The following is a 72089-nucleotide window of genomic DNA, read 5'->3' on the forward strand; positions in this document are numbered from 1 at the left end:
CATTAATTCATTCATTCACTCAACAAAAATTTAAGGGGCATCCTCTATGTGCTGGCCCCTGCAGGAATGCAGGACATACAGAGATGAATAAGAAGTGTTGGGAAGCGAATAGACTGCCAGGTTGGAGAAGGACAAGTGGCACATAGTGGGCGCAGAAATAAATGACAGCTTACTGAGCACACAGATTCATGGCCATTTTCCTGTGTCCTTTGGGCACTGACATAACTCAAACACAAGTTGAGGGCTCCTTCCTGCTCGTAGGAAAACATCTCAATCAAAAGCAGGACACGTCGACAACTCAGGTTTTACACTCCAGACAGTTCTGGATTCAAATCCCAGCTCTTCCAGTATCCAACTCTGTGACCTGGACAAGCCATTCACTTCTCGGTCTCCAGTTCCTTAAAACTAAATTGGAGATGATACCCGCCCTTCTGGCCCAGAGGTTGGGAAAGATAGAACAGAGGAAAAGAACGCTCACATTCATGGCACTGACTCTATTACCCTCCAATATCAGCTCTCCCCTTCTCTCCCAGTAACAGATCCCTTGATATTAGCTGAGTATGCGGCCACCCAGAATAAATTACAGCCTCTCTTGCTGCTATATTCAGCCAAGTGACTAAGTTCTGATCAATGGGATATAACTGGGAAAGGTTTCTGCAGCTTCCAGGAAGTGTGCCTGTCCTTATCTCTGCCTTTCTTCTTTGCTGCTTTCTGGAATGCAGATATAATGGCTGGAGCTCCAGCTGGCATCTTGGACCCAGGAGGTAATTTTGAGCACAGCAACAAGACAGGAGCCTGAGGCCCTGACATTATGTCACATGCCAACCCTGGACTGGACTGACTAACTCTGACTTCTTACGTGGAAAGAACACAAACAGAAACCTCTCTCTTGCTAATGTTACACTGCTAAGGATTCGGAGGAAAGGCAATGTTTCAAATCCCTTCAACTGAATCCAATTCTTAACTGACCAATTTTCATTAATTTCAGCAAAACACGTTCAGAGGGTCAAGCACCCTGTGTTCTGAGGGCTAGTGAGCTCTTATGTGGTGAGAACCACTCTGCAGGTCATGGTCGCCATTTCCTCCTGACTGAGGACCCATCTTCCCTGGCACTGAAGCGCCTCCCACACCCCCGGACCCTCCCTTGCCCCCATTTCTCTTCAGCGAGGTCATAAGCCTTGTAGGAGACCCTCGGTGCGCAGAGTTCATTCACAGATACCGATGGCTCTGCTGCAGGGGTCAGGCAGCTGCAAGATCAAAAATATGGGGACATGTTTATAAATGCACAAAGATGAGAACACTTCCAAAAGCAGGGCCCAAAGCTGTATACAGATCAAGTCCAGCTGCGTGATTCAGCACCAGCCTCCTAAAAAGAAATCCGTGTGCGCACTTGTTCAGTTGTACCCATGGAATGCCTTCTCCAGCCAGGGCACCATGCCAAGCCACGCAGGGCAGAGGAAGGGAGAAGGCCCCATCCCTGAGAACCAGGAGCCATCGTCCACATGAGGAACCGAAAAACACACAATGCAGTTCATTCCTTCATTCAGCAGCTATTTCCTGAGTACCAACTACGTGCCAGGAAAAGGGCCAAGGAGCAAATAGGTAAGGAGGGGAATCAGGAATTCAGCCTGGAGCTGCCCACGGAATGTGAAAACATCCATCCTCATCCTCTCAGTCCCAAAGAAGCCACACGTGTCCCAAACCCCTTCATTTTGAAGTCCAAATATTCCTAACAATGAAAAGGGACACAGAACTTAACAAATGGACTTGATTATTTTGGGAGCCAGCCACAGGTAAGCAGCCATCAGTAGCACTTAGAAAAGACCAGTTGTTTCCTTTGTAGCAGTCGTGGATCTGAGTCCTGGACCAGCTTCTTCCCTCAGTGAGCTCATCTTTAAAATGGTATCACGATTAGGAGAAAGCTGTCATCAGGCACCCCTGCAATGGAATCCTGGCTTGGCCACCACACTGCCAGCTAACCTGTGTGGCCTTGGGGAATTCGTTTAGTGTTTCCATAAAACGGGAACAATATGCTACCAACCTCATTTGGGACTAGGAGGATAAACTGCTCCTTATCTATGGGAAAAATGAAAGGGTAGGAAGGAGACAGGGAGCAGGAAAAGAGTCTAAAAGTTGGGAAAAGAGTCTAAAAGTTCCCGCACAGCGTAAAGCCCTACCCTCGACTTTATCTATTCGTTTTTTAAATATTTTTATTGTTGTGACATGTGCACAACATACAAGCACCTTCCCCTCCCTGGGCCTCAGTTGCCCCATTTAAAAAGTGAAGGAATTGGACTAGAAGGATTCTGCTGATTGGCCTCTATTCAGAAGAAGCCCAGTGTAACGTTAAACGAAAGAATTTTCTGGACGTCTCTTGAGCATGACTCCCCAGCATAGCTGTATATTTGCAGGGCATTTAACAGTCAATCATCTTGGAGCAATATCCAGGTAAGCGTTTTATCAGGGAAGTTAAGGGAGGGGTGGGCAGGGCACACGTGACTGGCCAGGATGGGACAGACCAGGCGTGGAGAGCCCACGGCCTCGCTCGGCAGACCAGCCAATCCCGTGCCTCCTGCTGTATCCAGAAGTCTCGTTAAGTGCATTTTACAAGTCTTTTTTGACAAGTGAGGCCTTTAAAACATGTTTCCTCATTGCGCAGAGGGCAAAGTTCAGTCCAAACATTTGTCTGCAGAAGAAACTGGGCGGCCCCAACTGCCAGGGGACCATCATAAAATCTGCTCACACTCCGGGGCCCCAGGAAGGGTGCTTCTTCAAGACACCCCATCAGTGGCTCTGCTGAGAATAACAATGCACAATGAAGAATAAAAACCCAGGGTCTAAACACCTCCTGGCTGTCTCTACTTTCTATGATCTTTAACCTTGCAAAACCTGTGTTTTAATCTTAGTTTCTCAACCAAAGCCACACAGCTAGACAGGGCTAAGCCAGCATCGATATTTTGGTCCCTCTGGTGCCACGCCTGAACTCCTTCTGTTCCACCAGCTGCCTGTCAATGCAAAAGGAAGGAGAGTGAGGGTCGAGAGTGGAGTAATAGCCCAGCGTTTTATGGAGCATCTTCGGGAGCCTAAATCCCCATGCTTTTTCTCGGGCCCCAAAGGAAGACCAGTGACCTACATAGCCTCATCTTGGCATTGTGTGTGGTTAGGACAACTGAGTCAGACTTGAGTTCTCCATCCGTGGAGATGGGGCAGCTGGAAGGAGACACACCCCGCAGGAATTGGGCGCCAGGTTGTAAAGGCCTTGCCTACAAAATTTCCTAGGGACAGATGAGGCAAGACGCCCTCCCCAGTGCCTCCTGAGCCCTACTAGAGTCACAACCACCCCCTTGTTAAGAGAAGGTCAACGGAGTGGAGGCAGACCTTGGGGGGACAGTGGGACAGGACAGGTCACGGGAAAGTCCACTTCCCAACAGCCTCCTGGAGCAATTTCTCAAACTCACCTGAGTGAGTCCTCACCGCCTGTCTTAGAGGACAAAGTCAGGCTGCTTAGGCAGGACACACAAGCCCTTCATGGACTGGCCTGTCCTCCTGGGTGGCCGTCTCCCACCCACTCCTCACCACCTGCACAGGGCCAGTGCTTGGCCATATGGAAAGGCCGGGCACCACCTACTCCTCAGGCTCCCCTCATTGCCACATGGCACATGCTCCTTCCTCCATTTGCAATGTCTACTTCACCCCTGACCAACATCTACTCGTCCCTCCAGGCCAGTCCAACTGTCACCTCTTGGTGAGGCCATTCTAAGTCCCCTGATCTTCCTTCTGCCCAGCAGCATCTGCCCCTCCGTAAGTTATTTAGCCAGTTGGTGGCTCAGTTCCCACCTGTGTAAATTAGAGATAATAATAATAATACCTTTCCCATTGGGTCCATGTGAAGATTCTGTGAGACGAAGCACATCGGTGCTTAAACAGGGCCTCACCAGACTTAGTGCTTGATGCATTCAGCCCTTGTCAGCCTTCTTATCAGGCCTGGATTCTGAGGGAACCGGCAGGGAATTTGCTAGCAGGAGCTCCAGCCGCAAGGCTCAGCCTTTGCCTTCAAGGGGGACTCCATGCTGCTTTCAGGGCTCAGCTCAAGCTTCTGTGCTGCAAAGACCTCCTTGGCTACCCCAGCAGACCAGCCCCACCCTCCTGAGGCTTCTATTCAGCTGTACATGTGCCATCATGGTCACGTGTATAGCAATGGTCTACTTACACACCTCTCTCCTATCACGCTGAGATAGGGACCGTTTCTAAATCCGAATGCTGGCTGCCTCAGTGATGAAAGAATGCCAACAGGAAAATTGTTTTCTTCACACATCCCTGGAGAAATCCCCTATGTGCAAAGCGAAACTTCAATTAGAAAGGAAATAGATAATAGTCACAAATAAAACCTGCATTATTTGCCACAGACTGTTGCTCACGGAAGCAGGAAGGAGGTAAGGATTTTTTATGCACATTTACTTTACTCTCATCTCAGACTTTCACAGAATTGCAACATCACATTTTTAGCAAAAATCTGAAAGATCCTCTAGTCCAACCACCACTGGATGCTTGAATCACCATTCCAAGAGCATACCTCCAGTGACAAGGCACTCACTATCTGCCCATATAGCCTATTTCATAGTCTATATCTCTGGTTATTGTAGGGTTGCCCTCGTGTTGATCTGCAGCTTCCTCCATTAGTCATGCTTCTGCCCCTTGAGCCCCACAGACTCCATCTGCCTCCTCTTCCCAGGATAGAAATTTCAGGGCAGGGCTATCAAACCCCGAGCCCCTTCCTTCCTCCAAAGTAATACCTCAGTTTTCTCTGGCAAGGTTTCAGGGCCCTCCCCAGCCTGGTCATCTCCCTCCATTTCAATGGCCTTCCGCCACTTGGTGCCGTTCACAGTGTAGGACCCAGAGCTGTGGGCAGAACTTCCGGTTGGCTCCAACCAGCACAAAACAGCAATTTAGACTCTCAGAGCCACAGGGCCTTAGAGACCATCCTGGGAGGTTCAGCTCCGCCACCTGACATATGAGACTAAAGGCCATAGAGGTGCAGTAACTCACCCAAGTGTTCTGATTCCCAGTAGAAGAACGGAATCACATTTGTCGACAACAATAAACAATATCATCATTGTTGTTATCATTTACATTGGCAGCCATAGCACAGGATGAACTCATGTTGGACTTTGGTCTTAGCATTTTGATATTTTCTTCAGTGATGTCAACATTAATCTTGGAATTCCTCCTGGTAATTAAGTCATTAAAAATTAAGTAGGTAGATACATAGACAGATGGATAGATAGATAGATAAAGGAAATCCTTAGAAACAGAAAGTAGATTAGCGGTTGCGAGAAAGGCTGTGGGGAGGACAGAGCAGGGAGGGCCTGCTAATGGGCATGAGGTTTCTTCAGGGGCTGATAAAAATGTTCTGCAATTTGCTAGTGGTGATGGTTGCATAATCAGTGCACACACTAAAGATCACTGAATTGTGTGCTTATGCGAGGCGAACCCTGTGTATGTGAATCATATCTCAATGAAGCTGTAATTTTTGAAATATAAAGGAACAGCAGACACTCTCCAACTTTCTTCAGCTCGGTAGACATTCCTTAGTGCCCCTAGTCAACAGGTTTCTCAAAAGAATCCTAAGGACTTAGAGGATTGATGACATTAGTCAGACAAACCTTGGAAATTCTTTATTGGGTGTTTTCTAAACTTCTTATTCCAAATCAGCATTGCAAGAGATGGACTCCATCACAGTGTGTGTCAGTCTAAGATGTGAATTCCCGAACTACAAGTTATGAACACTCTCTGTATATCAAATACCTTAAATAATAACCTTGCTTAGTCTTCACAGAAATCTTTAAGACAATGGTTCTCAAACTTGAGTATGCATCAGAAACACCTGGAGGGCTTGTTAAAACACAGATTCCTGGACCCCACCCTCAGAGTTTCTGATTCAATGAGTCTAGGTTAGGCTTCAAGTTGCCAGGTGATGTTTTTGTTGCTGGTGTGGGAACCACGCACCACATGTATTCTCCTGTTTTACAAATGAGGAAACTGAAGCTCAGAAAGATTCCTGTAAATTGCCCAGAATCACATGATGTGGTAGATACTATTGTGAGCTGACCTAACAGCATTTCTCAAATCTCTTCTCTCTTGCTGTTTGCAAGAAGAGAGGCTGGAAATGTTCATCATCCTTGTCCGATGTTCCTTGCAGCTAGGAATGGCTAGGCAACACGATTCCAACCAGTCCCCTTCTTCCTGCTTCAAATGCTGACAAGATGCTGGCAAATGTCTTCCCTCACCCCACGAGAGCTACGTGGTAGAGAAGTTGAGCAGAAGGACAACATGTCCCTGGGTCCTTGATGACTGGCAGCTTACTCAATGATTCCAACACTGTCGCAGGACTTCTTGTTATGTCTCAAAAATAAACCCGTCTTGATTTAAGCCACTGTTAGTCAATCATTTCATTACTTATAGCTGATATTGTCCCTAATGATACACAGGAATGATCAATATGGGGGCCAGGATTTGTACCTAAGTCTATCTAACCCCTGACTTATTCTTTCCCCTCTTCATACTGCCACTGGAAATGGAATTTTTGCCTGTGAAGTACTCAACACCCCCTAAGAAATCTCTTAACTTCCCTCTAATAATCTTCGTCAAAGGGAAGTGGCTTGAGAAATTCACCTCAATCCCAAGCAGAGGAATTGGATGTGGTTTGATTCTAACCAATGTCCCAGGACTGACCCAAGCGAAAATGCGCCTTTAGACCCTTACTGCTCCAAGTGTGGTCCACCCACCAGTTACAGCAGCATCACTTTGGAGCTGGTTAGAAGCAGAGTCTCTATCCCCATCCCAGTCCTACTGAATCAGAATCTGCACGGTATCAAGCTCCCCAGGAGATCTATATGCTTACTGAAGGTTGAGAAGTAGAGTTCTAGTTCAGTGGTTCCCAAGGCTGAGCATTAGAATCACCCGGAAGTCTAAAACCAAATAAACAAACCAAAAAAGCAGAGTCCTGGGCCTCACCCGAGACCAACTGAATTAAACTCTGCTTGAGTAGGAACCAGAAACCATATTACATTCTTTACACTATTTTGCTCAGGGACCATTTTGAGAAACTGATTAAAGCTATGGCCCTTCTCCCAGAGAACTGCCTGTATACATTTACACACATTTTACTTCCAATTTCAGGGGTTCGGGGAAGTCCGTCCAGAGTCCCTCTAGTATGTGTGAACTCCAGAAAAGGAGCCCTCTCTACATGTCTGGGCAGTTACAGAAATGCATTCAGGATCCTAATGAGAAGAGGCAGCCTAGCTCCTGTCAGCTGGGCCAGCCCCGGTTCATCCCCACCCAAAGGTGGTTTATGTAACCAGCTAGAGCCCTAGATCACAATTCAATTAGCAACCTCTGCAGCCAGTACAGCTTTGTGCTCCCCAAGCTTTCCCATCACCCCAGATGACAGAGCTTTTCATTTCATTTTCACCAAATTAACCTAATTCACATGGAGGATGACTTCCTGCTCAACCAGTGCCCGCGAGGATGCCACAGAGGCAGGTGCCTCATTCAATTAGGAGGAAATTTTGAAAAATACATGCAGAACACACTCTTCAAAACAAAATATTCAACACGTAGGGGCAGAGTATCACTGCCTCCCCCAACCAACTGGGCAGATTAATCTCCCTCCTCCACCTACAGGTTTCTGCTGACACTTATTCCAGCATTTTATCATGTAATTGATTATTGGTCTTTTCAGACCCATGAGCTCCTGGAGGTTTTCATCACAATAGCACTAGACCTAGACCTAGCACAGGACCTGGTAAGAGTAGGCAGTGAAAGGATGATGATTGGATGGAAAGATGGATGGATGGATGTGTGGCTGGATGGAAAGATGGATGGATGGATGGGTGGATGGATGGGTGGATGGACGGATGGATGGATGTGTGGCTGGCTGGCTGGATGGATGGATGGGTGGATGGATGGGTGGATGGACGGATGGATGGGTGGGTGGGTGAATGGAAGGACAGATGGATGGATGGATGGGTGGATGGGTGGATGGGTGGATGGATGGGTGGATGGACGGATGGATGGGTGGGTGGATGGGTGGATGGATGGATGGATGGACGGATGGATGGGTGGGTGGGTGAATGGAAGGACAGATGGATGGATGGATGGGTGGATGGGTGGATGGGTGGATGGATGGATGGATGGATGGACGGATGGATGGGTGGGTGGGTGAATGGAAGGACAGATGGATGGATGGATGGGTGGATGGGTGGATGGGTGGAAAGATGGAGGATCTGTTCTTTAAACATAGTAAAATAAAAAGAACAGGAAGTTAGAGTCTAGAAAATTCAAGTGCAAGTTCTACCACGCACTAGACAGCTATAAGGTCTCAGTAAAGGCATTTAACTTTGAGTCTTGGTTTCCTCTCTACAAGATGGGGGTCATTAAGAACATACATCTGAATTCTTGCTTATTGTGACAATTAAAGTGGAGAATACATGTGAACACATTTCCACAGAAAGTACCTCTCAGACAAAGACTGTGGAAAGGGATGACTCCTAAAATCTGGTAGAGCTGGGCTCCAAGTATGGCTTCACCATTGTCAGCCATCTGACCTTGGGCAAGTGTCATAAACTCTCTGCACTTGCTTCCTCATTTGAGTCATGAGACAGCACTAAGTCCCATCCCAGGGGCCCTGAAGGAGGCACTGAGACAATGGGCAGTGTGTGGGTAGTGGTCAAACACACACTCCTCCCCCATTCACTTAAGCCCCCTGACCCCTGATGCTGGATGGCATTTATAAGTTTGTGGAACTGCCAACAAGAGGTAGTTGGAAAAGAAAAATTGACGTTTCAATAAATCTCATCAAATCGCGTGGGAAAGCATGATCCAGCAACCGGATGTCTAACTAGAGGCTCGGGGTGAGTGAGGTATGCTGGGAGAATTCTCATCATTCGGGCCTCATGGCTCAGAGCTCTGTAGAACATAAAGCTTTCAAAGCTAAGTTTCACAATTTTCTGCCACATGAGCAAACTTCATTTGCCTCGATGAGGCAATAACTGTGGGCATTTCTTTATATATTTCCCTTTTCTTCCCCTCCCCCACCCTCCTCACTAATCCACTTTGCGTACCTCACAGCCTCCTGCTTTGGCCTTTTTACTTCCTCGTCTCCAAGGTGGCAAAGCTGTTCAAGAATTTGGCGTCAGAGTCCCCGGTTCAAAGCCTGGCTGCCACTTTCTGGCTGCCAGATCTCACACAGGTTGGTTCACCTCCATGGGCCTCAGCCCCCTTTGTATCTGGGCTCACCCACTCCAGTCTGGGGGTGGGGGCTGCTGTCAGGAGTCAGTGAGATATCATAGGTGAAATGGAGGGGGCTGGCGGGTCCTAGCTTCTCTCCTCTTCTGTGTGTGTTGGGGGATCAGCCAGAAGCAGCTCAAATGGATCTGATTCATTTGTTCAGGAAGAAGGGGAAGTGAGAAATCCCCAGACCCAAACCGGTCTTGGATGGAAGTCAGGCAGTGGGGAACGTGCTTTACTGCAAACGCCTATAGAAACATCCTGGTATTTTACAAGCCTCTGGCGCCTTCCACCAGCGCTATGAGACTGATTCAGCCGGAAGGGCCGTCAGCTGGCCTCCCAGCAGCCTGGTGGTTCTCCGTCCCTCTCTGCCTGCCTGTCTGTCCACAGGTGGTGAGAAGCCAGCTGCGAGGAAAGTGACATCCTTCACCTGGAAACATTATTCCCAAACCTCAACTCAGTTCAGCCCAGTCTGTGGGCAAGCCCCTGAGGAGGGCTCTAAGAGCAGAAGCACAGCGACAGGCTCTTGAGAAGCCACTGAAGCAGCTCCATGGGGCAGCGACCAGCTGCCCAGTCCCTTGATGTGAGTCCCTCTCCCACATCCCAGGGCAGCTCACACCGTGCCCAGGCTCACACACGCTGGGCTCTGAGGCAGTGTCTGCAATCTTCTCCAGCCCCTTCATTTCTTCTCAGGATGGGGAGAGGAGAGGGAGTGGCCCTGAACAGCTTGCTGAGAGCCTGAGCGTGGCCTGTGCAACTTGGTTCTCTGTATACGACATGCTGGGCTCTTTCACAGGCATTCTCACGTCATGTGAGGTGGACCCTGTTGGGCCCATTTTACAGATGAAGAAACTGAGGCCCAGAGAGATGTGACATGCCCAAGTGGACTCAGCTGGATCATAGCACCCCCAGGTTTCAAATGCATGTCTGACCGACTTCCTATCCAGTGGCCTTTCTGCTGCCCAGGAGCTGTCGGACACCCACCTCCCTGGCCTGTAATTCTTCAGGCCCTCTCCACTCAAGTTTCCAGTGTCGAACACCCAACCTGAAGGGCAATCAGAAAAAAGCACAAGGTACCAGGCAGCAGAATATGCTTGCTGGCGGGGGAATCAGGGTTTTCCTTTTGCACAGTCACAAGGCAGGAACACCCAGCCTTCAAGAATGGCAGATGGGACCGGCCCGGTGGCGCAGCAGTTAACTTCACACGTTCTGCTTCTCAGTGGCCCAGGATACGCCGGTTTGGATCCCGGGTACAGACATGGCACCACTTGGCAAAAGCCATGCTGCGGTAGGCATCCTGCATATAAAGTAGAGGAAGATGGGCATGGATGTTAGCTCAGGGCCAGTCTTCCTCAGCAAAAAGAGGAGGATTGGCAGTAGTTAGCTCAGGGCTAATCTTCCTAAAAATAAAAGAATGCCAGAAGTGACCAGAATCTCCCAGAAGTCACCATGTAGCAGAACAGGGCACATAAGCCACCCCCATCAATGCCTGAAATACCCATAAGTTCTGTAGTTCACAAGCGTCATTGATGCAGCCTTAGGTCTAGGAACTACCCTCGACATAGCTAACTTGTGCCCCCAAAATTGCCTCTCCATACCTGCACTTCGGCAGAGAAAAAAGACTGATTGGGCATATGTGGCTTAGGCCTGTGGGCCAAAATGCCAACGTTAAATAATAAGCTAGGGAGAAAAAAGAAATAATTTATCAGTAGAACGATAGGCAGTCCATGGGTAAAACCAGAGCTGCATTTTCTCACCACGCAGAGTGGATGTGTAATTTCCCCCCATTTCTCTATAAATAAGGGGGGTGAGTGCTATCGGTGAAATAATTTACGACCCAGTGTGCTCCGTTGTAAATGGCTGCTCTGTTTATTGGCTGTAAAAACATCTCTGAGCACACTGACCTTCAGTAGGTGAGCCCTGGAGTTTATAGCACTGAAGAATTGTTTTACTGCTCCAGCACAGGCGACAGTTATGCTGGACACCTGTGGGGGTAAGAGGTGGGAGATCGGGCCCTTTGGAATTTCAGGAAAATGAAACCCTCGGAAGAGCAAGGTGCCCCCGATGTGAGCCAGGCAGATAAAGCAAACCACTGAGTGCCTAGCCAGAGCTTGGTCCATGGTAGGCACTCGAGCCCAGGATGAGACAGCGAAACTGGCCTAGGCTAAGGATTGAGACCTGGGGGGCACTACTGGAGTTGGAGAATCCTATCAGAGGTCAAGAACGTGGAGTCCAAGACAAGCCCTGAGGGAATGCCAAGGACCAAGGTGGGATAGCCTAAATACAGACAGAGCCAGAGCAAGATCCAAGATGGTGTATTAGTCAGGGTCTCCAGAGAGACAGAATCAATAGGATATACACAGATAAATATATAAGAGGAGATTTATTATAGGAATTGGCTCACACGGTTCTGGAGGCAGAGAAATCCCACAACCTGCCATTTGCAAGCTGGAGAACCAGGAACGCTGGTGGTGTAATTCAGTCCGAGTCCAAAGGTCTGAGAATTAGAGGCTGCTGGCGTGAATCCCTGTCTGAGTCTGAAGGCCTGAGAGCCAGGAGCACTGATGTCCGAGGGCAGTGGAAGATGGATGTCTTAGCTCAGAGAGAGAGAGAATGTGGCCTTCCTCCACCTTTTTGTTCTATTCAGACCCCCAGAGGATTGCATGCTGCCCACGAGCGTTGATGAGAGCCATCAACTTTACTCAGCCTACCCATTCAAATGTTCATCTCTTCTGGAGGCACCCTCACAGACACACCCAGAAATAATGCTTTACCAGCTATTCGAGCATCCCTTGGCCCAGTCAAGTCGACGCATAAAATTAACCATCACAGACAGAACTGCAGCCAAAAGCACAAAAGTGAACAAATCTAGAAAGAGGCAAAGTGAGAAATGTTCTGGAAAGTGTTCATGAACCAAAGAAACAGAGCATGGCAGCCACCAAATGAGGCATGGGTGAATTGAGCTGACTGGAAAGAATGGATTTAGTAAATAAAAATACTCTTTCTTCTTCACCTCTCAACTTACTCTGAGAAAGTATTACTTTTCCCATCAACGCCTTAGTATGGAGATTTCAGAGAGGCCCCAACGTGGAGCTCACTTCCCCAAAACCAATTACCAAACGATCCATGAGGATGACTGGGCCAGCCTCAGCTAGGAATACATTCTTTGAGTCTTCACTGGAAAGCTAAGGTGACATTTGACCAAACCTCTAGAGTTTTGAACGACCTTATCAGGCCCAGACCCTTTGAGAACAGAGAGAAGTACACAAAAGAATAAAGACTCCCCAGCTAAAAAGCATGCTTGGAGGGTTCTGAGCTCTTACAGGCAGTGATGAAATCGAGATCTGTGTACCGTCTGTTCAGAAGAGTCCTGGAAGAGGCCTTCATGCTCAGTGAGCGTCCTGGCCGAATGAGGAAGAGTCAAGGGGGCTGGCTTGCAGTTGCCCAATAGCCTGGGCCTCTGGGGAGAAAGAAGGAGGAAGCAAGCCATTGTGTCCAGACCAAGTTAGAAACCTAGTGATTTCCATTCCTGGTGTTTTTAATTCTGTGCCTTTGAAGGTTATTTTCATTTTCTAATGGAAAAAAATATTACGGTTGATGACCTGCCAGTTCTTCACACATACAATTATCGGTGAAAGCCAGAGGGCCCACCTTTTTGTAAATAAACAGGTAGAACAATGTCTGAGATGACCTGAAGCTTGGGGGGTGTCAGGGGCATCCTTCATTCCTGTCCCTGCTCTCCCAGTACACACACCGCGTGCACACACGTAGACATGCCTACACGTGCGCACACACACACACCTGTGATTCCTCAAGCAACGCTTTTCCACCACCATTACCCAGCGCCTAGCACTGGGGCTCAGACAGTACAGCTACTCAGTGACTACTTGGCAAATAAATTGACAAACAAATGAGGATATAAACAAGAGTTAGAAACAAGACTCACAAGGAAGAGAGAGAGGAAAGGGCATAAAGCAGATGTGGCTTGGAATCCTGCACCCGGAGATCTCAGAGATCTGTTGGCAATAACAAGCCATGACTTTTGCATAACACTTTGCAGATTACAAAGCCCCTCCACATCCCTCATCACTTTTGATTCTCAGCGCCCCCCCCCCCCCACCACCACCTCCCGCAAAGAGGTAAGGGTCTTTGTGCTGACGTTGTGGAAGAGGAAACTAAAGCCCAGAAAGTTCTGCTGGCTAGTCCCAGGGCAAATGAAGCAGAGCTAGGAACTGCAACTTCCAAAGTCAAAGCTTGAGCTCTGGTGGCTCCTGCTCTGTGGGTTTGGAACCCCTGGTCTAAATCTACACCTTTTAAGACACTGGCTCCATCACCGTCCAACAAGGCTGGAGAAACGGACAGCATCCATCCATCATTCCTTTACTCAGCACCTAGGTAATGGGCATGGGTTGTGTCCCAACCTGTGTTTGAGGAGCTAGAGACACAGCAGCAAACAGGACAGACACAGTCCCTGTCCTCCCCAACCTTACACACTCATGAGAGAAATACAGACCAAGTGGATAATCTAAGAGATAAACCAGATAGTTATAGATTGAGAGGAGTGCTATGAAAGAGAGCAGCAAGGTGATGGAATAGAAAATAATTGAGGGAGTCCACCTAGATGGGCAGCCAGGGAAGCTTCTGAGAAAGGGCCATTTGAGCTCTGAGCTGAAGGATGAGAATGAGCCAGTCATTCTGGGAGCAGGAGGAGGGAGCACATGCCAAGTGCTGGAGATGAAGAAGAGTTCAGGGGTCCCCGGATGAGGAAAGAGGACCACATGACTAGAGTATAATGAATGAGAGAGGAATCTTTTTGTGAATCCAGAGGTCAATGTAGATGATGTAGATATAAATCATTCCGGTTTTGCCTGCCCAGCCTCCCACCTCCTTCTTCTGAAAGGAGAATTTCATTTTCCTTGAATAATTATCCTTCCGCTATTCTTATCCCATGAGGTTTGGGTGGGTTGACCCCACTCCTCAGCCCCAGAAATGGGCACAAAAACCATGCTTGGAAAATCATTCCTTGCCTCAATCTACCTCCCATCCTCCCAGCCAACTCACCCACCCACCTCCACCACCCCTCTGACCACCATGTGACTCAAACAGGCCAATAAAAAAGACTTCAGCCAGAACTGTTGGCAAAGACGTCAGTGTGAGCTGCTGCTGGGGACCATCGTTCCACGACTAGAGGAGAACATGCCTAAGAATAAAGCCAGCCCAGAGTAAAGCAGAGCTGAGAACGAGTCCCGCAGCAATTGTTTGAGCCCCAGGATCCAGCGGTACCTGGACTTTTCATCCTTGCCGGCCACTAAATGTCTTTTTTTTTTTTTTTTGCTCATCCACGTTTGAGATGGAGTTTCTATAACCTTTGACTCATGCATAATCCACACTTACACAGTTATGGTGGCAGCTGAGTGGCCAATGGATTGAAGAGGAACAAAAGGAGAAGCAGAGAAACCCATTGGAAGGCTACCGTAGGAGTCAGGAGAGCAGGATTGAAGAGTCCCACGAATCAGGGTCCAGATTTTTGGAGCAAGTGATGGCCCCTGAAATGTGGGGCCATCTGTGTACTGTAGACACTTCCATCTCAAGCTCACTTGCTGTGTGGAGGCCCCCACACTTTGCACGTGCTCCCTCCCTCTGCCTGGACCACTCACATTCTCCAGGTCTCAAATGACCCTTTCTCAGAGTGGCTTCCAGGAAATCTATCCAAGTGGACACCACCAATTATCTCCTGTCCCATCACTTTGCTTATCCTGCCATTGCATTGTCACAATCCATGCTCATCTTCTCTATTCATTTGTCTATCCCTTTGGTCTGTCTCCCCCATGGGAATGAATGTAAGCTTGAGGACAGGGGCTGTGTCTGTCCTATGCACAGTGTATCTCTAGCTCCTAAACACAGCCTGGATCCCAAGTGCTCAATAAATGCATGCTGACCACCCTTTCATCCAATAACCCCTCTCCTGACAATTTATTCCAAAAGGCAACTAAAAGAAATCTTTTAAGCAATATAGACACAGATAGTCAGTGCAAACTCAACTGTCAAAAAATAAAGGATCTTTAAGTGAACAACATGTTCACAGGTGTTTACTGCAGTCTGAGAAAATTATAATTATGAACATTTAGAAAAATGTCCCCAAATAATGTCAAGTGGTAAAAGAAGGAGAAAATATTGTATAGATTGCACCCATATTTAAAAATGAATATATACCCGTAATCAGAATCTAAACACACATGGAAGTACAGGAAGGGAGTGTGCAAAAATAAACAGATGATGTGGAAGGTGTGTGGATCCAGGTGGTTTTTTTTAACAGTGACTTTTATTTCTTTACAAGTGGATTTAACAACAAATAGGCAATGTGGAGTTGTGCAAAACAACCAGATTCTGAAAAAAATGCTCTAGAACGTCGGGCTGTAGGCGTCCTGCCAACCTCATAGAGCTGTTGTGAAGATTAAATGGGATCCTGGATTTGGAAGCACCCAGCCCAGGTCTGGTATAAATATTCATTTATTTATAAATCCATAAAATTCAATAATAATCATTACAACTACAATAAAAGCATAATGGCAAACGCTGTATTCTGAGGATCAGAGAATGGGCTCCACCACCACCTGTGTGACCGAGGGGGAAATATTTAATATCTCTAAGCCTCAGTTTCCCCATGTGTAAAGGGAGATGATGCCTTCTATAGCTCTCATGAAGCTTCCTTGAATACAGCAAGCCCTCAGAAGACATCACCATCCTCACCTTCATCATGAAACAGTAAGTTATGTAAGCAATATCGCTTCAATCAGGCTTCATATTATTCTGTTCCTTGATCAAGATGATGCTGACTGTCCCTTTATTGTTAACTGAGTGCAAGGAAGAGAGCTTCAGTGGGCAAAGAAGTACAGAAAGAAATGAATCACTGGTCCTTCAAGAGACGGGAATAGTTTTTATTATTCCTATGTCACATCAAAAGGGCACTTAATAGTTGCAAAATGGTTTGCAATCACATACTGGCTCCTTGCTGGGTGCTGTGTGGGGAAGTCTAAGGCATCATCATTCTCTTCTGAAGGCCCGCTGTGCTCCTGAGCTCCGGGGGAAAGTGAAATCGCGCACACAGTCTGTGCCCATGAGGAGCGGTCTCTCAAGTTACAGAGAAGAGTCGGGAACAATTGAAGGAGCAGGAGGACTCTACCCGCTACGTCATTGTGACGCAGGAAGCAGAGAACTGGACGGCTGTCTAAACTGTCCTGTGTCCCCAAGACTCATGCCTCTCAGTATGGGTTACGTCTGTCCACTGTGTTGCATCCCCTCACCCCAAGCATCTTAGAGCAGGCCCTGGACATCCCCCGCCGGGTTAGGGGCACAGGTTTACAACCAAACTGTGTCTCTATTTAAATTTTCGCTCTGCCTCTTCCAGGCTGGGCGACTTCGGGCAAGTTATTTAAACTCTCTGAGGCTGTTTCCTGGCGAGGCTATTATGAGGAGTAGATGAGATTTGGGGATATAGCACAAGGCCTGGAATATAGTATGTGTTCAAAAAGTGGTGGCAATTATTATTATTATCACTATCATTATTACCAAGACTAGAGAGGGGATATCAGATCCTAGTTAGGAAGTTATAAAAAATGAGAGAACAAAAGAAACGAACGGAGGGAAGAAAGAAGAAAAGGAGGGGGGAATTTGATCATGCACATCACCACCATAAAGCCCTCCAATTGATTCTTTCCAATGACAGGATGAAGTCTGGCCTCTAGACACTCCATGCAAGGCTCTCCGTGGTCCAGCCTGAGCCTCTTTCCCAGCCTCCCTTGCTGCTACTCTTGGCACTTAGACACTGTGCGCCAGTCACACGGAACTCCTAGCTGCTCCCCCAAATCGTCATGACCTCTCATGGCTGAGCGAGGAGCCCCATCTCTGTGCTCCCTCAGGGCCTGTGTATCCCACTAGGGAGACACTTAGGTACTGAGCTCTCGGGGTACGTCTGTTTGCTGTCTCCCTCACTAGCTCCTAAGGCCTGTGCAGACTAGAATCTGATTCATTTCAGTGACCCTTGGACCTCTCACTGAGCCCAGCTCAATAAACATGTGTTGTATTGAACAGAAATATAATAAACTGTTTATTATGGTAGGAATTTGGAATCTGTCCTTAGTGCCGTAGAGTCGAATCTGACTCCTAGCGACCCTGTGGACAGCAGAGCGGAACCCCGCCTGGTCTTGTGCCCTCCTCTCACCTTCTGGCACTGTCTCAGACAATGCTTTGCTGCTATTCATAGGGTTTTCATGGCCAGTTTTTTCAGAAATGAGTGGTCAGGTCCTTCCTAGTCTGTCTTAGTCTGGAAGCTCCACTGAAACCTGTCCACCATGGGTGACCCTGCTGGTATTTGAAATCCCAGTGGCATAGCTTTCAGCATCACAGCAACACACAGCCGATGCAGTGTGACAACTGACAGATGGGTGGCGTGGTTCCCTGACTGAGAAACAAACCCCAGGCTGAGGCTGTGAGAGCGTGGAATCTTCACCGCTAGACCACCAGGGCTGAAGACATGTGGTAGAAATAAGGCTGGTAAAAGGTACAAAGACAGGAGTGAGCAATTGTCAAGGGCCTAGAGCATGGGCTTGGCGTTTCCCAAGAAGCCCTGCTCCTTGCAACCAACCCCAGCTCTCCCCTGCAGGGTGGAGTCAAGTCTCCCGCCTTCCATCCCTGTGGGTGGCCCTGCATGGGAGGCCACCTCATGCCATCTCTCTACCTTGCTGGTTTTCCTCACCTGAGCTTGAAGAAAAGCAGAATGAGCAGCATGCCTACACATGGCCAAAATTACCATCCCCACGCCCCCAAAGCCCTTCTCTCTCCTTCCTGGCTCAACCACTCTTTCGGGGTCTCAACATGTGAGGATGGAGGTAGGGAATGAGAAAGAAGGACCAGATCCTAATTGAGACTTTCCTCTGAGGAGTAAAAACACAAGTTCCAGAGAGATGGGAATTATTATCCCTGTTGTCACAGGGATTCTAGTTACTGGTTCGTTATATAAAAAACAGATTTATTCCCCCCAACACATCTTCATTTCTCCCCAGAGATCACAAGCTCAAAGCCTTAGGGCTTCATATGATGTCCCTGACCTCCTGTAAGACATTGTCCTGAAGATTAGATTTATTTGTTCTCTGCTACAATGCTTTGCAGATAAGGACACAAGAGCCTGTGAAAGTGCACTGGGACATCTACAGAAGCACTGAGGATTATCACCACTGTCACTAAGGAGGATCGTAAAGCTGAACAGGTGCCCGATTGAGTATCAATAACCACTCTCCATTGATGATCTGAGACCCAGATATATCACATATGACTAACTAGTTCATACCTCAATGTGAATATTTATAATTTTTTAACTATGTAAAGAAAAGAAAAGATGTAGCGACCACATTTCCCACCGCTGGCCAACTCAGTGGACACATTTATTGACACCAGTGCCACACTAACTTAGATTTTCTCGCGACAGCTGAAACAAATCCCTCCTTCTCTGACACATTTCAGATGAAATAAAAATATTGAAGGGGCACATACATGGTCTCTGAGATAATTGAGACTCCTATAAGGGAGTTTGGCAAGTAGAGCAATCAAAGTGTTTGTCAATTAGAACACGACCCCCCAAAGGCAGGCCCCTTTCTCCATCATATTCCCAGTGGCTGGCGCGTGAGAGCATGCAACAGGTTCAAATGCATGAATGAATGAGTGAGTAAGTGGACTAGATCTTTTTCAAGCATGAGCCTGGTTATCTCTTGGATTCACTGTGAAAACTTAAAGCCAAATTGAAAAAGCACATACTTTCCTATGTCCCTGATTCTAGGGTTACTCCTACAGCCACTGGCTAAGCATCCACAGTTTAAAGAAGACATATTTTTCAGAGATTTCAACAGCAAAGAATGAGCCACCCAATTAAAAGTGGCTTAAAGAATTAGGAGATGTATTATCTCATATACAGCCACTCTAGGGGCATCAGGTGAGTTACGGGAGAAGCCCCTCCCACCCACACACATACTCCTACACATGCGCACCCATTGTAGTAAGTCCCCAGTTTAAATAGCGAAGGGTAGAGAATCTTACTGAACTCAGAATGAGCACACTAGGTGGGCACAGATCAGAGTACGTCTTAGTAAGGCTTCTCCTGAACTTCTGATGACTCTCAAAGGGCTGTGTCACTGCTCTTTCTTACTCATGGCTTACGTCACCAGGCTAGAGTTTATGCTAACATCTATGGCTTCTGTGTAGGGCAGTATTCAGATACAGCATGAATGAGCCCACTTCCTCACCTGCAGGAAGAAGGCAGCATCTGTGCCCAGGAGTCCTCAAACGTCACTCTGCCTTCAGCACTGCAGGATACCAGAAAACCCATTTCCTCACATTTTACTTGAGAATTTTGATATAGAATGCTAGCACAATGGTTATAGATCCATTTTCTCCAATTCAGGCAACACGAAGTTTGGAGATGGGGTGAGCTCACGGTTGATTTGACAACTTCATCAGGGACCCAGAATTTTTCCATGTCTCAACACATCAACTTTGTTTCCAGAGTGGCTCCCTTCATGGTCACAAGAGGGCTGCCACAGTTCCAGGCATCACATCTGGGCAGTAAAACATCCAGAGGCAGAAAAGAGACTGAATCTTCTCATTTACCTTTTTGAAGAGTTGAAGAAACCTTTTCCAGATGCCTCCCATCAGCTCCCCCATTACATCTCTTACAGTTACCCTAAAATCCACTGCTGACCAGGGAAAATGAGATTACTGCAACTGCTTAAACTAATGATAATCCCCCCCGACCTGGAGACAGAGACACCTTCCATGACAAGACTGGGATTTTGTCAGCAGAGACAAGAGGAGGAGTAGGCAAAGGACAGGCAACTGACAGCACCTGTACAAAATGGTCTCCCAACAACAGAGACCTCCTGGGGTGCTATGCCATCTGGGTTCCAGAGGTCCCTTCAGGCAGAGGCTAAGGAAGGCCTCAAGCCCTTGGATCACCCAGGGTGTTTGCTTCTGGTTCTTCCGGGCGCCTCAGCAAAGGGTGTGGAGGATGTGCTGACATGATGATTTATGGCATTCCTGCCACCATTGGTTATTGACCTGCCTATGCCACTTCCTGAGGCTTCCAAATCTCAGAGGACGCAATAGTTTAAAAAAAAAAAAATGGGGTACAAGAATAAACGGAGCCACTTTATTGGGTACCTATCAGACACAAGGCACCTTTTACACGTTCGATCATTTAATTTTCACAATAACTGCCAGCTAAGTATCACTGGCCCTCAGTTATAAATGAGGAAGCTGAGGCGGGATTGAACAACTCGTCCAACATCCCACAGCTAGAGAGTGGCAGAGCCAGACTCGAGCTCAAAGCTGCCTGATGCTAAAACTGCAGCCTCTGACTGCAGACATATTACCCTCCAGCTCGGAACGGAGCACCAAGCCACGAGTAATGAGAAAGGACACTCCAAAAACATTAAGTCAGGGTAGGAATCTAAACAGAAAAGCTGAAGATTGAGTTCCTAATCATAATCTCAGGAAACCAGAGATGAGCATCACATTAAGACCCCATAAACACAGATCACACGCACAAGTTACATTCAAGGCTTCCTCAGCTCCCAGAACTTTATCCATGGGTTGTCACGATTTGATTCCATAAGGCCCTAAACCGGGGTTACTCAAAGTGTCGTCCATGGACCAATGCTCATCCACAAACTATTGGTTTCCAGTTCACAAAAATAGAAATGAAAGTGAGTGGTTAGAAACCTTTACAACTTTTTGACACCGCTGTGACATTCAAGCACATAATGAGCAGACTTGTCTCATGGAACAGAAATGAGACCAGTTGGGTGTTCTGAATTCAGGTTGCATATGGCACAAGCTGAATTCTGATACTGGTCTATGATGGATTGGAAAATTAAAAATTAAGGCAAATTAATAAATGTCTTTTAAACCTTGGTTCTCCACCACAGAAAGTTCGGCTGGGTAGATGTAATTACTCCCATTTTATAGGTGATGAGAATGAGACTCAAAGACACTGAGTCACTTGCCCAAGGCCAACACAATGGGCATGAGGCAGGAAAGGAAAACACTGTAGTTCAATGACAAATGAGGAGAACTATGAAATCTCTCAGCTCCTGATAACAGAAAGAGTGTTGGCAAGAGGGGGCTGTAAAAAGGTGGAGGCTTGTAAAGAAAGGAGCATTTCCTCTGGCTCTGCGGTTGCCAAAAGTTCAGCTGAGATAAGATGCCTAAGGTGAGAACTATCTGTAAAGAGAGGCCAGAAACAAAAGGGAAATGGATAGCTTGATTCCTGACAAAGGCAAGTCTTTTGCTCTGATTCACAGATGAGCTTACTAATTGTGACCACAATTTCACTTCCACAAATTACCGAGGACTCTTTTTAAAATCCTCCCAGTCTGCCTCTAGAACTCACCAGCCCCGTCACTGACTCTAGGCCCAACCAGACTGAATATCCCACCTCCTCTGAGCTTGGCCCTTTCTAGAATGTTCTACCATGACTCTTCCCCAACTGGAAAAGCTCTGCTGTGCCCCAAAACACTTTAGGAATAGAGTCTTGTTATACAAATACTCTGGGTTTCAAGAATGAAGAGTCACCCAGGCTCATTTTAAAAGGAGGAATGGATAGTGGACTGTTCAGCGGTCTCCCACACACATCCCAGGACAAGAGCATAAGTAGAGGATCCGCTGGAGACTGGAAAACTCTTGGCACCCCAGGCACTTCTTGCTCACTGTCTCTCAGAAGCTACTGGACACTCTCGTACGTGTGATATCTTAGCTTCTCTGCCTGTCTGCCCCAATCTCCGTTTTCTCCCAAGCGTCCTCTGCTGATTTGTGGCTTTCCTGCCCCTACACCTTTACAATCATCGTGGTCTCCCAACCTCAACTCCACTTGCAACTCTGCAAATGCAGCACCAGCAACAACCAGATCCATCTCTCTGTCCCCAAGTCTAACTTCCTGAAAAAAGGAATCTGATTGCCTAAGCTCACCTTTGCAAGCCAGGCCACTAGTCAGTGGTCATCCGCCCACTTAAGAATCAGCTTTCCTGGGATCTGAGGTCAATCTCTGGTCTCAACAGCTGTTGCCAGGGAGGGCCAGGTATGCGACCTGGAGAATGTCTACTTAAATGAAGGAGACAGTAAGCAGGCAGACCAACACTACTAACGGGTCTGTCTGGCAATAAATGAGAAATAAACTCCTATTTATCCTTCAGTTCCCAACTCTGGTGACACCTTCTCAGGGAGATCTCCCACGATTTCTCCAGGTTGATTTTTATTCCTCGTGTTCTTGCAGAGCGGTGCAAATCCCTCTACGGGAATGCTCTCCATGTTTACGGGAAACTGCTTGCTTGCATCTCCACCTTCTCTGCTAGACAATAAGGACTCTGGAGACACGGACCACACGCCATCACCTGTGTACGCACAGTGTGTGGCAGAGAGCCTAATGCTGGCCATAGAAAGAGCCCAGTAAAGGAGCGTGGAATGAATGACCAAATGAACAACTGAGTCAGCCCTGAATGAAAGGCTGAATCGCAAAATATGCCATACAATTTGACAAATTTAAGTCCCTTGGCGCCCACTCTAGATAAACTAGGGAGCATGTTGGGCAGGGGAAGGGAGGAATTAAGAGGTAAGAGGATTCCACAAAGAAAAGGAAAAAGAAAGACAATTAATCCCAAAAAGAAGAGACAAAAAGTAGCTGAATACTGCTTCTGTTGTAGCATCTTTTATTTCCAGGTGTTTCTTTCAGTATTTTTAGATTCCTTGATACAGCAGGTAGAGATAAGAGATTGAAGCTTAGACCCAGTTTTCCCATCTGTAAATGGACATAGCTGCTTTGCCGGATGGCTGCTTTGCCGGATGGCTGAGAGGAAGAAACGAGATAAGAGATGAAAAGTGCCCAGCAGGGCACCTGGGGACAGCAGAAGAGGTTCACGGGTTATGGGGAAGAGGCTGAGAACTGCCCAGAAGGTGCCAGGCAGGCTCTCAATGGCAGAGGGTTGTATGTACAGGACTTTCACACGGAAGCCCTGAGTCCATAAGAAATTATTCTTCCCCCTGGAGCTTAGAGCATGAGGGAGCTGGCGGCAGGGGTGTCGCTGCCCAGTGACAGCAGGACAATAACAACGTTACAATGTTAATCATTAAAATGCTCTGTCTGTTTTTGTCTGGGGACAAGGCATTTTGATCTTTGTTCTCCCTCTATAAAGATGAAAGGTAAGCTACTACCACAGGCGGAGACTCCAAGCCAGAGAGCAGCATGCCCGCCGGCCACCTCTCCCAGCCCCCAGCATTCCTGGAGGCCTCGGAGGGTACACCCTGAGGAGCCGCGGGTGGAAAGGGAGGGAGGGTGATTAGCTCCTCCCAGGAGGCCAGGCCCCGCCCGCTCTGCTGGCTGGCAGAGAGAGTTAAAAAGGAAGGCAAAGGTCTATACTGGAGAGAAATGAAAACATACGTCAACACAGAAACTCATACGGGAGCTTTCACAGCAGCATCATTCATAAAAGCCAAAAGGTGGAAGCAAACCAAAAGCCCATCAACTGGTGAATGACAAGCGAAATGCGGCATATCCCCACACTGGAAGATATTTGGCAATAAAAAGGAATGAAGTGCCAATGCAACCGGCAGGAAGCTTGAAGACATTATGCTGAGTGTAAAATGCCGATCCCAAAAGCCCGCATCCAATCTGATCCCATTTATAGGAAATGTGCTGGATAAGCAAATCCGTGGAGACAGAACGTAGCCCCGGGGTTACCAGGGGCTGGGAGAGGAGAATGGGGAGGCCCTGCTAATGGGTACAGTGTTTCCTTGGGAGGTGATGAACATGTGCAACTCTGGGAATATACTAAAAACCGTTGAATTGTACATTGCCAATGGGTAAATTGTACAGTATGTGAATTACAGCTTAATAAAGTTGTTCCTTTAAAAAAAAAAATAGCAGTGTGGACTGGCAGTTCACGCCTAGACTCTGGGTCAGATTCTTAGCCCTCTTACATATTTTCATGGAGAAAATGTTGGTACCTACTAAGTGCCCAAAGCGGCCCTAAGGTACTGGGTCCACAACAACAAATAAGACAGACAACGCCCCGCTCTCTTGGCACTTAGGTTTTACTGGAGAAATCTGCCAAAAAATAAAGAAGGCAAATAAATAAATAACTGCGAGTGTGCTGAGACCATGAAGCATACAGGGAACTTACAGACAGAATCCCTTAGGACGTAGAGGCATGCCTGGAAGGGGAGAAATTCCGGGCAGAGGGGCCAGCATGTGCAAAGGGCTTGAGGTCGACAAGGAGTAGGTGTTAAAGGCACTGAAATAAGACCAGGAGGGCTGGAACAGTCCCTCTGCCACTTCTTCGTGTGGACCTTAGACAAGTCCCTTCTGCTCTCTGAGCTCTTGTACAGTATGAGGGGAGAGTAACAGTGCTGGCTCGCTCCTGGGCATGCCCAGCTCCATGCTGGGCCGAGAGTAGGACCCAAATATTATTTCCCTTCCTCTCTATCCCCAACTCATGTGCTGGCCATGGTCTGGCCCTCCAGCCTGGATTGTATATTCATCCTCTCTCTCCCCCTAGAAGGACAGACATTCCCTGAAAGAGTCTACAGAAGTAGCAGCTGTGCCACACAGTTCTCTTGGTCGTGGTGCGATGCAGACACATTTTCCTTGAATGCCTGCACTATGCGGGACACAAGAATTGGCCTAGGACGGCTTGTGAACTGCTTTTCTTTGAACAAGCATGAGCCATGAGGTCCTTGGTAGGCCCTTGTTCACCGGTACCCTCAGAGGGGCTGCTCCTGTTGCCTTCTCACGGCCCTCTGCTGGCTCTGGACCTGGTCTGGGCCGGGAAGCTTCAAGAAAGGAGAGAGGGCGATGCTGTTGACAAGAGCAGAGGCTTCAGACACCAGCATATCTGGGATTCCAGACAGACTTACCTCCACCTCTTCCTGGCTAAGTGCCCTGGAGGGTGGGAATTCCCCTCTCTGGTCATTTTTCTCCAGCGGCATCAGCCATCTGTTCCATTTATGGTGCATCACTCAATTTCTAATGGAATCCTCACCATCACCCATGAAGTATGATGCTACAGTTATTCTCATTTTACAGAAGAATAAACTGAGGCTCAGGCAGTTGAAGTCAGGTGCCCATACAGCTAGTCAATGAAAGAGTCTGGATTTAAACCCGAGAAGGAAGTCGGGCTCCAGAGCTTATGGTCTTTACTACCACACACCATGACACCCCTCAGCTATAAAATGGGACAATGACACCTGCATGTGTGGTTTTCATGAAGATTGACCGAGCTAATTACACAAAGCATCTCAGTACTTGGAACAGAGAGTGTCCGAAGAGCGGTACCCCGCCCGCCACCCCTACGCTCCTGGAGTTTAACAAGGTTCTGCTGTTGGAAGGGACTTTTTTCAGACTTCCAGGTGAGGTGTGCCCAGGGAGAGACTGACAATGCGAGTAACTCCCTGGTGGAGCTCTGCAGTGGTCACTGAAGCTTCCATCTTGTCCCAGGACGCCCCCACAGAACAGACCCAGGAGAGATGACGTGAGCTTTCAAGGGAACCAGTGTCAGCTGCGGGGGAGCTGAAGCCTAACACAGCTCTGAGCTGGAGGCATCAGTGGCTAACAGGAGGAATCAGTGGGGCCACCAGGAGATGGGCTGGGGAGGGGGGCGTCCAGTCTGCTTGGCCCTGTCAACGTCAACAGCTGTCGAAGTTAACCCTGAGACTCTCCACAGTGTCTGCGGCAGAAGGAAACTTTCATCTAGAAAGTGTCGAAGGAGCTTTGACCCCAGCTTGGCGATGAATGAGCAGGCACCATTCTCAATCCCAGGAGAGCTGCGTTTCCCCTGTTGAGTCAGAAAAGCAGCCGAGGGAGGGGAAGGGAGCATCATCCCACTGTAGCACCCACCTTGCCAAGGCTGGTTCTCCATCTACAACATGAAGCAAATAACCCCAGCCTTGCAGAGGGTCATCAGAGCTCATACAGGGCAAGTATCTAGTGCAGGGGCTGGCATATATTTTTATTTAAAAATAATAATCAGGGCTCTGATTTACTATGCTAAACTTTATACATACACTTGATATTCTCACTGAATCCTGATATCATTATTAGCCCCATTTCACAGATGAGGAAACTGAGGCTTAAAGAGTTACAAGATCGCGTGTTCGAAGTTATACACCTTGTGAGTTGTCAAGCCGGGATCTGAATCTGGACCACGAGGTCTCAGAGCCTCCATCTGACTTGGTTCCCTTCTTCGGAGACCTTCCCTGTGCCTCCTCAGATCACACAAGCCAACACCAGTTCATGTTTACTTGGCCAATCACGGTAACTGGGACAGTAGGGAGGAATGGCTAAGGCCACATGTGGGCTTTAGACAATACCAGCTCCCCCTTCACAGAGGAACTGTAGCAGCCTCCCCCTGAATCCTCGGAACAGCTCCGTGAGAGATGCAGTGTATTAACCCCATTGTGCCGACGAGAAAACAGAGGCAGAGAGATGAGGTGAATCACCCACGGTTGCCGTCAGGCAGTAACACGAGAAACGAGAGGCCACTTCAGCCCTAGGCTGGGTTCCAGGGAAATCGTTGCAGGATAATAAGTTATCTCACCTCTCCGAGGCCAGGCAGCCTTGTGTCTACACAGGAAAACAAAGGTAGATAAATGCAAGAATTCACAGCCCTATAAAAAACGAATTAAGATAAAATACGTACCCTTACTACTTAATGGGGGAGGTTTATGAACACGAACGCATGACAATGACTCAGAGGAGCATAATTATCTTATCATAAGTTAAAGGCAATCGATTTTCATTTCTAAGTAAATATCATATTTCCTCCATCCTAAAACACACCTCTTTTTTTTCACATGTGGTCATTTCTGAGTCCAGGTACAACTTACCATGAATCTGCATGTTGAATATGTGTCTTCCGTTCCCCCGGTTAAGGCTGGCGTTGAGTTGAGAGTATGTCAGGCTACTGATTCCACCTTAGAGCTGAGGTTCCTGCTTCTTCCTATCTCCCCTCCATCCTAGGGAAAGACTCCCCGACTCCTATCTCTGCCTTCGTTCCCTTTTTCAAGTCAGAAGAGGAAAACTGTGTGTCCCTTGTCAGGAGATAAGAGGTAGCCAGCCTCTGTTACAGGACTCACGGAAGAATTAAGTCATTGGGGAAAGAGAAGATAGATGTCTTCTCTCCCCCAGCCCAAGACTACCCTCATACTCTGATCCCTGATGCAAGGACACGGGAATGGTTGACTGAGCCTGGATCCCCTGTCCTAACAGGATGGGTGTGGTCAGGGGAGTCCAGATGGGAGAGCCCCACTGCAGACCACTCAGCAGCTCCGTGGTGGAGCCCAGTGGCAAACGCAAGGCTCTGGGTTTCCGAAAGCTTCTTGCTCTGCGGCCTCCAGTTTGTTCTCTCACAATCCCTGACTGGAAGGACCCCTTGGATGGCCAGGGAGCCATGAGGCTGCCTTCCTGGAGGCGGAATGGGCCGTGTGCCCTTGGGCAAATCGCTTTCTCAGCTGTGGGATTTACAGCCCTCATGGATCATCGAAATCCTCCTTCTGTCTCCTGAAGACAGAATAGAGATAAAATGTAAAACAGAGATATTTTACATGACCCTCACCCTTCCTGCCTGTGAAATGGGCACAGCCCTTTCCTACCCCTGAACCTGGTTTCTACTTCCCTTCTAGCCTAGCCTCTGAGGCCTATAGGTGCTGAGGCTGAGACCCCATTGCTCCCAGCAGGCTCAGCTTTGGTGGGGTGGGTGTCCTGCTGGCAAAGCCTGGGGGCTATAAGCTCTGGGGGTGTGGGGAAGCCTTGTCCTGCCTCGTTAACATCCATTGAATTGAATCACCACTCAGAAGCCGTGCTCTGGCCTCCTTTAAATGACAGACCCCAAAGACAGATACAACTTCAGTTTATGCCTCTTAACAAAACTTCAGCCTAAGGTGCTCTGCCTCCACCCCTGGATGCAGAATGAGAAAACAGAGCCAAGTGTCAGCCCAACATGTGTGGGAGGGTGTGTGCGAGGAAACGGAACTGAGAGCAAGGGGATGGGTGAAGGCCCCAAGATGGCCCAAGGAGGCCTCAACAAGGCAAATGGCCAGCAGCTCCCAAATTAGCTGGGAGTCCCTGAACCCAACCCGAGCTCAGCAAACTCATGTCTCCCCAAAGCAGTGGGGTACTGGGGATACCGGGCTGCTGGATTCATAACCCAGCTCTGCCGCCTACATCTGTCTGACTGTGGACCACCACTTAACCTAGCTGTAAAATAGGAGTAAAGAGCATCCACCTCCTAGGGTTGAGGGGGGCTCAGAAGAGGGCCTAGCCCAGAGCTAACTCTCCAGGATGGTTCACTGCTCCTCTGGCCAGAGGTTCACAGACATTATCTCCTAGAATCTTCATCACAAGCCTGGGAAGAAATAATCATTTTCTAGATGAGAAACCTGAGACTCGGTCTCACTGCTGGTCTGTAGCAGGGCTGGGGTTTACAGGCGTTCTATCCTTTCTAACTTCAAGTTCCACTGGCCCAGCTTCCCTCCTGGCGGGCAGGGATGAGGAAGGGGAAGTTGAGTGACAGAGAAGGGAAATCCACATCACTGGAAAGGGCTCCAGTTGGGAGAGGCTGGGCGGCTAGGGCAGACAGATGGAGCATCCTTCCTGCCCATGAAGTCTCTAAGCACTGCCTCCCAGGAACGATGCTGGCTGCAGGCTGAGGGCCCTTTGGGCATCACAGGTCTTTCCCAGCAATGCTGCAGTCTCTGAGCCTCAAGAGAAATCCTACTGCAGTCCACACCACAGGTCAGTGGCCATGAGGGAGGAAGGAGAAAGGGCAGGCCAGCTTGGGCAGCTCTGGGTCAGGACCCTGCACAGGCCTTGGGGCTCTAGGATGACCACAGGCTAGGACAGCCAGTGACACCCCATCATCCCCAGGCTCCTTGGGTCCCAGACATCTCATTCTGGAGAAGGGAATGGGGAGGCTGGGCTCAGAGTGGGCAGAGCCCCATGAGCAGGTAAGCAGCCCACATCCGCATCCATCCCAGCACGCAGCAGGGCAGGCCGGCGGGGAGATGAGCAGGAGCCCAGAGGGCCAGAAGCAGTGACCACAGGCCAGCCATCCTTCTGGCCACAAGGGTTGGCAGAGGGAGACCCAACTGCCATCTCAGACTAGAAAGAGAAGGAGTTTCTTCAGCTCGGGGAAATTCCTGCCTAGTGCCACTTACCCATTCCCAGACTTGCCTCATGTTTGAGCAGGAAGGGGCCTTCCCAAGGTCAGCCAACAGGACTTTCTTATTCTGTAGTGAAGGAAAATAAGGTCACCCAAAGTTAGAAGATGTAAATGGGACCAGACTTGAGTGCCCTAACACCTCTACCGAGTCCCATGCTCTTTGGGGGAAGCACAGGAGACTCAGAGTCAGGTCTCCAAGGTTCTGGCTCTGGATCTGCTGCCAGCTAGCAACCTGGACTATTCTAGAAGCTTCCTTCAGCTTGTGGATTCTATAGTTCTGAGATATAGAGTGGCGTGAATGCATCGTGTGTGCGTGTGTATCTATTCATTCAACGGCAAATATTTATCGAGGGCCTTGGGCCAGGCTCTGTTTTAGGCCCTGGAGATAAAGCAGTTCACAAAGCAGATGAAGCCCCTCCTCTGGCGGGGCTGACGATCCGGTGGAGAGACCTATAGTCTTATGGTCAGCGTAGAAGGACCCTGGGCATCCTTTGCGTGCAGACTCTGCTAGGTGGGGAATGTCCTAACGAGACCGTTGAGAGCCACAACCCTTCTCCAGGTCTCCTTGTGCTGCACAGATGTCGTGGACAAATCTTGTGGAAGCATTTCCTGGGTCCCCACCCCATACCCCGACTCCTTGCTCCCACAACACCCCAGGGGGCTTCTTCTGGCATTCTGCGCCCTGCCTTGCAATCACCGATTTTGTTCTCTGACTTTCTGAGCAACCCGAAGAAGGCCTGCGTCCACATCTCCTCTAACCCCCAGCACCGGGGAGATGGGCTCCCTATAAACTCGTGTTGAATAAAGGGCTGATTAAATGAAGCTATTGATTCTGAGTTGCGTTTGCTCATCTGTAAAACGGGGACGATCGCTACCTGATGAGTCCTGTTTGTCCCGCGGATCAGAGGAGACTCGCAGATGAAAGGACCTTGGCACCAGCAGGCTGCTCTTCCAGCCATCCTTCTTATCATCCTCCATAAAAATAGCACCAGTGAAGTGCCTCTCTCTGGGAAAGGACTCAGCCGTGGAGATCCCCGGTCTTAGCTGGGAGTGTGTGCTTATGCAGGAATACGTGTGTGAGCGTGAGTGCGTGTGCCAGCCTGGAGAGCCAGCATGACCCCAAAAGAAGACCTGTAGTTTCCAGGAGGCTGCAGGGAGCATGGACCTGGCCAGCCCTACATGGCTGCCCAGGCCAGCAAGGCACCAGAAGAGGCAGCCCACGGCAGAGGGCGAAGGAGGGGAAGGGAAAGAAGGAAGGCCCTCCTGAGTCCCCGTGTCCATCCATCCATCCATCTGTCTCTCTGCTGCAGCCAGCGGCTCGCCAGGCAGGACGGAAGCACTGCCCGGCCGTAAATGACTGCTGGCTCCAGGCTGGCCACCCGCCCTGGCCACCCGCACGGAAGGGCCGGACTTTACCCAGCAAATCGGGAAGGAACTGGAACCCCTGAACTTGGGACTTGGGCTCCCTCGATAAGGCCAGTGGACAAACAGGAGGCAGGAGCCGAGGCTCCCCTTTATACACACAGAAGCCCGGCTCCAGGCTGATACTGCAGAGATCTTTGCCCTTTAGTTCAAACAGGAAATCTTAAAATGGAAAATGAGCAGCGTAAGGAAGGGGTGCGGCCACCAGCCTATGGGGAAGACAGAGCAGGTTGTTGGCAACGGAGCTTTTGGGCTCCGTGAGGAACCCAGCCAGGCCGGGGGTTTGGGAGGGGGCAAGAACCACCAGGGAAAGGTCAAGGGCTGCTGGAAGCTGGGAGAATCAGAGCCTGGGGCTGACCCACAAAACACCATTTATTCGTCGTTTGGCTTCACCCCTAGGAACCTCAGTTTCTCCATCCATAAATGGGGCCAGCAATACCGCCCACCTCTGAGAGCACACGAGAGGATCAGAATGAAGTCATGAGCATAAAAGTGTCCTGCAAATTGCCGAGGGCTTGACTGGCCAGCCCTGCATGCTGGCCGAGGTCCCCCCCCAAAAAAGGCATTTCACAATCGAGAGGGGAAATCCAAAATAGCATCTCCCGCTCGGCACACCACCCCCGTACACCCCCACGCTGGTAGTTCAAAGAAGAGAAAATTGGGAGAAGATAAATAATTAGAGAAACCCAGCAGTCTCCCCACTGAGGTTTCCAAGTAATTATTTACCTGTAAATTACTCCTCTCGCCTTAATTCTATCTCCAGATCCTTTTGACAAGGTAAATTCATTTATTTACATCTCTAACTATCCTGCTTTGGTAAACATTCCAACAAGCTTGGATGGCCCATTAAAGAAAAAAAAATTGAAGAAGTGAGGCGGGCAGGGGAGAGAGAGAAATTAACTCGTGGTCATTACTGGCGTTTACAGAATTAACCTTGGAGGGTAATTAACCAGGAATCAAAGCCAAGGCAAACCTCCTCTCGAGCCAAAAGGCAGCCAGTCACAGCAGGGTGGGAACCACAGGAGGCCTTCTCTGTGTGGCTCACACCTCCCACCGGCAGTAGGATTTGAGGGGAGATTCTGGCACCTTCCAGTAATCTTCCCTCCACTCCTTCTGCCCTGGGCAGTGCTGTGGGCTGCAATTTCACTTTCAGGAAGGACCTTCTTTATCCAATGAAATCACCGCCCTCTCACTCACAGACCCCCAGCACTTCCAGACCACTCTCCAACCAAGGCCTGGCCATTTCTGGGCCTGACACATCTTGGGGGCTCAGGTAACAGCCACTGAATGAATGAATGCATGTACTCTTCCTTCCAGTGTCTTAAAGCCTCTCAAATTTGTCAAACTCCACAGTCACCCCCTCAGATTAAGGCCACCACTGTCTTCTGCTTAGATGAGGGCTTCCGGTTGTTCTCTTTGCTTCCAGTCTCTCCTCCTCTCATCCTCCACACAGAATTATCTTCTTAAAAGGCAAACTGAAAAAGCAAGCAAGGTAACACTTCAGCTCTGGCCACGGAGGAGAAAGTCAAGGTTAAGACAGAGGACTCTGGAGTCAGACAACCTGGGTTTGAAGTCTGTATCAGCCATAGATCACCTGTGTGGCCTTGGGTAAGTTACTTAACATCTCTGAACCTTAGCTTCCTCATCTATAACACAAGAATAATAGAATCTACCCCCTTACAGTGGTTGTTGCGTGGATTATGAGTTAATGAAGAAATGCCTAGCACTTAATAAACATTAGCTATTAGCAGCAGCGTGATTATTATTGTCATCATCATCATCATTGCTTAAAATGCCTTCACTGCTTTCCCATTGTCCTGGAATTAAAAGGCAAGCTTTTTAGCATCCCCGGATCCAGACAGGCATAGACAACAACCCCAGAGAGGCCCCCACAAAGGGACTCGGCTCTCTGAGGTTTATCCCTGTTTGGGAAGAAAGAATGTGTGAGGCTCAGAGTTGGACCTTGCAGCCAGCCTTTCTAAGGTCAGGCGTCTTCTAAAAAGAGCTTTCAGTTGCTTTGAAACATCCACCCATCCTATAAAAAGGGAAGGTAGGTATAAGTTTCCCCAGTTTTAAGAGGAAGAAACTAGGGTCTACAGAAGACCAGTGACTTGCCCGTGGCCACCACTTAGTAGCATCAGGAATAAAATCTTAAGCCTCTCAAGACAGCGAATCGGGGAAAAGAACACACACTTGGAGGTGGACCTGAGTTTGCATCCCAGGCAAGGCCTTGGACAAATTTTCACCTTTCTAAGCTTCCAGTTTTCACATCTGCAAAGTAGAGGTGAGCATGCCTTTCTTGCAAGGTGCTTTGGGAAGATGAATTGAACCACCTGCTGTATGAGAAAGTGCCCAGCCACTGCCTGGCCTCAGAAGTGAAGAATAAAGGAGTGTGGAGGAGATGCAGGCTGCAGAGGCCAGTGTGCAAGGATCTGGAAGTAGCATGGGGGAAAGCCAGAGAAGCCAGCCTCTGCCTCCAGCCCTTGGCTCAGAGATATTCACTCCCAAAGCCCAGGGGCAAATGGTGTCCTCAGCAGAGAGGCATGGGCCAGTTAAGACAGGAAGTGGAGGCAAGGATGGGGCTGGAGACCCTGATCTGCAGGAGCCAGCATCCACGAGGAAGCCGCAGTGATGGGAGAGGCGAAACCTCCCAGAGAGAGAGCTGAGGCTGGAAACCAGAGGTTTCATTTATTTACATCTCACCTGCGCCCAGGACCAGGAGGCAGGGGCAGAACCTTAGAAAGAGCAGGAACTAAAATCCACAACAATGATTACAGAATCAACACCACAACAACCAGCCTGAAACAGCAACTCAGTTATTCAACATTTTCCTGCAAGTGTCTTCTAACAGATATTTTTGGTATTTCACTAAAAGGACAAATGACCCTCTGATGCTAAGAGTCATGTTAGGAGACAGTAAGCCAAGTTTCCTTCACTTTCCAAGTAGAATGTGGCCTTTTCAAGGACAAGCTATAGATCCAGGGCCCAGCCCAGCACAGCCTCAATAGATCTCCTGAAGGGTTCAAGAAATTAATGAAGAGCTTAGCTCTAAGATCAGAAGGGGAAATGCCCAGAGAGCTCTTAAATTCATATTCCCTAATATGAATAATATCATATTGATATCATAATAATAATCTAACTAGTATTACTCTATCTTATTTTCCAAATGACAAACTAAGCTACTATATGAGTAGAAAAACTCTTTTGAGTTAAGCTAACCTGAATTAACTCCTGCTTCCTGCACTTACTCTCTGAGCCTCAGCTTCCTCATCTGTTAAATAAACATTATTTTGTACTTGGAATCCTTGTTGGGAGGAGTCAAGATAATGTATATAAAGTGCCACCCATATGGTTTTCACTTAATACGTGAAACCTTGACCGTAAAGTCAGTCCAAAAAAATTCAGAAGCACAGCATATACACTGCGTTCTCTAACCACAAAGCAATTCAGTTGGAAATAAATAACAAAAAGATAACAAAGAAAACTCTATGGTTTTGGAAATTTATGAGCATACTTCTCAATAAGTCAAAGATCAAAGAAAGAATTAAAGTGGAAATTAGAACATACGTAGAAATGAATGTCAGTGGAAATGCTACGCACCAAAATGTACTGAGCACAGCTAAACCAGTCCTCAGGGAGGACCGTGCAGCCTTGGATGCTCAGATTTGAAAAGAAGAAAGGCTGAACATGGGTGAGCTAACCATCCAACTTAAGGAATTAGAAAATAACCACTGAACGAACCCAAGGAGAGTAGACATAAGAAAGAATTAAAAATGAGAGCAGAAATTCATAAAATACAAAATGAAAATAAGATAGAGAGTTTTAACATAGCCAAAAGTTGGCTCTTTAGGAAGCCTAATAAAATTGATGGGTTCAGTGAGAATGATCAAGAAGAAAATGACAGAAGGCTCAAATAGCTAATCTTAGGAATAAGAAAAGGGATAAACAATTATAGATAGGGCAGACATTAAAAGGATAAGAAATACTACGATCAACTTTATGCCAATAAATTCTTAAACTTAGATAAAATGGAAAAATTCATAGCAAAGTATAATCTACCAAAATTTTCTTTAAAAAAATTAGAAAATCTGCCTTTTCCTTTAACCATTAAAAAAATTAAATTTATAATTTAAAACCATGCCATAAAGAAGTCACAAGTCCAATGGTTACAAAAGCAAGTTCTAACTAAATGTCAAGAGCAGGTAATTACAGATAATTCAAACTCTTGCCGAGAACTTAAAGAGGAAAACGATTTCTCCACTCATTTGATGAGGAAGGTACAGCTTCGATACCAAAATGAGGCAAATACAATATAAAAAAGGAAAATCACCAGCCAATAAAAATCACTAGTCACATGAACATAGATGCAAACTCCTCAAACAAAATTTTAGCAAATCAAATTCAGAAACTATAAAGATAGTTAATGCAGGCAACCAAATTTGGGTCATCCAAGCAATGTCATGTTGACTGAAATTAGATATTTATTTTTGCTATTCATTATTGTAACATATTAAGTGAGATTAATCACAGGATCCAACGAGTAGACACAGAGAAATATCTTTAAAAATTCCCCACTAGGGGCCGGCCCGGTGGCTCAGCAGTTAAGTTCTCACGTTCTCTATCGGCGGCCCGGGGTTCACCGGTTTGGATCCCAGGTGTGGACATGGCACCGCTTGGCAAGCCATGCTGCGGTAGGCGTCCCACATATAAAGCAGAGGAAGATGGGCACAGATGTTAGCTCAGGGCCAGTCTTCCTCAGCAAAAAGAGGAGGATTGGTGGCAGATGTTAGCTAGCTCAGGGCTAATCTTCCTCAAAAAAAAAAAAAAAAATTCACCACTAATAAGTGCTTTAAAAACAAATTTAGCAAATTCAAACTAGAAACTTTCTTAACTTGAAAAAGGATATTTACAAAAATCCAAAGTAAATATCATACTTAATGGTGAATTATTAGTAGAATTTCCTTTACAGTCAGCATAGAAGCTGCTAGCCTAGTTTAAGTTTGGTTACTTTTTTTAGAGGTTCTACCTCATACAATCAGACGACACAGATTTTTTAAAAGTATAAAAATTGTCTTTGTTCCCAACTTATATGATTTTCTGCATAAAAACACCAATAGAAGCTACAAATTTTTAGAAAGAATGAGAAAATTAGCAAAATCATCAGTAAACAAAACTCAGTTACATTTTTACGACCCAACAACCATCAGTTAAAAATGCAATTTATTACGATAAAAATAATTCTAATAAAAAATGTGCAAGACCTTTATGCAAAAAGCTATAAATCTTGTTAGATGACATTTGGAAAACTTAAATAGAAGGAGAGAACGGGGCTGTGTTCATGGATAGGAAGTTTCAATATAAAGACGTCAACTGTCCCCAAATCAATCTGCAGATTTAATACAATTGAAATCAAAATATCCAAAGAACTTGAACATCTAATTCGAAATGTGTGAGCAAGATCAAAGGGCCAAGAGTCATTCAAACAATTTTGAAGAATAACAAATATCAAATAACAAACCGTGCCCTTCCAAATATCGGAACTTAATATAAAATTATAAAAATTAAGATAGAGTCTTATTAATATGTGGAGGGATATATTTGCCAATAGGGAGAGAATTGAGCCCGGAAATAGACCCTTGCCTTTATAGATACCTAAGATAGGAAAGCATTTCATGGCAGGTCCGTGGATAGAGATAGATTATTCAATAAATAGTTATGGAACATCAGCTATTCAGATGGAAGAGACAGTAACAATTTTGATCCCTACTTCACCCAAACAAAAAAATCAGATTCAGATACTTTAGTAATTGAGATGAAAAGCAAAACTTTAAAAATTTTTGAAGAAATATAGAATATACAGATGACTTCAAGGTCAGAAGGATTGTTTTAATAAGACATACCAAAAAAGCATTAACTTTTATCAAATTGATCAATTCAGTAACTTCTATTCTTCAAAATACAACATAGAAGAATGAACAGTCAAAAACTGGGAGGAAATATTTACAACACTAACTAAGGAATTGTACTCACAGCATATAAAGAGCTCTTACCAAAAGAAAAAAAATAATAACCTAACAGAAAAATGAGCCAAGGATATTAATAGACATTTTGAAAAAGGAGAAAATTTGAATGGCAAAAAGAAAACAATTTTTAAAAGGCAGTCAACCTGATCAGAAATCAAGAAAATTTAAATGAAAATCACAATGTGATATCATTTTCATCCACCGAATGGCAAAAATTGAAAATTCTAGCAATCCCCAGCAGCTCCAAGGATCTGGAGCAGCGGGAACCCTCAGACACTTTCCAGAGGAGATGCAGGTATTTGTGTGATCGTTTTGGAAAAGAGTTTGCCATTTTCTAGTAACTTTGAGGATGCACATACCCTATGACCCAGCGCAGATGCATGCCCCAAACTGAGAGCTCTTACACACACGAGCCAGGAGACACGCTTAAGAGTGTTCATAAAAATATTGTTTGAATAGTCAAGACCAAAAACGACTCAAATATCTATCCATGGGATGATGGGGAGGCACTGTAACTTGCGATAAACTCACACAAGGAAATACTATACAGCAGTAAAAATGAACAAACGAGAAATAAACACACCTTCACGGCTGACTCTCGCAAACTTACGAGGAATGAAAAATAAAAGCAATGGCTTCCTAGCCTTTCTTAATGTCTTGATTCACTTAGAAAATGATAATACTTCTACTGTCTACATAGCACACCAGGATCAACTTAAATCTGTGGTGATCCATCCAGGGTCATCAGGTGACCAGTCCCCACAAGATTTCTTGGCACTCTTGGGGCTGGCCCAGTGGCGTAGTGGTTAAGTTTGCTAAATCCACTTCAGTGGCCTGGGGTGTGCCGGTTCAGATCCTGGGTGTGGACATACACACCACTCATCAAGCCATGCTGTGGTGGCCTCCCACATACAAAATAGAGGAAGATGGGCACAGATTTTAGCTCAGCAACAATCTTCCTCAAGCAAAAAGAGCAGGATTGGCAACAGATTTTAGCTCAGGGCCAATCTTCCTCACCAAAAAAAAAAGAGAGAGAGAGATTTCTTGGCACTCCTGAGCTTTAATATACACTATACTGGCATTTATGCAAAACCCAAAAACATGCAAAATTAAACAATACATTGTTTAGTGACACCTAAATATGTGGAAAACAATGAAAATAAGCAACAGAATCATAAAGAAACTTACCTCTAGGGAGAAAAGAAGGGAGATGAGATGGGAAAGGGGCAGGCAGTGTATTCTGTCCTGTGCTCGAAATATTTCATTACAGCTGTGGGATACAAACATACATACATCAGATGGATTTAACTATTTAACAGACCAGAAGAAAATGTATCAAAGCCTTAACCACGGTTGGTTATCTTTGAAAGACAGATGTCTTTTTTCTATTTCCTTTTTTTTTTTTGATAGTTTCTAATTTTCTACAATGAACATGTATTTCTTTTATAATCAAGGGAAGAAAAAAAAATACTTTGTTTAACAAGACAAACCCCTTAATTGTGAAGATAAATACCAGGCAGTCGAAAGGAGGAGGAAGAAGGAAAAAAAATACCCCACTAGGTATAAAAATAACTTTCCCTGGATTTGGTCTTCAAGTAACAAGCTACAATTTCAGGAACTCTTTCTCCCCTGAGTTTTTCTGGGTCTCACGCAACAAAATAAGGGAAAATGTGCCTGTTGAACTATATTGTTCCCCCGTCAGGTATAAAGGAGAAACCTTTTGTGCATTTAAGGAAAAAGCACACTGGTCCTCCCCAGGCCTTATTTTTAGATTTACTGTAATTCGCTCTCTGAAAAGGCCCTGCAGCCAAGTGAACTCGGGACGTTTGTTTTTCCTTCTCGGAGCGTCATTTGTTTCTGTTTTCTGTGGAGGTGAGTGCAACGCGGCCTAAACGGCAGGCGGGGACTTCCCTTCAGATTAGCATGTTCTTGGCATTCCTCGGCTTTGGCCTCAGCCCCTCGCTGGCCTCCGCAGTTGCTAAATTATTTCCTGGGAGGAGATTAGGAACTCGGGACAGGGAGAGAATAACTGCCGCGATGGGCAGCGGGCAGGACGGTCCCCCGGATGCTGATGTCGAAACGGAGGCACCAAAAGGTGAAGGATCTGCCTTCTGTGGGTCGCAAGGAATCAGGTGGGAGACTGAATGCCCCCGCTGGGACCGTCTCTGCCTGTGCCTTGCCCGGCCACCCCCTGCCCCTGCCTTTTGTCCCTCAGTGACATCCCACCTACCTGGACGCCCACAGCAGTTCTCGCGGTCCACGCAGGAGGCCTCAGGATCTTCTCGGCAATGTGCGAAGAGAGGAGGAAGAGGGTGAGAAGGAGGAAGAAAGGAGAGACAGGGAAAATTATCTCTGTAGTAACAGCTCGTGCGTCTTCAGGACTCGCCACGTGCCAGACGCTGTCCCAGGCAATTCCCACTAGAGTATCTCATTTAATCTGTACAACGATACCACGAATTCGGTGATGAGGGAAGTGGAGGCGGGGGGGCGGGGGGGCGGGGCATTCGTCAGAGAATGAAACTGAGCTTCCGAGCGCCGCCGCTAAGCGACTTGCACGCAGTCAGGTGCTGCTAAGGGCTGCAACGAGGACTTGAGCCCAAGCCTATGATTTTGGAGCTTGAGTCCTAACTCTGATTCCTTCTCTCAACTCCCCCAACCACTCATCACAGGACCCTGAGGAGCTGAGTTTTTCCTCTAAAGCAGAAAACAGGAAGACGTGGCTCAGCTGCCCCCAAACATTCAGGGGCTCCCTATCTCCTGGACTCATTTATCGGAATTCCACTTCTGCCTCTACCATCTCTGTCAGTCTGACCCCCACCCATCTACCCAAGTCCCAAGTTCATGCAGAGTGCCTGGTCCCCCCACAAGCCTCCACCTCTCCAGGTTCAAGTCTGTCTCTGATTTTAACTGCCAGGCTGCTCCTCTCCCTGCTGCAGCCTCCTCAAGTGTCTTCTTTTCAGCCCAGTAAGTTAAGGTCCACCTCCTCCAAGAAGCCTTCCTTGATTTCATTGAATTCATTAACTCATTCATTCAATCAACGAGTTTCATTAAGCAGTCCCTGTGTAACAGCCCCTGTGAATTGAAATAATTAATAAATACACCATCAAAACTTATCGGGGACGTCAAGAAGGAATTTTCTGAAGAATTGGTGGCTGCCCAGGGACCTGAAAGATGAGCAAGAGAAGTTGACTAGAAAAACTGGAGGAGGGGATGTGTTGCTAAGAGGACCAGACCAAGGGAACAGGATGAACCAACAAACAGAGCCGAGACAAACCACAGCCCCGTCATGAACCAGTTGTGGAAATATAGTCATGCGTTGCTTAATGACGGGGGTGTGTTTTGAGAAATATGTCATTAGGTGATTTCTGTCATTGTGCGAACATCACAGAGTGTACTTACACAAACCTAGATGGCATAGCCTACCACACACCTGGGCTGTATGGTACTAATCTCATGGGACCAGTGTCATATATGCTGTCCATCATTGACCGAAACTTCAGGGTGCAATGCATGACTATGTGAGCAAGTTATCCCACTAACCTTTCTGAAATGGGTCACTGCCACTACATAAAGCATGTGGCAGTGATTGTCACACTGTCAGAATACACCATGGTCAGGTCTGTAAAGACCCTGCCACAAAATGCGTCACAGAGTAAGTTCTCATTAAATGGTATATCCCTTCTGGCCGATGTTTCTTTCGAGGAGTAGAAATAATTCTGGATGTCAAAACGTTGTAATTTGTATAGGCATCAGAGTTTTAGGGCAGAGGATAGTATATTATTATTATCGGGGCAACTCCAGATCCCTGAGGTCACCACCATCTGCAATTCGTGCCCATACTTGGAGCTCCACTGAAGAAGGGGACCTCGTTGTCTTGCTTACCACTGTCTCCCCATTGCCGAAGCAGCGCCTGCCACAAAGTGCTAAGCTGGGAATGTTTGTTGAATGAATGTTTGATAGCTTTACTCGTCTACTAGACCAAGGGTTCTCAAAGACTGGTTGTCCAAGCAGCAGCAGCTTGAAGCTTGCAAGAAATGCAAATTCTCAGGCACAACCCCAGGCCAACTAAATCAGAAACTGAGGTGGGGCCAAGGAATTGGTGTTTTCACGAGCCCTCCAGGTGACTCTGATGCCCACCTGGGTTTGAGAGGCACTGGTCTAGAGACGAGCTCTGGAGAACAGGCATTGGCTCATCCAGTTCTAAGCATACAGCCCCGAGCAAATTCATTGGGACTGAAAATTGACGGTCCCTCCTGGAGCTCAAGTCCCCATGCAAAACTCAAGCCAACCTGAAGACTATGAGGACCAAGCTGCTCGGAGAATTGGGCCTCGCCCTTTCACTGGCCCCCAGATGAGTGCATCTACCTTTGCCAAGGATGTCTTTCCCTTCTGGGTGCAATCACGTCCCAACTCAAAAGTCCCCTCTTGGGGCTGGCCCTGTGGCCGAGTTGTTGAGTTCACGCGCTCCGCTTCAGCAGCCCAGGGTTTCGCCGGTTTGGATCCTGCGCGCAGACATGGCACTGCTCGTCGGGCCACGTTGAGGCGGCGTCCCACATGCCACAACTAGAAGGACCCACAACTAAAAAAATGCACAACTATGTCCTGGGGGGATTTGGGGAGAAAAAGCAGAAAAGAAAGAAAGAAGATTGGCAACAGGTGTTAGCTCAAGTGCCAATCTTTAAAAAAAAAAAAAAAGGCCCCTCCTCTGGGAAGCCTTTGGAAGCAATTCCAGTGAAACGCTCCCTCCCTGTGTCCCCAGCGTACAGAGTAGAGGCTTTCATCACAACCAGCATCCCATGCTGGTGGTATATGAATTCACTGAGAAATGTCTCCCCCAGTTATGTGCCATCCAATATGGTAGCTACCGGCCACATGTGGCTGTGAGCACTCTGGTCGAGCTGGACAAATTGGGATGTGCTGTAAGTGTAAAATCCACACTGGATTTTGAAAAACTGTAGTACGAATAAAAGAATGTAAAATATCTTATGAACAATTTTCATACTGATTACATGTTGAAGTGATAATATTTGGGATACATTGGATAAAATAAATGTATTAGGAAATTCATTTCACCTGGTTCTGTTTTCTGTTGCGGCTACTAGACAAAGTGAAGTGGCTTATGTGACTTACGTTATAGTGCTCCTGAGCAGTGTGCCGTAGACTGTCAGAATTCCACCATGATAGAGGCCAGGGCTCCATCACCTCTGGACCCGACGCCCATCCCCTCTCTTGCGTATAGTAGATACTCAAGGAATGAGTGTAGAAACGTAAAAGAATTCACCAATATCTAAGACCTAGAAAGAATTATTGATCTTCTCAAAAGCAGATGCCTTGATATCCACATCTGGGGCCAATTCAGTTTGTTCCAACTCAGAAGTCGAAGAAAGAGGACAAGTTTGGGGGTCGGAAGGCTCTGGTTGTGAGGCTGACCCCTAAGCAGCCAGATCATTTCGTGCACCTCAATCTCCTTCTTACCTCCGATAATTGTTGCCGCGTCTCACCCCACGGGCTCTGCTGGGAGATGAAGGAGAAAATGAACAGGAGCCTATGGTAGACTATGGGAGCTGGAGAAGGGTGAGAAATTATCCTCCGTTCCCCCACCCCATCCCCTCCAGTTGTCTGTCAGAGTGTACAGACATCGTGTTCCCAGGATTTATAGCACATTTTATAACGTTTTGGGTGAGGCCAGTAGCTTTACATGCACTGTTGTTTTCCCTCTCTTTAAACTCAATAAGATTTCACTCAAAGAGAAGAATTCGAGAAAGAGGGGATAGAGGAGCCTACTGAGAATAAGAAAGCCCCCCTCCCTCCTCGTAGGTACCCCGGCTGTGCATGTCCGTCCATGTCTAGGGAACTGGAGAGAAACTTCTATTCTTAGAGTCTTAGACCAGCTGTGCAAGTATCAAAAATTCAGCAGCCTACCAGATTTCGACCTCGACGGTTGTCATTGATGCAATTACCGTCAATCGTTATTAGTCCATATTTACGAATTTGCCTACTCACTAAAATTTACTTGTAACCCCAAAGTCAAAACTTGAAGACTTTGAGATCATTCACAGCCATGCGCAGAACAGTGAAAAATCTGAAGCTCCCAGGTCCACACTGTTGCGGGTTAAATTGTGTCCCTCTCAAAATTCGTATGTTCAAGCCCTAACCCCCAGTACCTCAGAATGTGACTGGATTTCAGATTGGGCCTTTAAAGGGGTAATCGAGTTAAAATGAGGCCGTTAGGATGGGCCCTGATCCAGTCTGACTGACGTATTAACAAGAGGCTATTAGAACCTCAGAGAGACTCCAGAAAGATCATGTGAAGACAGAGGGAAAAGGTGACCGTCTAAAATCAAGGAGAGAGGCCGTGGGAGTAACCCAACGCGCCGACACCCTGACCTCACACTTCCAAGATCTCCAGAACTGGGAGATAAATGAATTTCTGTTGTTTCAGCCCCCCAGTCTGTGGTGTTTTATGAAGGCAGCTATTCTATTCTAGCAAACTATTCTAGTCCTGCGCCGCATGGTAACGTTTTAGTCAACGTCAGACCGCAAATACGACAGTGGTCCCGTAAGATGAGTACCATAGACTAGGTGTGCAGTAGGCTATGCATCTAGGTTTCTGTAAGTGCACTCTATGATGTTCTCACAATGACAAAATCACCTAATGACGTGTTTCTCATAACACATCCCCATCGTACAGCGGCACACGGCTCTACCTTACGTACGTGCCCAGCTGAGACGGAGCAAGGCGATACTCTGTCGTCTTCTTGCAGCTCTCATACTGTAAACAAGCGTCCTTTTCATGGTCCATTTAGTGCCAAGTCTTTCACATTTTTGTGCCTTTCGTTAGTGATTTCGCTGTTCAAAATGGCCCCCAAGCACAGTGCTGAAGTGCTGTGTATTGTTCCTAAACACACGAAGGCGGTGATGTGCCTAACGGAGAAAATACGTGTCAGATAAGCTTCATTGAGGCCTGAGTCACAGTGCCATTGGCTGTGGATTCAATGTCAATAAATCAATAATGTTATATTAAATAAAATAAGATGTCTCTAAACAGAAACACACCTACAACAAGATCACGTGTGGATCCATCGATGAAAAGGCAGTGACCGGAGGCTCACAGGAACCTAACTTTGAATTTCCCCTAGGAACAACAGTGCTGTATTTGCTAATTCAGTTTTCACAGTGACTTTGTAGACCATAATTGTTGCAAATAAGGAAAATCGACTGGATCCAGTACTTCTAATATCTGTCCAAAAGAAACAAAATTACTGTCTCGAAAAGATATCTGTCCCCCCATGTTCAGTGCAGCATTGTTCACAATCGCCAGGACATGGAAGCAACTTGAGTGTCCATCGGTGGATGGATGGATAAAGAAGAGGTGGTATACGTATATCAAGGAATATTATTCAGCCATAAAAAAGGAGGAAATTCCACCATTTGCAGCAACATGGATGGACCTTGAGGACATTATACTAAGTGAGATAAGTCAGAAAAAGACAAATATCATATGGTCTCTCTAGATATGTGGATCCTAAAAAAATCAAACTCATAGAAACAGAACGTAGATTGGTGGTTGCCAGAGGTTGGGGCAGGGGGGCAAAAATGAGTGAAAGTGGTCAAAAGGTACAAACTTCCAGTTATAAGATCTAATGTACAAAAATGACTGTAGTTAATACTGTATTATATATTTGAAAGTCGCTCAGAGAATAAATCTTAAAAGTCCTCCTCACAAGAAAAAAAAATGTTAACTATGTTAACTAAACTTATTGTGGTAATCATTTTGCAGTATATACATATATGAAATCACTATGCTGTACCTCTCTCACAATGTTATACGTCAATTGTATCTCAAAAAAGTTTTAAATCAACCATAAATGCTTTCAAGTAAATGAGTGGAGTTCTGCTCTTTTGATACATTGCTCTTTCCATGTATCAATCTCTCTGGCTTGCCCTTGTCCTCTCTTGAATTGACACTCACCAGCACAAACCTGGCAAGTTTCAGCAGACGCTTGGGAAAGACAAGAGAAGCTAGAGCTGACCATGTCTCAACGCTCATTAGTAGGAAAGCATCCTCATTTGTTTCATATTGTTCAGAGGAGGGAGTATGTTGGTCAGGCACAAGCATCAGCATGTGGACTGAGGAATAAAAATCAAACCCTGAGTTGGTCAGACAGGTTCCAAACGTCCTGTTATTGAAAAAAAAAAAAAAAATGCCGCACCCTTTACCAGTTTACAGAAGACCAGCAAAGAAGACGCTCAGACAATAATAAATGAAATGGGCAGCCTTTATTAGCCACCTGGCATGAAAGGACACTTGCCTCAGAAGAGGGAAACCTTTGACCCTATTTCCTGAGTCAGCCATCTGGCGCCTCTCCTGCCCCGTGGAAAGGTCAGGGCTTGTGGAGTCAGACATAGGTTAAAATCCTGTCTGCACCACTCACTGGCTGTGCAAACATCAGCCTCAGTTGCTTCATCTGTAAATTGGGGGCTAAGAGTACCCATTTTGTGGGCTGTTGAAAGGATTGAGGGAAATTACATGCCTATTGCAATTTCTGGCACGTACCTGATTATTCCATGAAGCTCTTCGATGTCACAGTCTTATTTTGCTGGTGCACACTTATTTATGAATATCATCTCTCGGCAACCCTTTCTCCCAGAGGAAAAAGGATCCTGTGTCCACTTTTCAGTCCTTTAGCAAAGTTTTATTGTGCACCAACTGCTTACCAAGCCCCATGTCAAAAGGAGAAGCAGAGAAGTAAAGATCTTACAGTTGAGTTCTGAAGGAAGTCTCTCTAGTGTGGATAATATTTTCATATCTTAAATAGTAATATCTTTGGGCCAGCCTGGTGCAGCAGCGGTTAAGTGTGCATGTTCCAGTTTGGCAGCCCGAGGTTCGCCAGTTTGGATCCCGGGTGTGGACATGGCACCACTTGGCAAGCCATGCTGTGGCAGGCATCCCACGTATAAAGTAGAGGAAGATGGGCACGGATGTTAGCTCAGGGCTAATCTTCCTCAAAAAAAAATAAATAAATAATAATAATAATATCTTATATATGGCTAATGTAACACACAGAGCAATAAGAGACTTAATCAGGTCTAGGGCTATAAAAATTCCACAGAAGATATTGTTTTGTGGGGTAGAGAGATCTGAGAAGACTTCCTGGATGAAGTGATGCTCCATTGAAGCCTTTAATAAGGCCTGCACTCAGAGAAGTACAGATGAGATAAGAAAGGAGGGAGAAAGGAGGAAAAGTGAGTGAGTAGCTTGATTTGCACAGGGACATATATCTGAGCCCTGAGGGAAAAGTACATTCTTTCAGCAATGCATCACCTCCCACGCGAAAGCCGATCTCGCTTCGTCTCTCCTTTTTTATTGAATGAAGTTGGAGGAATTTTGAAGTTTATTTTCTAATTATATGAATCTTGAATGTTCAATTAGCAAATTTAGAAAATTCAAACAAACAACAAGAAAATTAAAATCACCCATATTCCTACTCCTTAGAGATAACCATTATTAGTATTTTCGTGAATCTCCTTCTAGAATATCATGTGTGTATGTGTGATACACTGAACAGGATATTTACAAACTAGGATCATAGTATGCATGGTTTATAGTTAATTTTTTATCACTTATTTAACATGTTGCAGGCATGTTTTCAATGTCACTAAATATGGAGCTCTATTATTATCTTTAACAATCAAATAGTATTCTCCTGAATGTACATACCATAGTTTATTTAATCCATCCTTTCTTGAAGAACTCATCATGTGTCTGTGTGTTTTAAAGATTGTTCCAATTATTACAAAATAAATGTTTGGTCAGAACATTTTGAAAATATAGAAATGTGGAAGTTTTCTTTGTTTTTTAAAGAATGGCCCCTGAGCTAACATCTGTCGCCAATCTTCCTCTTCTTTTTTTTTCTCCCCAAAGTCCCAGTGCATAGTTGTATATCCTAGCTGTAAGTCCTTCTAGTTCTTCTGTGTGGGACGCCACCACAGCACGGCCTGATGAGCAGTGTGCGGGTCCACACCCAGGATCCAAATTAGTGAACCCCACGCTGACAAAGCAGAGCGCGTGAACCTAACCACTTGGGCGAGGGGCCAGGCCCCTAGCCGTTTTGTATTTTAACTTTCTCATGAAAAATCATTTTAGCCAATATAAATTATCTAGGATAACAAGGACCTAGTCAATGAACTGATATTACTCCATGTTCCAGGCATACAAGAAATTCAGAACTTGGTTGTAATGCCTGTCTGATAATACACATAACCTGTGCTAAGTTTTCCTGGTAGCTGACCTCATCCTTTCTTATAACCAAAAATCCAGATATTCCAATGCTGATTACCCAAAAAATTGCATTATGAAGCACTTAAATTGTCTTAGGATACATGTATTTTTTTTTAAAAGCAAAAGAGGGCCAGCCCAGTGGTGCAGCAGTTAAGTTCACATGTTCCACTTTGGCAGCCCCGGGTTTGCTGGTTCGGAACCTGGGTGTGGACGTTCACACCATTCGGCAAGCCATGCTGTGGCAGGTGTCCCACATATAAAGTAGAGGAAGACGGGCACAAATGTTAGCTCAGGGCGGGTCTTCCTCAGCAAAATAGGAGGATTGGCAGCAGATGTTAGCTCAGGGCTAATCTTCCTCAAAAAATAAAAAAATAAAATAAAAAGAAAGCAAAAGAATTCTACGAGACAAAGAGAAATATGTACAATTACTTCAAAAATAGTTTGGTCTGATATTTTCAGATTAAACCAATTTTGGAAACATGTTTTAGATGTTTGCAAAGAGGGCAAAGAACAAGGCTTAACTTTCTACCTTATATATTTCTTTAATGCTTGCAATTTTACCTATTAAATGTGTGTTAATTTTTTATCAGAACAAAATAAAGTTTTTTCTAAGACAGAAGAAGTCGAAGAAAAATAAAATTGCTCCTATTCTCACCACCCACTGTTAACATTTTGGTGTTGCCTCAAACCTTTTTCTATGCCTACTTGGCAAACTATTTTTACAAAGCTAGGATCATAGTATAAATATAATCTTACATCTGGCTTATTTCAAACATAATAGAAGCATTTCCATTCATAAACTCTTCATAAGCATTTTTAATGGCTGCATAATATTCCATTGAACAGCTACGTAATCATTTATATAATGCTTCCCCTATGTTTGAACATTTAGGTTGTTTCAAGTTTTTCTCCATTGTACATAAAGTTTCAATTTTGCTGCATAAATCCGGATCTGCACTTTAGATTACTTCCTTATGGGAGATTCCCAGAAGTGGAATGACTTGCTCTAAGGCAATGAACGTTTTTCAGGCCTGTGAAACATATTGCTAAATTGCTTTCCCGAAAGGGTTGTACCACTTCACACTCCCACTAACAGTGTTGCTCATTCCATTTTTAATAGCATCATGTGACCGAAATGGCCAATAGCAAGGTCTAAATAAACTATCGTACATCTAGCCAGTGAATTATACAGCCCGTGAACTTGATTATGAGGCCTGCATAACGACAGGGAAAGGTGGTTATGCTGCAGTGTCAAGCAGAAAAAGTCGAAAATAGTATTGAATGTAATTGCCACTGCATCAAAAAAAAAATAAGTCTGCATACTGATGAAAACTAGGGGAAAAAAGCAGGAAACACTGACATGCCAGGATAAGTGTGGCGGGGTGATGACTTCAAGATTCATCACTGTCCCTCCGGTTTTAATTATTTTCCTTCTCTGCGTTAATTTCGCCTGATGTTGCTATAGCACTATTTAAGATGGCAAAAACTTTAAATACAGGCAAAACACTCAGACTACAGAATTGCGCAGTACAGGATTTCTCAAAAGCTGCTCCTGCAGAATTCTAGCGTTTCCAAAGCCATCCCAAGTATTTTCGTGGCTAAAGGATCATGGTGGTCTTTTCTGAATTCCCAGAAATAATTAAGTCAGTGAATGGAATTTTCTCAAATGTAAATTCTCCCATGATGTTTTTTTCCTCAAACCTCTGGCAACTGCCACCACTCTTCTGCTAACAGATGACAAGAATGAAGACTTTACAAATAGTAACAGAAAACCACTGGAACAGCTGGTCACACTCTATGGATCCTGCACTTGTGGTTGAACTGTTTTACCCCAGCATGGAAGAGAGTCCGATTTTCTGCCAGTAAACCTGCTCCAAGTCCTGTGCTGGGGTGAATAGCAATAGGTTATGGCGTCCCCCAAGCGCACTGTGATGTCAGTGGCGGAAATTCACCATCTAAAGAGACTTGGGCAAAGCTGAATTCTGACCTCTGCTGTCTCCGCCCTGTTCTGAGCGGGAGAAACACAGAGGATGACATCATCCAGGGCCAATGGGGTCTGATTCCCAAGGTGACGAAGCAACAGCCTTCTTGAACAAGCACCCAGCTCCCCACCCCCCAGGGCCTGCTTTGGTGCTTTTCCTGCCTCCCATCTGTCCTCTCGTCAGTCCGCGCTGATTTGAAGCTGCTTAAAATCTTTCCACTTCAAGTGGGTTTCAGGGACCAACAGCATCAGCATCCCCAGGAGCTTGTTAGAAACGCAGAAGGCCAGGCCCCACCCCATCATATGGAGTCAGAATCTGCATTTTAACAAAATGCCCAGGTGATTCACAGGCGAGGTACATTTGAGATGCTTGGGCTAAACCACAGGGTTGATGTCATTCTTCTGCCCAGACACTTGCAGTGGCTCCCTGTGGCCTGAAGGAAACCATCCAAACTCAGCAATCTTATCCCAGCCTGCCTTCCCAGCCTCTTCTCAATGCCCACATAGTAAACATTCCCTGAGTACACTAGGCTTGCTCCAGCACAACCAAGCACAACTTTGTACCTATGGTTCCCTCTGCAAGAATGCCTTTCCAGGGGCCAGCCCCATGGTGCAGCGGTTAAGCACGCACGTTCTGATTCAGCAGCCCAGGGTTCACCGGTTCAGATCCCAGGTGCAGACACAGCACTGCTTGGCAAGCCATGCTGTGGCAGGCGTCCCACATATAAAGTAGAGGAAGATGGGTGTGGATGTTAGTTGAAGGCCAGTCTTCCTCAGCAAAAAAGAGGAGGATTGGCAGCAGTTAGCTCAGGGCTAATCTTCCTCAAAAAAAAAAAGTAAGAATGCCTTTCCATAAATGCTGAAATCACACTCAGCCTTCAAACCCTAGCTCAAGACCTCCTCCAGGAAGCCTTCTGGGACTACTCCCAACCCACTTCCCACTGCTCCTTCCTCTGATCTCTGCTGCCCTCAGAGGTTAAGCAGTCTCCGTGCATATGTACGTGTGGCCTACTCCTGTGGGCGCCTCAGTAGATGTTTAATCCGTGTTTGCTAAATAAATGAGTGAATGAACAAATGAATGAATGGTGCCACTTCTGGCCCTGCCACGTGATCACTGAAGTGATTTTTCTCTTTGAAAAATGCCCTGTCTCATGGGGACTTTGTGAAAATCAAGTAAGTTTTGTGCCTGGAAAAGGGCTTTGTAAGCTACAAAGATCTATGAGATTGGGATCAACACCAGCACTGCCCCCGGGGGCCATCCCTGGATCTGCCTGGGGTTGTCCCTGTGATAATGACCCGAAAGGATATTGATGCATACAGATTCTTGAGCCCCACCCTTGGAGATCTGATTTGGGAGGAATTCTGCATTTTAACAAACTTTTCAGGTGGTTTCAGTAGGAAACCCAATCTAGAAAGAGCTGGCCCGTGAGGTTCATCTCACACCCTCAACCCAGACCCAGGGCCTGGAGGAGGGCGAGGTCAGAGAGACCCTCGGGTGTAAAATTTAAGGAGGCCCTCCATCTCAAGGTCATGCAAGTGCGGGCTCAGCCACCTGAGAATGAGGGCCTCCTTAAAAGCCATGCCTCTCTTGCGGCACCCTCGAGCTGGTCCTGTCTTGACCACCCAGCAATGCTGACCGGGTCTGGCGTGTGCATTCTTCTGTGCCAGCCACTGCCGCTTGGCCCACCATGCCCAGCCCTCCTGAGAACCCAGCCCGAGCCTGCTGCACAGGGAGCTCTCAGCCCTCAGCCACAGGCAGGCCCAGGTGAGGTGAGGACAAGGTGTCCTCAGGGCTTTGGAATTCCAGGCCCAACCACTGCAGCCCCAGTAACGGTCTGTTTTTTCTTAAGTGGGGCAGAGGCAGGCTCATTCCAACCTCATACCCCACGAAGTCTGACCACCTCGGGGCACCAGCATCCTTTGAAGGACCTGGGACTTGGCATCCAAGATTTCCTCAGTTCTTCAGACCCCAAATGCCGGCCCCGGGGATTCTTGGTGGACAGCGCTGCACCAGGCTCGTGCGTGAGGCCGTTCCCAGGCTGTCCATGCATGTGGGCAGGGGAAGGCCCACTTTCCAGGCTGCTCACGACTCCTTCTACTCCCCAGAGCACACAAAGCTCCCTCCCCAATCTCCCTCTTTTCATTTTTCCTGGGCTGGCCGCGGCTGCAAGCCTACTGTGTGCATCAAGCTCAGTGGAGCGCACATCGGATGTATATTTCTTGTTTGTCACCATTATGACCCTGCAAGGTAGGTACTATTGTCACTGTTTCACAGGTGGGGTCACTGAGGCTCAGAGAGGTGAGGGCGTTTGTCCAAAATCACAGAGCAAGGCCATGGCAGAGCTGAGATTTAAGCCCAAAAGCTCTCCCGACTCCTCCCACTGCCTCTCTGAATTTACTTCTTACCTTATTCCCGCTACTTCGTATTTCCTAGCCCCTTCCTCTGTCTTTCTGGAGGATCTATAGACAAAAGCAATCAGCAGCCTCAGGTTCTGGCAGTTTCCCCTGAGGGTATTTCCTGGAATCTAAACTGGATTCTTTTTTTTTTTTTCTTTGTGAGGAAGATTAGCCCTGAGCTAACATCTGCTGCCAATCCTCCTCATTTTTGCTGAGAAAGACTGGCCCTGAGCTAACATCTGTGCCCGTCTTCCTCTACTTTATACGTGGGACGCCTGCCACAGCATGGCTTGCCAAGTGGTGCCATGTCCACACCTGGGATCTGAACCAGTGAACCCAGGCTGCCGAAGAGGAACATGCACACTTAACCACTGTACCACCGGGCGGCCCCTAAGCTGGATTCTTCAGAGGTTGTGGAGTTTGTGCACGTGTGCACAATAGGGACCTATATGGCAGTCTCTGGACATCTTCTCAAAATGATGTGTTTACATGCATCCAATAAAATCATATGATTACAAAGAAAAGCAGTTGTGTAAAACTCCAATTATCAAAATATTAAAAAGCAAATTTTTGATATAATAGTATAGGCTTCTTTATTAATGCATTAAGTTCTAATTGTGAGTCTAAGCAGTGATGAGCATAACTGATATTTGAGAAATTTGCAACAACTATCATTTGATATGAAAATACCTGCCGGGGCCGCCCTGTGGCCCAGTAGTTAAGTTTGAGCACTCCCCTGCTGCGGCCCACGGTTTTGCCGGTTCGGATCCTGGACCCGGACATGGCACTGCTCATCAAGCCATGCTGAGGCGGTGTCCCACATGCCACAAATAGAAGGACTCACAACTAAAATATACAACTATGTACTGAGGGGATTTGGGGAGAAAAAGCAGGAAAAAAAAAAGAGGATTGGCAACCGTTGTTTGCTCAGATGCCAATCTTTAAAAAAAAAGAAGAAAATACCTGTGATTTCCAGAGACAACACATATACACACCTACACACAACGAACACACTTCAGCAGAGGCCAAATGGAATGGAATCTACCACCTTCCAGCCGGCTAATGGCCATGAAAATGGGCTGCCTTGGGGACGGCACAGAACCCCACCTACTGACATTTCCCTAAGGCATCTTCACTTACAGGGCTGGCATATGAATTCTCATAGTGTCTCTAAGATTGCCCAGAAACAGGGTAGAACGACCTTCTTGAGAAGGTGGGACCTGAGGGTTCTCATGCAAGGTCACAGCTGGTGAAAGAAGGAACCACCTTATCAGCCCAGAGCTGGTAATAGAAGCGCTAAATGTGTTTGGATGGGGAGCAGGAGAATGCGTGCGTATGTATTGCTGTGTTATACATTCTGATTCCGATTCTCTCAAAACATTGTAGAGGCTGCCAGAGGTACCCAAGCCATCCGACATCATGTGCATCGCCAAGAAATACTCACTTCCAAAAACGAAACCATCCAAGGCGTGGCAATGGAAGATGAGAATCCGCAAACTCGGCAGGCAGGCCGGCCTGGGTGCTGGGGGTCAGGTAGGTGAGCATGAGCGCCGATGGTGAAGCATCTCAGAGAGCAAAGAAAGGGGGTTGGCATATCTGCAACTCACAGAAAATAGGGAGCCACTGAAGGTTAGATAGGAGAGCAGAAACTGATCGAGCCCTGTGCCTCAAGATCACAAAGTTCAGCTCAGGGCAACCCAAACCTCCAATGTTTGCTGCACACAGGTCCTGCACTGGGCACTGGGCCGGGGTTGGGGGGAGTGGGCTGGGAGGCAGGGGGTGGAGGGTGGTAAGGGAGAGAAAAATGACAGAGTTCCTATCTCCAGAGAACAAACAGTGCCCCCAGTGTGGCCAGTATCGTGTCAGAGAGGAGCTCCAGGAAGGCTTGTTGGGGAAGAGAAGGCCTGAATAAAGGCTGGATGAGGAATAGGAGCCAGGTAAAGGGCAAGAGGGAAGGGCATTTATAGCAATGGGAACAGCTTTGGAGGGGAGACACAGCAAAGGTGGGTGGGGTAGGGTGCCAGACCCCTCCCATCTCACCCCTAGATCCACTCTGAACGTCTCTTCACCTTGCTCTGTGCCCAGGGCGCTGACCTTTGTGGACTACCTCAATGGTAACCTTGACCCTGGCTTCCAGCTGGGTTCAGCCTATGGAAGACACTGGCAGGAGATGGGAAAAGACGGGAGAGAGGCTAGTATATTGATCCTCAGACTCCCTCCCCTTGACCCTTCAGGCCCGGGAGAATAGGCAAGATGCCCACTGTTACTAGTCCCAAAGTTCTGCCCTCATGCTTTTTGGTTTCCCCAAACCCCACGCACCCCTTTGTAAAAATCGCTGTATTCAATATCCCCCAGCGTACCACATATCTGTGTCCTGCTAGGACTGTGCTGACACAGCGCGCAAGGAGAGTTTCCATTATCTAGATACGATATGACGATGGCCTGAACTGGAGGAGAAGCAGGGACATTACCCTATGAACGTGCAGCCCTCTACGGTTAGCAAATTCCTCTCACAGGCACGGACTTCTTCCCAGCTCACAACTGCCCTGTAAGCATCAGGCGAGTCCGAGAGACCAATTCCATCCCATAGACGCGGCAGCAGAGGCCCAAGAGTGTGTAGAGACTTGGTCTAAAGGCATGGCTGCTCAATGAGAGAGCCAGGGCCCGCCGCCTGATTTTTAATTGCTAATCCGGTCCCTTTCTACCAATGCAACCTAAAGTAGACCTGGAGTGGAGAAAGAAATTCAAGAGGCCTTTCACACACACACATACACACACACACACACACAGCACCCCACTTCAACAGGAATTAGTGATTCATTCAACAAACATTTATTGAGCTCTGACTGGGTTTCCAGACTTGTATTAGAAACCGACGGATGAAAAAGATTAAATATGAGGAGAAGGAGAATGAGTCAGAAAGAGTGGCAGTGTAGGGTTGTAGACAGAGAGCAGTGGCCCTGGGGTCAGAAGACCTGGCTCCCAGGCCGAGTCTATGAGTTGTGACTCTGAGATTATCCATTGACCGAAGTCAGAAAGTCAGGAGGGGGCAAGTGCTTCTGTTTTTAGACCAAACAGTCAGGTCAATTTCAGATGCAAGTGCAAAGCTGTGCTCCCTTCAACAGCCCCGGGTGTCTCTGCATGACACCCCAGACCCTCCCCCTGGCCCTGGCGTATCTCTCCCGTCTCCACGCGGAGGGTCACCTGCCCTGCTCCCCTGCCGTTAGGAGCTCCCCACGGCTCCCCACAAGCTGCACTTCCTCTCTAACGGGCTAGGCTTTGCTCTCGCTCTCCCCTAAGCCTGAAAGCGTTTGCCCCACTCTCCACTCCGCTTTCTCCACCTGGAAAAGGCTCACTCACCCTTCAAGACTCGATTCAGCCTAGTTAGCGTATCCTCGGTAGTCACTAGCACATGCCAGGCACCAAGGCAGCCTCTAACTTTTTGGAATTAATGAGTCAGTTGATTAATAATAATAATAAAATAGCCAGAGCATAAGAAAGAGATAATGAACAATAAAGTAGAGTATATTCTGTCTCCATGGAATATAATAGAAATATCAAACCAACCTTTTGGAGACTAGGAACTTGAACTTGATTGATGAGTAAGTGGACGGATGGGTGGATGGGTGGATGGGTGGATGGACAGATGATGGATGAGCTGAAGATGAGAGAAGGAGAGTAGGTAGATGGATGGGGAATTGGATGGATGAGTGGCTTCACAAATGGATAGTCAGTCGGGTGGATGACACTTGCATGAACCTGATCAAAAGGAACCTGGGGACCCAGTCTCAAGGAATGAGAAAGGGCAGAAACCTAACCGTGGAGATTGGTATTAACAGAACATCAGAAATCTCTCTAGCAAATGTATGGTCTGCTTGTGGACAAGCAACCATCGGCACAAGGCCCCCAGGGAATCTGAATCGGCTGTTCCAGGTCAATCCCTGAGAATGATGCCAGCCATGAGTGTCTGTTGACTGACTGACAGACTGACTGACTGGCTGACAGGACTTCACTTGATGGAAGCCCATAGACGTTAGGTCAAGATATAGAAATCTGACCTTTAGGCTTATGGGAACTGACAAAAACATCTCTGATTCCTGTGACAAGAAAACAGTGAAGAGATAGATGGAAGAAGAATTAGGGGTGCATGAACTACTCTTAAAACAAGGTGGAAATTCCTCTCCTACTGTCAGAGCTTCAGCATGCAGTTTCCGCACGCACAGCGACAGGTCCTAAACCAGCCTGCCTCCTCCCCCATCCGTCAGCACGCTCCCCCTGCACTGGGCTTTCTTGAATCCCAAAGTGTTCTGACAGCCGAATGCACGCTGCATGGCTCCTTGGAGACCCGGGTTTCACGTTAGTCCCCCTGGCCACCGTCTACCACTCCCCTCTCCCCACGGAGGGGGTGTCAGTGCTGGTCAAATCCCTGGCCCCCAGAGCTGGCAGAGAGCTGGAGAGAGCTCCCTGACGACAGACCAAGGCCGCTCACCCCAGGAAAAGCCCTATTGGACTGTTAGCATTCGGGTGCGGCTGGATTTCCTCTGGAGCCAAAGATGAAACATCAGCGAGAGTCTGCTTTCTATGCTGGCCTGCGCTGAAAGGGAATTCTTTTTTTTCTTAAGTACAACACTTACTTTTTTTTAAAGTTAAAAGGAAAGAGAATTCATAGCTGGCACCGGAAAACAGTGAGAAGGCACGCAACAAACCTTTCACATAGCTTTCATTTTCTCTCCACTACACCTTTTAAAGAGATTCCGTCCTTTGCACAATAGAGTCACCTGGAGAGCTTTAAAAATCCTGACGCCCTGGTCAGACCCCAGAACAATTCCATAAGAATCTCAGGGATGGAGTGGGTCCAGGCTCCAGTTAATTCCAACGTCAGCCCAGATGAGGATAAGGACTCTGGGTATGATCCCCATTTTGCCAAGGCCTGGGAGCTACCAGAGGGATGACATAAGGTGGCCCAGATCTCCCAGCCTGTGGAGATGCTTTCAAAAAGACACCCTCCATTCGCTCTCAAACCATCACTGCCTGTGTCCTTCCAGGTGTGGCTCTTACGGCCACGTGAGAAAAATAGGTACTGACATACTGATCTCTTACCACATGTAAACACTCTGATAAGCATGTGACACGTGTTAACTTATTTCATCCTTCCCATAACACTCAGGGAATGACTGCAATTATCTCCTTTACAGATAAAGAAGCACAGAGAGTTCAGGCCCTTACCTAACGTCACACAGTAGGTGGGGCTGCCATTTCAAGGATCTCCTTTGGCCAGCAGTAAGTGTCCATGTTCCCCAGGACTTTGTCCTAAGCCTTCTTTTCTTACTCTGCACTCCCCGAGATCTCGTATCCTCCCGTGGCCATCCTCTTACGAAGAATTCCCAAATCCTTGTCTTTGGATCATACTTCTCTCCTGAGCTCCAAAATTTTATATCCCACTACCATTTGGATATGTCCTATGCCATAAAATCAACATGTTCAAAAATATCATGGTCCTCAAATCCTTATTCTTCATATGCCACGTCTTTCAAAGAAGTGGGCCACCACCCCACAATTGGTTCAAGGCAGAAATGGCTGGGTCGTTTCTGAATCTGCCAGTTCCTTCATCCCCCACAACCAGCTGGTAGTTTCTCCCAATTCACGCCTTCCTCTCACCACTGCCGCCGTCACACCTTCATCACCTCACCACACACAGGCGTGTTGTCCCCAATGGGCTGCCTGCCTTCAGTCTCTCCTCACGCACTCTGTGCTGCGATTGATTCTCTAAAACACAACTCTGATCCTCTGATCATGACCCTCCTAGAATTGTCTCCAGTGGCTTCCAAAAGGACCATTATCCAAACCCTCGTCTGGCTGTCAGGGTGTGTGAAAGCTTCCCAGATAAAGGAACTTAGTAAGTTCTTTGGCCAACAGCTAAGAAGAGACACTGGACCAGAGTCTGACTATAGGAGGGTGATATCCTAGAAAAAGAGATGCTGGCGTAAGCGGAAACATCACCCACTTCTTGTCTGCGCTGGAGTTCAGAGGACCACCCTCTCTAGGGAACAGCAGCAACAGCTCCCACAAAACCCACGCACTGAAAGATGGAGGTGCCAGCCTCATTTCCTAGCACGCTCCTCCGCTCACACCGTGTGGGCTCTGTTGCTCCATTTGCATCCCACTCTATGGTGTTGCAACACTTTGGTGCATGCTGTTCCCTCAGCTTAGAATGCTTTTCCTCTCTTCCCTTTCGGTGACACTTACTCCAGCGTTAGGATTCAGCCTGAGTTCTTCCTTTCAAAGTCTTCTCCTGCTCACGCAGGCACACAGAGCTTCTCCGTCTGCTTCCCAGTGCCCCTTGCTGCCGCCCTGCACGGTGTCCCTGGGCACACTGCCACTCGCTCACCTCCTGCCTCTCTCCTTAGATCGACCTCCCTTTGCATCCGTCATCACAACCACCCCCTACCCTGGCACATGGGAGATGCTCGATGCTCAGTATTGCTGGCTGAGGAATATTTGTGGGGAAAGGAAGAATTATTTCACAACAGAAAACCACTGTGGATCAAGAGGAGAGTTCTTGGGAACTTTTACCCTTATTTTTAAAAATATTTCCCAAGTTTCCCTAAGTGAATTATTCCTGGAGTCTGTATTCATGAAAGTCCTATTGGAATCTATAAAACTTGGGCTGTAGCATCACATACAAGTCTTCATATAACGTGTAACTCTTCAGTTCTCTGATCTCCAGGCACAAGTTTTGATTTTTTTTTTTTTTTTTTTTTTTGCTGAGGAAGATTCTCCCTGAGCTAACATCTGTGCCAATCATCCTCTATTTTGTGTGTGAGCCACCGTCACAGCATGGCCACCGATAGATGAGTGGTGTAGGTCCACACCCAGGACCTGAACCTGGGCCACTGAAGCAGAGCTGACCAAACTTAACCACCTAGGCCACCAGGGCTAGTCCTCAAATTGATATTTTTAAGAGTTGTCCTTTAGTATCAGAACAAAGCCACCGTAATAATACATTACACACAGTGAACCATAAAAATAATCATAATAAAAATAGGCTATATCAAAATCTTTAAACTTTCTGGTTGCTATCAAATACCATTAAAGTCGCACAGTGGGCAGGACGAGAGTTTCTTGCATCAGCAGATGAGTTGGTAGTCTGTTTTGGTTTTTAGTGTTTTTATTCCACCATGTTCTTGCCTATTTCAGCAACATTAAGATGTCTGATCTATAATTGGATCTACAATTTTCTGCTTGCCAGCCCTTGCCAGAAGCCCGGTGAAGATAATTGATACTTGAAAGGAAACAATCTAAGACAATGCAAACACTTCGTTCCCTGGAGTGTCTTCCAGCTGTTCCTATAGCACACAGGGCACCAGAAAGCCTCAGGACTGGCTGGGGTGCTTTAACTCATTATCTAACCTGTCATTTCTTGGTGTATGAGGCAGCCACGCAAAGGATACTCTTCTTTCTTTTGCCACAGTTTTATTTTGGGGGTACTTTTCATTTCAATGTTCCTTAAAGTTTTATCTCATAACCTGAGTTTACCATTGAAGGATAAAGAAGATGACTTTTATGGATAATCTGATTCACTTTTATTTATTGTCCAATGTGACGTTTAACTCATTCTTTTCCATTTTCCCCTTGACTGCTAGGAAACTTAGTTCCAAGTCTTGTGCATTATTGCCATAGTTATTCTTCTTACGCTGTGTATCCGGATCAACTAACGTCCCAACTACATTTCATGGCTCTTGATCTGTCTTCCTTATTTTGACAGTTCTATTTTATGCCATCTCAAATCTCTCTTGGGGGGAAAAAAGCAGAGTATAATAATTTAGTGATAGACAAAAGAAGATAGCAGTACCTAACACTTTTCTTAAATGTAATCACATTTGCCTTCTGAATTTAATAGAGGATTCAGATTCATTGCTGACTTAGGGTGCCTGAAATTTGACCAAAGGACCATGAGAAAGAATAAGAACACTCTCGCACTCAAAACTTTACAAAGCTTAGCACAGCGCCTGACACACAGCAGGAACTCTGTAAATGTGTGTTGAATAAATGAAGGCATGAACAAACATTAGCCTTCAAGGTCACCAAAGAAACCTCAGTACTGGGGCCGGCCCCATGGCCGAGTGGTTAAGTTCATGCGCTCAGCTTCAGTGGCCCAGGGTTTCACCAGTTCAGATCCTGGGCAGGGACATGGCACCACTCATCAAGCCACGCTGAGGTGGCATCCCACATGCCACAACTAGAAGAACTCACAACTAAAAATACACAACTATGTACAGGGGGCTTTGGGAGAAAAAGGAAAAATTTTAAAAATTTTAAAAATTAAAAAAAATGAAACCTCAGTATTAAGAAAATTTGAAACTATAAAAGTCTTTCAAAAAGATGATGATGATGATGATGATAAAGATGAAGATGATGATCAGTAGCTTGTGCGTCTTGCAGCCTTACCAGCACCAGCCCTGCGCAAAGCACTGTGCAAAACAGCTCATTAGTAATTCCTGAAGCCTGTATGATTACACCCATCTCACTGATTGAGGAGCTGAGGCTCAGAGCAGCTAAGTACAGCTGGGAAGTGTTGGGGTTTGGACTCTGGTCTGTCTGACGCCACAGTCCACATTCTTCGTCACCATGCTGTACTCATTCAAATATTTCTGAATATTTGATACCTCTTCTGTGACTTGGTCATGTGTTCAGGACATGAGACTTGTAAAAGGGAATTTACATATGACTTTTTTTTTCACCTCGCTGATTCCTTAGACTGCGTCTCCCATGCGGAACTGCAAAACAGGAGCAGAAGAATAACAGAGAGGGGAGGATATATATGGATACAATTTCTGATCATCATATATCTGAATATGTATGTTGCATAAAGCACGGAACTCTTCACTCAGTCATAACTCCCTCCTCCCTCCAAGGCACCAAATGCTTTTTCACATCTGTATGTCATTTAACTCTAACAGCCTATAAGCGGGGTTCTCATATTTCTGCCTTCCTGATGAGGAAACCCAGCCCAAGGGGATAAAATGACATAACCATCACCAGTGACGGCGCCTGGAAAGCCCCCAGCCGACCTGGCTCCAGAGCCCATGCGCTGTGCCTTTCTCACTACTGTGGCCGTACGCCCTCAGCCTGGTGCCATCAGAACTCACGAGGCGATGTTCTATCCATGAGAAATAATTCTTTATGTGTATTCCAAATGCATCATTAGACACATATTTTGGGTAGAACTAGAAGGTTTAGGTTCTCAAAGGTGAGGAATATTTCAGAATAGAGATGAACCAAAAGGAGCAGGGCCTTATATGCTGGCTGACATGGGGTGAACGCTGACCTTCAGGGGACATATGGAAGGAAGGGGGCGCACTTCAAGAGCAGCCACGTTTGGATTCAAGCAAAAGGACTATTTTTTGTTTATACAGTATTAACCTGTTAGCTAAATTTTCAGTCAACTAAATGCACCGAGTTTTTGCACAGCAAGCACAGCTGAGCCCACCCTCTTCTCATTCATCTTTTGGGCCTAAACCATGGAGCTGGGGATCTGTCATGCACAGAGACCCGCCTCTGTCCTTCCCAGGTTCCTGGGTCTTTTCCTCCAGCCCCTCAAACTCCTTGTCTCCACATCTTCTCTTAATCACCACCCCAGGGAGGCCTTGAAAAGAGTGGAAGGGAACACAGAGGGCTCACAGCTTCCCGCCACACTTCAGGAGGTCCACGTGGCGAGGCCCCGGCCCTGTAAATTTTCTTGTAAGTTCTCCAAACAGCCTGCTGTTCCACGCCCTATGCTGTTCCTTCTGCCTGGAAAGCCTTTCTTCCCTCCTCAGCCTGCAATTCGCCCCTCCAAAGTCAGCTCAGTCCGCATAGTCAACCTGAAACCAGAGTTTAGCTTCTTCCTCTTGCTCTCACAGCACTTACCACATTCTAATGAAATCGCTGCCTCCTCCCCCGTGCGCTGGGCACTTTTCAGGTCAGAGATTTACATCTCACTGTTTTTGTATCCCAAGTGCCTAGCACGGGACTCACACACAGTGGGCAACATCAGAAGTTTGCAGAATAAGGGAATGAGGTCCACACCTCAGTTCTTGCAAGTTTATACCTATCTGTAGCCTCTACTTATGAGAATTAATGTTTGTAATGGATCCCTCAATTTGCATGGGACTTCATGTTACATTACCTCCCCCGATCCTCAGAAGAGCTCTAAGATATGGGTGTTATCAAGACCATTCTAGATGAGGAAACTGAGGCTCCGAGAGGGACAATGGCCCCAAGTCACACTGTGAGAAGTAGTAGAACCGGGGGGATCCCGGCCTTCTGGTCCTTTCCTCTCCGCCACATTGCTGGCCCTTGAGGGACATTCCCAAGTCTGTGCTGTGTATTATTTTCCACATGTTGCCATGTACATCACAAGTCCAGTCTGTTTATTTTTTAATTTTTATTTATTTATTTATTTGAGGAAGATTAGCCATGAGCTAACATCTGCCGCCAATCCTCCTCTTTTTTTGCTGAGGAAGACTGGCCCTGAGCTAACATCCGTGCTTGTCTTCCTCTACTTTATATGTGGGATGCCTGCCACAGCATGGCTTGGTAAGTGGGGTGTAGGTCCGCCCCCAGGATCCCAGCTGGTGAACCCTGAGCCACTGAAACAGAATGCACAAACTTAACCACTGTGCCACTGGGCCAGCCCCACAAAACCAGTCTAGATAACATGTACAACTTAGTCTTCCTAGAATAGCCTCACCCTCCATCTGCTATTTCTAGTTTGCTGTCACCAGTAGGCTCCATTCCAGGACAGTGTTCATCCCTGATCATAAACCAGGACAATCTGGGCACCGGCTCCCCTTCCACTGAAGCCCAAAGCAGGCCTGCAGCAGGGAAAGCACAGACCTCCCCCATGGGGAATGGAGATCCCAGTTCAGACAACTCCTTCCCGCACACCTCCGGGCACAAGAACCTGCCCTCATCTCAAGCTGCCGCCTGGGGAAGTGGCTCATCCACGTGGCCCCCATTCATCGTGCCCCAGAAGTCTTCCTGGAACTGTCCTTGTGGACACTAACATCCTCATTGAAATGCACTAGGAAGCCTCGTATTTAGAGGAGGCTTGCTGGCAATTACTAAGCAAAGTGAAGATTCCTCCTGTAAGAATAGCTGGCCCAGAAAAATTCATTTATACCTGATGGGCACCCACCTGCTCCGACTTCCAAGCTCAGAGTTCTCAGAAATGTGATCTTTGCTGGCTCCGCACTGCCTGGCAATGGAGCTTCATTTCCTCACCCTGCTTCCTTTTCCTCCCCAAATGTGTGAGCAGACGTGAGGTCCCAGCCTGTGAGCTGAGGAGGGGCCTTGGACCCTCAGTGAGTTGCCACCCTGGGGAGAATAAAGACACAGGCTGGCAAAGCCATGCTCTGGGTGAGACATAGGGAAAGAAAGATGTGTCTAGATTTTGTAATGGCTCTGTTTCTAATATCACTTTCCTTTCTACATCGGAGACAGGATTTGGTGATTCTTACTCATGGTTGCATCATGGAGGACAGACAGATTGAGTTCCTTGCCCTCAGCAGCCCTCACAGATGTGTTGGGGGAGGGGAGAACATCACTCAGGAAGTCTTTTCCTCGACCCCTGCTAAGGATGCTCCCCCACTTCTCTCCGCAGCCGGTCCCAGACCTCCACCTAATCAAACTAACAGCTGTGCCCACCCAAACTGGCTCAGTCATCCTCAGCAAAGGAGACAGCCGGTCCTGCATTCTCCACGTTCCTCGTCCACACTTCTAGTCCTGCCTGTCTTCTTCCCCCTGAGCCTGCTCCCGGGGACCACGCTATGGATCATCTCCTCTCTCTGCAGTTATCTTTCATCAGCTCCTTTCGACCAGTTCTTTCCGTCAATATTCAAATGTGCTCCCGTCTCTCACAGTACGAAATAAATAAATAAATGTAAAAATCCCTTCAGCCCAATTCTCCTCCAGCTATTATCTTAGCTGTCACTACAACTGGCTCAACTCTTCCTCCCTCGCCCAGCACAGCCCACAAGCTGCCCTCAGGCCCATCTTGCCATTGAAACAGTTCTTACCAAGGTCAATGGGATCTTTTGTTGACCAAACCCAGTTGTTAGTGTGTATAGCCATCCTCCTCTCCACTCACAGCCATTGCGCGCTTTCCATCATCTTCCCTAACACTTCATCCCCAACCCCCCGAATGCTCCCATAGTTTCCTGGCCTCAGCAGCCCCCTGAGCATGACCAGTAGATGTGCTCCCTCTAGACACCCCTGCCCATGGGAACACAGGAGAACTCTGGTGGGTCCCGGATACAGCCATGTGAGCTGAAACTTCAGCAGGTTTGAGTTAACATGTCCTGGAGCATCCATCCCCACACACCCATAACAGAGAAGACTCCAAGCCTGGTGCTGAGACCCAGTCAGCCTCTGCAGTTTTCCAAGGTTCCAGGAAAGACCGGGTCCCCCTTAGATTGCCACAATCCTTCCTTAGATATGTTAAAATTCCCGACAGCCTTCTTCTGGTCAGCTGTTTTATCTCTTTTTCGATTTGCATATCTCTGGTCCCATCCCTGCTTTACTAGTTTACAGCTCACCTCTTAGAAGGCCACCTCATTTACAAGTGGCTAAGACACCGACGTGCTGTTGCTCTGCATATCACCTCCAAGGCATCCTGTGACTAGCATGAGACCATCCTCTGAAGGCAGTGATCTTTCACCTACTAACTCTCTAACTGTCCCCCCCACCCTTGCTCCGGCCCTCTCCTCCAGTTCTTCTCAAAGGCCCTCCCATCCTGCAAGCTCCCAACCCCACTGTGCATTCAGGCAGAACAAATGGGTCCCCACTCTGGGTTCCCTCCCACAACTATAAACTCATCAACCTGGAGTATTAATTATTCTTTACATTCGATTAGGGCCATTTTGGGCTTACCGTCACATTTCTTTTCATTTTAAAACAGAGTATTAAAAAGCAATCTATAACTGCCTGGTACCTACACAAACACCCAGAGCTGTTATGTCAATAGCCTGGTAAATGTTTCACTCACTGGTTTCCAGCTGCTATGGGGATAGATCCTACCATTCGCCAGATGCTCAGATGCTGCCTGGAGAGCAGGTACATTATCTATAAGGTACATTATCCTGGGCTGGGGGGACAGCAGGAAGGATGTAGTAAATAAACAATTTCAGGGCTGCTGAATGTTTCATATCTATTTTTTAGAAAACAAAAAAAAGAAAGGCATAGTGTCGTGGAAAAAGAATGGGCTAAACTTGGATTCCTCTTGGACAAATTGCACTCGAGTCCTGACAATACCACTTACTAGCTCTCTGTACCCTCTGGGACTCAGTTTCCTCATCTATACAATAGGCATGAACATCGCCGAGCCTGCTTGCCTCTCTGGAGATTGTTGGGATAATAGATATGAAAGCCCTTCTGAGCTGTCAACCAATACTCAAATGGGCAGCAGAGTGGTTTTGGCCAGGAGTATGGATGTTTTGTGGTAGAAAGAAAAACTGGGACTGTGAATCAAGCACCTTTGTCTTGACCCAGCTGGGTGACTTTGGGCACAAGATGCCTGCATTATCTCACAGGATTCCTTGGGAGATAGTGATATAGGAAATGGCAAATAGCTTCCAAAAGCCAAGAGTCTGGGGCAAGTCTTGGGGCACTCAATAGCGTAAACTACTTATACCTAAGCAAACTGATAACATTTATTCCCACCTCCCTTCCCAGTGGTAATATCCGCCACAGGAAGATCCACAGATAAGAAAAACAACTTCAGTATCTACCCACATGAGCCAGGGACCAACCGCCGCCCACCCTCGGCTGACTCCTGGTCTGGCAGCAGAAGACTCCCGCAGTCTACATGACTTCGGGCTGGTCACTTCAGTTCCTGATGCCCCCTCCCCATCTGTCAACTGGGCATACTGAGAGAGCCCTTGCCACCTGGTTACTGTGTGAGCATCAAGTGAGGTCATATATTTCAAAGACATTGGCAAACATTTAACTATTTACCAAGCTGCATGCATGTTAATGGGCGGCACTATTTACGGAAAGCGTGTAAGATAAAAATGAAGGAAACCCAACGACTGTCTATTTCTCAGCCCGACTAGGCAGAAGCAGAAGTTCTTTTCAAAAGAACCTGGTTGGGTGAAGTCTTCTGTAATGGATGGAGCTGCAGGAAGGGGTCCAGACGAGGGTCAAGAGCACACTAGCTTCGGGATTTTAGATCTGAATGCTGCCTGCGTCAGAGTGGTGACAATTTGCATAATCTTAGGCAATTTATTCAACTTTTCTGAGCCTCTGGTTTTTCCTCTGTAAAACGAGAATAATAATAGCACTTAGCTCACAGCGTTGTTATGTTGATTGTTTGAGATAATGCCCTTAAAACAATTCACACAATGGCTGGCTGGGTGCAATGGTTAACAATGTTAGTTTCAGCAGGTAGGTGGACTGGAGCAACGAAGACAGAAGAGACTGGAATGTACTAACCGGTAAATTATTTATATTTTGCTCCACACCATGGGTCTTTCTTACCTAATGAAATACATAAAAAGTGTACATATAGGCAAGAAGTGGACCATCATATGGAAGATAAGAATTGCCTTGCTAGTTATGGTGGAGAGATGGGGAACGGATCGCTTTTCCTTTCTTTATCTCCTGTCAAGATGTTGTTTGCACAAAATACTATATACATATACATATTTTTTTATTTTAAAAGGAAAAAACAAGCCTGACCCCCACGTGTAGAAGCAGTTGGCTCTGAGGATGCCTTCAAGACCAGAAGTCTTAGGTAAATGGAGAAATCTACCGTGCAAAGAGAAAGATCGAAAAGGTGTTCAAGAGATAGATTCCCATCGAATTTGAAATAAAATCCATGTTCTTCCCAGAGGTCTAAAAGCATCTCCCTGAATTTAGAAGATAACGAAGGAAGGACTCAGCTCTCCTCTTTCTCCTCCCACTTGCCTCTCCCCCAGCCTCATGGGCTCTGACTCTCCCTCCACCAGGCTCCTTTCACCTGGGCCAAGTACTTGCCTGTTTACAATTTAGGTCTCTGATCAACGTTATCTCCTTCCAGAAACCAGCTATCCTTCCAGAAATCATTCCATCTCCTGAGTCTTTTTCTTTTCTTTTCTTCATTAACACTTAAGCACTATCTAAAATGATCTCATTTGTTTGCACATTTATGGTGTGCCTTTCTTTCTCTGGAATATAAACACCACCAGATCAGAGACGTTATCAGTCTCACTTGGCCGCTGGATCTCCAGCCATGGAACACTGACAAGGCACTCAACAAGGACTTAAGAAAGGAACAAAGAATCCCCGCCAATTGCTAATGATGAGGGATGAGTAAGAAGCATTAAGAGCATCGCCCCACCTCCCAGCTGACTGCTAGGTGTCTGCACACATACCTGGGCAGAATTTCAGGCATTTTAGCCAAATAGCAAATGGCAGCCAAGGCCAAGATGTAGGTAGCAATTGGCACAAGAGGCTCCTGCCGTAGCAGAACCCTGTAAATTTGGCTTCAGCAGCATCAGCCTTGTGTTTCTTTAGGCATAAACCTGCTGGTTAGACATGGCCAGTTCACTCTGCTGTCTGGGCTGTGGTGCAGCTGTGAATGTAAGGCCAAAAGTCCATGTTCTTCCCTGAATTAAAAAAACAAAAGACAAAATTTAGCTCAAGGGAAACAAATTCTTGGGAAATAGCACAGCTCGCTTTGATTCAACCCACACTGACGGGGCCAAGTCTTGTGGCAGGATGAGCAACAGCCAGAGTGTCTATCGGGGAGAGTAGATAGGACTAGAATGGGAATAATAAAGCAGAATGAGGAAAGAGGATTAAAACAGCACCAAATTCTCCGGGAGCACAGAGGAGGGATTCAGAAGCTCCACGTAAAGTGAAGTCTAGGCATTCCATTCCTGCAGACGTGAAAGTGTGACCAGAGAGAAATCCACAACGAAACCAGCTCTTGGCAGAATCTTGCCAGCCTCCCCAGCTATCACTGTAAAGATTGCCCCTTAAGGTCTGACATCCTTTTTTTCTAGCTCTGCAAACTGGGGCAGGCCTGGGGGCAGATTGACAAACTGCTTCCTGCTGTTGGCAGAAAGCAGGACAAGATCTTGAGCCACTCAGTTCCTCAAGAAGAATGGCTGGTTCTCCTGACCACAGATGGAGCAGTTCTAGAGGGTGCCTGGAAGGACGTGAGGCTTCTGCTCACACTTGGCAGAGCAAGACAGGGCTCTGAGCTCCAGGAGAATGTATTCTGGTGCCTCCTTTTAGCAAGGGGCCTGCTCCTGAAAAGGTTGAACCTAAGAGTCTTTGTGGACCCTTTTATAATAAAAAAAGAAGTGTCTCTTCCAGCCTATTGTGTTAGGAACACTGCTGTTCACACACCTGTTTACACACCTGGGATGCACCTCCATGCAGTGGTTTGTGGAAACAGCCAGAGCTTTGGGGTCCACACATCGGACATCAGTCCTGTACCATCCAACACTTTCCTTAAGCAACTCCTTTTCCCCTCTCTGTGCCTCAGTTTCCTCATCTGCAACCTGAGGGACTGGATGAGAGCACTGTGTTTCAAACTGCAAGTTTTGATCGATTCATAGGTAATAAAATCAATATAGTGAGTTGCAACCAACATTCTTTTTAAAAGCGAAATAGAAGAGTTTAGAATATAAAATATCTGAGTGCGTTACAGTTAATAGATAAATATTGTCTTGCGAAACTTCTATTTCGTCTAGAAACACATAGGTACCGAAATCAATACGAAATGTATTTCTCACTGTGGATTACTGTCTTTTTACAAAAGTTCAAAACATACTATGTTGCATTTTCAAGCCTAGTCGCAGAGACAGATCAATCAATAGGTCTATACTACTCCTTGCCTAATTGTCAGTTTGCCATTTTTTGCCTGAGGACTGAGCCCAGCTTCAAGTGAACACGTGATTTGGCTCATGAATCTCTATGCGTGTATATATGTATCCAAAGAGAATACCTCCAAGTGAAAGGGGATGCCCCAGAAGGCCTGCACTGTGACCCCTCCACCCAAACAGGACTTTCCTGACTTCTAACACTGTACATTAACTTTTCTTGTTTTTTGAACTTGTAGAAATGAAGTCACAGTACAAACTCTAGCTGTGGACACAGTGACCTAGAAAAGGAGATGCTCAACGCTGCATTCATTGTCCAGCATGACATCAGCCAGAAAGCATTGCGAAAATAATAATATTATGATTATTGAGTGAAGGCTTGTTATGTGCCAGACTCTGTGCTAAGTGATTTAAAATATTTGAGTTCATTCTCACAAGGTGTATGTGGCTCAAGATGGATGTTATTACAGTATCCTCATTTTTCAGAAAAGAAAACTGAGGCACAAAGAAGTTGTGATGTGGCATTCCAAGGTCATTGAACCTATAAATGGCCAACACAGGGTTGGAATTCTTATCTTTCTGCCTCCAGAATCCTTTCCCTGACACACTTTTCCCAAGAGGCTGAGATACTGTGCAACAATGTAGCTTTGGAATAGCAGTTGGTTCCATCTGCCGGGAATCTGTCCCCATTGTACAAGTAACAGAGTCCTCCCCTGCCTGCCTTTCACCCACACTTGGTGGAATCTAAGAAAGCAATCACACTACCCTCCGTGAAACCAAGGGCTTCCAGAAGGCCTGATTTAAGATGAGAGGTCTAATCTGGGGAACTTCTTATTACACAGTATTTCTTCCAGAACGTTTGGTCTTTTGGGATTTCCCCAAATTGCCAACAATGAGACAGAAAATTCCATCTCCTCTCTCTGGTTGCTTCATAGTATCTAATCTTTCTCTCTACCTTTTAGCTATGAGCATGTTTCCTTTTTGGACTATTTTGGCAACTCTTTACTGTCCAGAGAAATTGGGGATTTCTTGTTTTGGTTTTGGTTTTTTAACAAATATAACTACAGCTCACTACCTCATTGGTGAAGCCACATGTCACCAATTACATTGGTGAATAACTTGTTCAGTGTACCCAAGAATAGAGGATAAAGGGGCCCATACACCAATTTCCTTCATATTAGAGATTTTAAATTTTTTTAATTCACCATCCAGATTACAACATACCCACTACCCCAGAGTTCCAAGGAAATTAGTCAGGCCTTAAATTAAACTTTAACCTTGTTTCAAATTAAAAATACAATTTCCCACATTAGTTTCATATGTGTCTATTTCCTGGCCTCAAAAACACTAACAGTTCCTTAACTACAGGGTTGCAACCTTACTTAGCTCTCAGTGACAGGCACAACTTGCCCCATCCCCCAGGCAAGGCTAACTGAGTGGGCCTTTTGCTCCCACAATGCTTTGCAAAATTTTAGAGGCTTGTTCCTCCATCCCTTAACACAATCCCCCCAACCCTGAACTCTCCCCACAGCAGTAACCACATTGTATTCATATTCATCCTGATTATTTACCCCAACACAGCCAAGACAGGGTTCCTTCCACACAGTAAGACTTCAATATACGTTGTTGCATTGAATTAATCTCTAAGTAAACCTTTTATTGAAGTATAACGTGCCGATTGAAAGGTGTACCATGGGAAGTGTTTGAATGGTCACAAAGTGAAAGAAAATATATCCAGTATCCCAAAAGGTGTGCGCCATGAGCCCTCCTCCCCAAATGACATGACTTTCCTGACTTCTAACACCGTGCGTTAGCTTTGCTTGTTTTTCTGAACTTGGTGTAAACGGAATCACAGCGTGAATTCTCTTGGTTTTGGCTTCTTGTACTAAACATCATGCTTATGAGATTTACCCACGTTGTTTTGTGTAGCACTGATTAATTTATTCTCATTTGCTGCTCAGCATTCCACTCTGACTAGTGGTTGTTTATTTATCCATTCAACTAAATAATTTATCTAGTTATTTATTTATCCATCCAAATGTTCTATGACATTTGGGTCATTTCTAATTTGGGGGGTCTTATGAAGAGGGTTGCTATGAACATTCTTGATATTTCTTTCTGTTAAGTATTTACCTAGGAGTTCAACTGTTCGGCTTTAGTGGATACTGACAAACAATTTTTAAGATGATTGTGGAAATTGACAAACTGATTTTAAAATTTATATGAAAATGCAAAGGGCCAAAAAATATCCAGGAATATCTTGAAGAACAAAGTTGGAGGTCTTACACTATGAATTATTATAAAACTACGGTCATTAAGATGGTGTGGTTTGGGCACAAATAGACCAATGGACTGGAAGAGAGAATTCAGAAACAGATTCACAAATATAGGTTACTTGATTTATGATATAGGTGACATTGCAAAGCAGAGGGGAAAGAATAATGTTTTCGGTAAATGCTGCCAAATCAATTGGATAAACACATGAAAAAAAATTTAACCACACATTAAAATCAATTCCAGATGGATTATAGATCTAAATGTTAAAAGTAAAACAATAAGGCTTTGTAAAAAATATATACATATATTATATATATATATATATATATATGTATTTAGTAGAATATGACTTAGGGTGGCCAAAAATTTCTTATAAACAGGATATAAAAAGCATTAATCATAAAGGAAAAATTTGATAAATTGGACTACTTTAAAAATAAAAGCTGTTTATCTGAAGACATCATTAAGGGATTGAAAGCACAGAGCACAGACTGAGAAAAGATATTTGCAAAACTATATCCAACAAAGGACTTTTAAACAGAATCTGTCAAGAACTCCTACACATCAGTTACAAAGAGACAACCAATAGAAAAATGGGCAAGAGGAGGAGAAGGAAGAAGAAGAGAAACTTGAACGAGCGCTTCATACACACACACACACACACAGAGTATATTCAAATGGCCAATAAACCTATGAAAAGGTGCACGAGGGAAATGCAAATTAAAACTACCACGAGACACCACTGAACTCTCAAGAGAATGGCCAACATGGAAAAGTCAGGTCATATCCCGTGCTGGCAAGAATGTGGGGTAACCAAACTCGAGTGCACTGTGAGGGTGGTAAACATCGGTCCATCCACTGAATTCCTTTAACAAGATCTGCCCCCATTATTCCCTTTCCCCACCTCCCAGAGGAATGGACTGGAGTGGGAGGGTGGCAGCTGCAAAGCATGTGCAAACCCCTATTTATTGTTTCTCTTCTTTCTGTCTGCTCAACCAGGCATCGAACACTCCCAGAGCCATCTTTTCTGCTTGGCCCGCGGCTGGAGCGTGTGCTCACCCCTGGGAATAAGACTCATTTCTGACAAGGGTGGCCTCCCTCACAAACTCCTGGAGAAACAAACAGACACTTGCTATAAACCACATGTGGTAATTCTTATCTCATCCAAAAACCCAAAGCTTTCTGACTAGTACTCTTAAATATGTCCCCAAAATGAATTCCTAAAGTTCAAGGTTATGCTCATTTTTATTTCTCTACAGGTTCAAGTCATAAAATGGTCCTCCCAAAAGGCTGGCCCAGCTTACACTCCCACTA

The 72089-nt window shown here is 46.4% G+C and overlaps 2 long non-coding RNA genes across 4 annotated transcripts; both read right to left on the reverse strand.

Annotated features, from left to right (window-relative positions):
* Nucleotides 1–490: 490 nt before the first annotated feature.
* On the reverse strand, nt 491–11149 carry LOC123289549 (uncharacterized). Its single transcript, XR_006533629.2, has 4 exons — nt 9123–11149; nt 5047–5227; nt 3869–4330; nt 491–3005 (listed from the first exon to the last, which is right to left on the reverse strand). It is a non-coding gene; the product is annotated as an uncharacterized lncRNA (long non-coding RNA).
* Nucleotides 11150–24403: 13254 nt separating this feature from the next.
* Nucleotides 24404–39458, reverse strand: LOC123289345 (uncharacterized). 3 transcript variants are annotated; one of them, XR_011506300.1, is made up of 5 exons: nt 39219–39437; nt 38177–38258; nt 29555–29610; nt 27211–27883; nt 24404–26947 (listed from the first exon to the last, which is right to left on the reverse strand). It is a non-coding gene; the product is annotated as an uncharacterized lncRNA (long non-coding RNA). The 3 variants fall into 3 exon arrangements; XR_011506299.1 differs by having other exon boundaries at nt 26309–26947; nt 29539–29610; XR_006533255.2 differs by lacking the exons at nt 24404–26947; nt 27211–27883; nt 29555–29610 and adding an exon at nt 31319–32440 and having other exon boundaries at nt 39219–39458.
* Nucleotides 39459–72089: the final 32631 nt, after the last annotated feature.

Source organism: Equus asinus, chromosome 10, assembly GCF_041296235.1.
Source record: "Equus asinus isolate D_3611 breed Donkey chromosome 10, EquAss-T2T_v2, whole genome shotgun sequence".
Lineage (NCBI taxonomy): Eukaryota > Metazoa > Chordata > Mammalia > Perissodactyla > Equidae > Equus > Equus asinus.